This window comes from Elaeis guineensis, chromosome 4 (genome assembly GCF_000442705.2).
Source record: "Elaeis guineensis isolate ETL-2024a chromosome 4, EG11, whole genome shotgun sequence".
Lineage (NCBI taxonomy): Eukaryota > Viridiplantae > Streptophyta > Magnoliopsida > Arecales > Arecaceae > Elaeis > Elaeis guineensis.
In genome coordinates, this window is record NC_025996.2 from 18,941,462 (window position 1) to 19,002,417 (window position 60,956).

A 60,956-nucleotide genomic window follows, 5' to 3' on the forward strand; every position below is an offset into this window, starting at 1 on the left:
GATAGATTAGTTAGGACGTTCGGTAACACGCACCGCGGCAAAGGCAGAGCGAATTCCGACTTTGGATCAGCCTCCCGACTGTCGTGCGACGCGACGGTCGAGAGCTTAGGTCGGACGCCTGTGGCCCAGACGTGAGTCGGGCGCATTTGTCGAGTCCGAGGGTCGACCGACCTTCGGGCATAACTCGATGGTCAATCGTTCCGCAGGGTCCGATGATCGAATGTCGCTCGACGCGTTTGTTCAGTCGAATGGTGTCCGACGCGTTCAGTCAGGGAAGCGATGACAAGTCGAATCCCCATTACCCAGACCTAGGTCGGTACTTACATCGCACCGTGCGATAATCGTGGTAAGCCGAATATCCTTCGACCGGTCGTGACCTGGTCGGTAAGTTGCGAATGCGACATTGGTCGCGTCGGCGTATTGCTTTTCTTGGCCGAGGCAGAATGGCGAATCAGCCGATTGTTTTGCCCGGATTTTGACTGTAGAGGAGTGTAACTCCCGTTGTCGTGGATATATCGGCCCTCTTAAGCGTCCGATGCATTGTCGCGATCGGGCCGTTGGTCCGAGTGGAACGTTTGGTTCAAGTTGGGACGTCGGGGGCTCGCACTTCTTGGCGAGTGCCGACCCACAGTCGAAGAGTCGAGATTCCAGACTCCGAAGTTTTGAAACTGACTTTGTATTTCGAGTGAGTGGATACAAAGTTCATTGGTAGTACAACTTTAGGTTGTCGGCATTCCAGGTCCGGGGAATGGCGTTCCCTTCTAGAGTCTCCAGTCGGTAAGCTTTCAGGCCGTAGGTGTCCGCTACCTTGTAGGGTCCTTCCCAGTTCGGAGCTAACTTCCTTGGTCTAGAGGCTTCGAGACTTCTGCCTTTCTTAGGACTAGGTCCCCAGGCTGAAAAGCTTTGGTTTGACCCTGGCGTTGTAATATCGGGCTACCTTCTGTCGGTAAGAAGCCATGCGAAGCTGAGCCTCGCTCCGAAGCTCGGGTAGGAGGTCTAGGTCGGCCCTCCGGCACTCAGAGTTGTCTGGCTCTTGATACTGCTCGACTCTAGTTGATGGTAGCCCGATCTCGAGCGGTATCATCGCTTCCGTCCCATAGGCCAAGCTGAAAGTGATTTCCCGTCGGGACACGGGGTGTCATCCGGTATGCCCACAGGATGGAGTTCAACTCCTCGACCCAGAGGCCTTTGGCTTCATTCAGTCGGGTCTTGAGTCCATGCAGTAAGGTCCGGTTGGTCACCTCGACTTCACCGTTGGACTGTGGGTGCCCGACTGAGGTCAGTCGGTGCGTGATATGGAATCTCGCACAGAAGTCTCTGAAGTCCTGGTTGTCGAATTGCCGTCTGTTGTCGGTAATAATAGTGTGCGGCAATCCGAACCTGAAGATGATGGACTTCTGAATGAAGTCCTCCATCTTTCGCTCGGTAATCTGCGCTAGAGGCTCGGCTTCCACCCACTTGGTGAAGTAGTCGATGGCGACGACTATGAACTTCTTTGGCAGATGCCGGAGGGAAGGGACGAGTATGTCGACCCCCCACTGGCGAAGGGCCACGGGGCGACGATGGGGTGATCTGGCTGGCTGGTAGGTTTGTACGCTGGCGTGCCTCTGGCATGGCTCATACTTCCGAACCAACTCAGCTGCATCCTTCCTCATGGTGGGCCAGTAGTAACCCTGCCGCAGGACTTTGTAGGCCAAGAATTTGCCCCCAAGTGATTTTCGCAGATTCCTTCGTGTACTTCTCTGAGCGCGTAGTCCGGTCGGTCGGTCCCAACATCTGAGCAAGGAAGTGAGAACGACTTTTGTAAAGTCGGCCATTCATTATCACGTATTGGGAGGCCGACCATCGGAGCCGTCTGGCCTCCGCGGATCCTCAGGGCTAATCCCATCGGTCAGGTACCGAACAATCGGATCCATCCAGCTTGGTTCGGCGGCCAGCTGTAGCACCTCCTCGGCCTTGTCGATGCTCGACTGCTCGAGATTCTCCACGAACGTCCGACCTAAAGCATCGTAAGCTGAAGTCGCCATCCTGGAGAGTACGTCGGCCTGAGCGTTCTCCGACCTAGGGATGTGGGACATCTCGAAATATCCGAGGCGCGCCACAAGATTTTTTACCTTCTGGAGATATTTCGCCATAGTCGGGTCTCGCGCCTCGAATTCGCCTTGACCTGTCCCACGATCAGCTGAGAATTGGAAAAGACTCGAAGGTTGTTGATCCCCAACTCCTTCGCCATCCTCAAGCCGCGAGGAGCGCTTCATACTCGGCTTGATTGTTGGAGGCTTTAAAGTCGAATCGGAGGGCATACTCAGTGACCATCCCTTCAATTGGTGAGCAGGAGTCCAGCCCTGCTCCCCTGAGCATTCAAGCTCCGTCGATGTGCAGTACCCAGGTGGACCCCGGGTCAGGCTCGGAGATCGCAGCTCCTCTGGGGTTCTCGCCTTTCGACCCTTGGTCGGTTGTCGGGCATTCTGCGATAAAGTCGACCAAAACCTGGGCCTTCAAGGTGGGTCGCGGTCGTACTGTATGTCGAACTCGCTGAGCTTCATCGTCCATTTGCTAGTCGTCCTGATGTGTCGGGTCGGCGCAATATCGCCCTCAGGGGCTGGTTGGTGAGGACACAATGGCATGCGCTTGGAAGTATGGATGGAGTCGTTGTGCGACACGGTCAGGGCGAATATCATCTTTTCTATCTCCGAGTACCGAGCTTCAGCGCCATAGAGCACTTTGCTGGTGTAATATACAGGTTGGTGAATTCGACTCTTGTTTTCCGGACGAGCACCAAGCTAACCACCTCGGGGGAAGTGGCCAAATAGAGATACAGCGTCTCCCCAGCTTCCGGCTTCACAAGCAGCGGCGGGGAAGCCAAGTACCTTTTCAGGTCTCGAAGGCCCGTTGGCACTCATCCGACCAAAAGAAGCCCTTCACCTGCCTCAGGGTTTTGAAGAACGGGGGCATCTTTCAGCCGATCGAGAGATGAATCGGCTGAGGGCGATGATTTTTTCGTTCAGCTGCTGGACCTCCTTCTTGGTGTCTGGGTGCCGCATGTCGAAGATTGCCTTTATTTTCTCAGGGTTGACCTCGATTCCACGTTGAGAAATGAGGAACCCGAGAACTTCCCCGAAGTCACTCCGAAGGCGCACTTAATCGGATTCAGCTTCATCCGGTGTCGTCGTAGAGTGCGAAAAGTTTCCTCGAGATTCGAACGTGATCTATAGTTTGCGCACTCTTCACCAGCATGTCGTCCACATATACTTCCATGTTGCGCCCGATCTGATCTTTGAAGACCTTATTGACGAGTCGCTGGTAGGTAGCTCCGACGTTCTTCAATCCGAAGGGCATTATCCTGTAGCAGTAGAGGCCCTTTGCGGTCACGAAGGCAGTGTGCTCCTCGTCCTCAGGTGCCATTCAGATCTGATTGTACCCGACAAAGATGTCCATGAAGCTGAGCAGTCGATAACTGGACGTCGCATCCAACAGCTGGTCGATCTTCGGAAGTGGGAAGCTGTCCTTCGGGCAGGTCCGATTCAAGTCAGTGTAGTCGATGCAGATTCTCCACTTTCTGTTGGCCTTCTTCACCATAACGACATTGGCAAGCCAGTCGGGATAGGTGGTCTCTCTAATGAAGCCCGCCTCGAGTAGCTTGTCCACCTCCTCGTCGATGGCCTTCTGTCTTTCAAGAGCAAAAGACCATTTTTTCTGCCTCACCGGTCTCATCGTCGGGTCGATGTTGAGTCGGTGTGTCATTGTCTCTGGGGGATGCCCGACATATCCGCTGCCGACCAGGTGAATATGTCAGCATTGGCCTTCAGTAGCTCCACCAGCTGTCGTCGCTCGGGGTCGGATAATTGAGACCCGACCCATACCTTTCGGTTGGAATCCTCGTCATCAGGATGGGAACAAGCTGTTCGGCCGGTTCATCCCGTTCTTCTTCTTCCGTTGGTCCAACTTGTCGACCGTCAGGGAGCCCTTCGATTCATCGCTTTGAGCGGAGATCTGAAAGCATCATCGAGCGAGCTGTTGGTCCCCGGCATCTCCCCGACTCCATTTTTGGTCGGAAACCGAACCAGAAGATGATACGTCGAGACTATCACCTTGAGGGGTTTAGTCCGGGTCTTCCAAGTATGGCATTGTAAGCCGACGGCACTTGGACGACCGCAAAGGTCAAGTGGACTGTGTTCTGTCGTGGTTCGGTTCCAGCCGTCACGGGCAAAGTAACTTCGCCTTCCACCGTGACAGCATCTCCAGCAAACCTATCAGGGGTGTAGAGACTCTCTTAAGTCGGTCGGTCGACAGTCGCATCCGGGAGAAGGTCGAGTAAAACAAAACGTTCGTTGAACTTTCATTATTTACAAAGATTCTTTTTACATCATAATTTGCTATTGTTGCCGAGACAACAACAGCGTCGTCATGGGGAGTTTGAATGCTCCGAACATCTTCATCTGTAAAGGTAATTACATCGTCCGGGTGCGGCTTCTTCGTCAGCTCCCCTCCAGCAGACGTCTCCGGTCCAGTCGTTTGAAATCATATTGATGACCCCGACCGTAGGCTGATTAGTCATTGCTTCTTCAGTCGGCTGGGGTCGTCGGTCGGCAACGGGGTGAGTCGCGGGTTCCTTCAAAATTTACCGAGATATCCCAGCGTATGAGGGCTTCGATCTCATCCTTAAGTTGGATGCATTGCTCGTATTATGGCGTGGCCCTGATAGAATCGGCAGTACTTCCCGATCGAGGCCCTTTGCCTTCAGAGGCGGAGGCCGTCGCAGATATTCCTTCCCTTCGATCTCCATCAAAATCTGCGCACGGAGCAGAGAGAGGAGTGTAGGAGTCATACCTGGGTCATGTCGGCCTTGGACTCCACCGTCGAGGCGACCTCTGGTTCCGTCGCGGGGGTAGACCCGACCGTCGGTCGGGGGCCTGCTAGGTCGGCAGGGTCCCAACCCTTCCTTCGCTTCTCCTTCGGCCCTTGGACTCGGTCAGGCGCCAGTCAGAAGCTCCTTCGTCTGCGCGCATGTACTTGTACGCGCGCTCCAGCAGTTCGGCATACGTCCGGGGGAGGGTCTTGTCCAAGGAGTAAGTAAATCGGGATGCCCTCAGCCCCACTTCATGGCCGAAATGGCCATGTCTTCGTTGAGGTCCCGGACCTCAAGCGTGGCCGCATTGAAACGCATCACGAAGTGTCAGAGCATCTCGTTTTCTCCCTGTTTGAGGAAAAAAAGGTGTCCGAGGTTCGTGTGGCTTCCGGCTGGTGCTGAAGTGGCCATGAAAGAGTGCTCGAGCTGCCCAAAGGAGTGGATACTTCCTGATCGAAGATCGGAGTACCAGGCCTGGCAGCTTTGGGAGTGTGGCGGGGAAGCCGATGCAAAAAAGAGCATCGGTCGCCCTTGGACCGTCATGAGAGCCTTATAGCTCTCCAGATGGTCAACTGGGTCGGTGGAGCCATCGTAAGGCTCCACGTGTGGCATCTTGAACCGACTGAGGATCGGTTCGTCGAGGATGAGTCGGGAAAGAGACTGGGCGGTCTGAAGTCAACGTCATTTGAGGACTTCTGTCCGTCCACCTGCAGCTGGGCAAGCCGACGGTCGATTTCTTTGAACCTGCGTTCGTAGTCGTCGATCCTCGATGCTGAGAGACTCCGGGGTGGAGTCTCCGATGAGTCTGAGAGAGAGGCAGACAGTGTTCGCGGTCGCTTCTCCTTCCTCGCTCGTTCCAGCTGGGAGGGAGAAGATCGTCGGGACCGATGGGCATCACGCCGCGGTCGCCCTCCTCCTCTCGATGGGAACGCTGTGGCAGGTGCTCTCGAGGAGGCGACGGAGACCGACGTGGGCGTCGGCGGCTGCTCCTGGAGGGCATCGGACGTGCCGCCGGTTGCTCGACCAACGAGGGTGGCAACCAGATTGGTTGTTGCTGAAAGCTCTTGACTGCGTCTGTCAGCACGGTCATCTGCCGCACGATCACCGCGATCTGTGCCTCCGTGGTCACCGCGGGATGCGGAGAGCTAAGTTCCGCCATAGAGGGTGGGGGAGAGGCCTCTTCCCGACGGGAAGAGCGCCTCGCTGATCCGGTGACCCTCGATCATTGAGCTCTTGTTCTTGTCATCTTAGGAGATGTTTCGAGTTCCATGGGGGTTGCAATCCCTGGTGCTATTGATGCCACCCCTACCTGGCATGCCAAATCTGTTGCAGCCAATCCCCTCGTCGCCTGATCACCGGGAACGAGCGCCTGCAAAAGAAGTCCGCACTGATCGGAGGTGACCCCAGCGGGGATCCTCCGACAGTCAAGTCAGAGAGGAGACTAGGCAACAGCAGACAAGAATCAAGGAACTCGGTGAGAGAGGGTGAAAGCGAGAGCTAGAGAGGAGGAGGGAGTCAAGGGTTTCGAAAAGACCTCCTCAGCACTATTGCCTTCCCCGATATATATAGTGGAGCGCGGTATGGCGCTGTCATTAATGGCGCAGACAATGAAAGAATTGTCAAATCGTCGAGGACTGTCAAAGCCACCGTGAGGTTGTCAAATCACCGTGGGGCTGTCAAATTATCAGGGTTGACCCATGCCTTAAGTGGGATAATGCCCCAAGGCGGCTGTGCCGTGTGCCGGTGTCAGGACTGGCAGCCTCCAGCAGTCGTACGGTGTTTGGAGGAGCCGACCGACTATAGGTCGGCGGCTGGTTGAGGGGCGTCGGACGAAAGCCCGGAACCCTCCGGCAGTCTGTCGGGCGCGTTATGGGAGTCGGGTATCGGACTTCATAGTTCGGTCGATCGAGAGCGAAGAAGGTCTGCCCGACCGACGTATACTCGGTCGGTCGGCGACGGCAGCCGTCGGTCGGCAGAGTCGGGCGCCGGTCATATATGCCCGATGGTGAGTCGGCGTGAGCGGGGTCGGTCGGTATATCCCAACAGCATGCTATCCGGAGTAAGTCTAATGTACCACCCAAGATCCAAAACGAACATCCAAAAAAAGGAAGAAATGTTGGAAGAAAAATAAATTCAAGAGAGGGAAAAAATTTTATTTAAAAAATCAAGCTACACAAGGAAGCTCCCTTATGCCTCATCCAAAATAATACCTCATCTCTCTCTCTCTCTCTCTCTCTTTCCACACTTCTCACACTTCTTCCATGGTTTTTTAATGTCTTTCACATACAAAGGATATACCAAAAGTCCCTTTAAATAGCTCACACTTCTTTCATGGTTTTTTACTATCTTTCACATACAAAGAATATACTAAAAGTCCCTTTAAATAGAGTACTACAGGGGTAGGAATTTGACTTTTACTTGGATTCAAAAAATCAAAATCCACTGAAATATAAACTCTAGTAATCTTTTAAAAAAAATAATTAAATAGAATAAAATTAGGAATAGAATCTTAAAGTTATTATAACTAATAACAAATTAAAAATAAAATTTTAGTTAGATTTGAACTTGACAATAAATCTCAATAAAAAATTTCATGATTTTATGAAGTACAAATAAAAATGGATCCCAATAATTATCTATTATAAAAAATATATTCCTAAAAATGAATCTTAACAATTGTTCATGACCATGAAATACATAAATATAAAGATGAATGCCAATGATCATGGAGAGATGAGAGAGCACACGCTTGACTAGTTGTCTAATAAAAATATGAAAAAAGAACTCCATAATTGTAGAGAGAACAAGCATGAAAATAGATTATTAGGGAGAGATAAGAGTGCATATAAGACCTGTTTCCCTAATAATTATCGATCTCTTGTACCATGAGCATGTTGGAAGAAATAGCCACCAATGGATTAGATGACATCAACAATGTTAATACTATAGGGTTTCATTTCAAGGGTCTATTTGGTTAGGACTAATCTGGTATGAGAAAATAAATCTCATATCAGATTATCATATTTGATTTGAAAAAAAGAAAGAGATGGTAAAAAAATTTGATAGATGCCATATTTATTTTCTGAAAAGAGAAAGTAAAATAAATATCATTAAAAGTTGGTATTTTGTAAATTTCTGAATGATAGTTATCCATACTTGATAGAAAATAATCATTGATTTTATTTTTTGATATCTTTTCAAACTCATTCAATAAAGAGCTTTTATAAAAAAAAAAAGATGCATTATGCAAAGGGCTATATAATAATAGTCGCTATATAAAAACTAATTAAAGATGATAATGCGATCTTGATATTAAAAAATATTTTATATCAATAGGTATATTTATAAATTCAATCATATTCTTATATAGGATTATCTCTAACTAAATGTATTAATCTTTTTCTAATATAATTTTTTAAAATATTTTTTCCACCAACCAAATATAATAAGAATTATTGGTGCAAAAATCTATTTGCGTCGGAGAAGCTGGAGTCGAGGGAGTCACGGTCGCCGTCGGAACCTGCAAAAGAAGTCTAAACCGGAGGTGGGGTTGCTCCGGCAAGATCCTCCGACGCTCAAGTCAGTTCTCTGCCTCAACAAGAATGCAGTGCTCGAACGAAAATTTTAGCAGAGTTTTGGAATAGAAAAAAGAGCTTAAGGAATAACGTATCTGGGGTCTCCCTTTTATAGGTGGAGGGAGCAACAGACTGATAGTGATGTTTGTAACCGTCTGGCAGTGGGCTGCCCATGGTCAGGAGGAGTTTGTGGCGAAGGGTAGTGGAGTGGACCCGTGGCTATCACCGGGGCATGCCACGTGGAGTTTGCCGCGGGGAGTGGAGCGACGTCCGTTGTCTCGACTTGCCAGAGGATGGAAGAATCGCGCGGTATCCGTCGCAGAAAGTGGAGCAGTATCGTGGCCATTATTGTGGCCTGTCAGGGAGCGATGGAGCCGTGTGGAATCCATCGCAGGAAGTGGAGCAGTGCTGTGGCCGTTACTGCGGCCTGCCAGGGAGTGATGGAGTCGTGCGGAATCTATCGCAGGAGATGGAGCAGAGTTGTGGCTGTTGCTGTGGCCTGCCAGGGGGTCCAGACCTGTCGGCCAGAGTTCGATCGGAGTGTCTGGCGGAGAGAGGTGGCTAGCCCCCCATCTGAGAGGAGCTCGGAGTCTGGCTCTCGTGGGAGTCCGGATGGAGTCTTCCTTGAGTCAAAGTCGGGGGCGAGGTCCGGCTCCCGTGGGAGTCCGGACGGAGTCTTCCCGCAGCTGGAGTCGGAGACGAGGTCCGGCTCCCGTAGGAGTCCGGGAGGAGTCTTCCCGCAGCTGGAGTCGGAGACGAGGTCCGGCTCCCGTAGGAGTCCGGGCGGAGTCTGCCTGCAATTGGAGTCGTGGGCGAAGCCCGGCTCCCGTAGGAATCCGGGTGGAGTCTACCTGCAATTGAGGTCGGGGACGAAATCTGGCTCCCGTAGGAGTTCGGATGAAGTTTACCAGCGGTCGAAGTCGGGGACGAAGCCCGGCTCCCGTAGGAGTCTGGGCGGAGTCTTCTCGCGGTTGAAGCTAGGAGCGAAATCTGGCTCCCGTAGGAGTTCAGATGAAGTCCACCTGCAATTAAAGTTAGGGGCGAAGTCCGGCTCCCGTAGGAGTCCGGATGAAGTTTACCTGCAATTAAAGTCAGGGGCGAAGTCCGGCTCCCGTAGGAGTCTGGATGAAGTTTACCTGCAATTAAAGTCAGGGGCGAAGTCCGGCTCCCATAGGAGTCTGGATGAAGTTTACCAGCGGTCGAAGTCGGGGATGAAGCCCGGCTCCCGTAGGAGTCCGGGCGGAGTCTTCTCACGGCCGGAGTCGGAGACGAGGTCTGGCTCCCGTAGGAGTCTAGGCGAAATCTACCTACAATCACAGTCAGGGGTGAAGTCCGGCTCCCTTAGGAGTTCGGACAAAGTTTACCAGCAATCGGGGTCGAGGACAGAGCCCGGCTCCCGTAGAAGTCCGGGCGGAGTCTTCCCGTAGCCAGATTCGGAGACGAGGTCTGGCTCCCGTAGGAGTCCGGGTGGAGTCTTCCTTCAGTCAAAGTCGGAGGTGAGGTCCGGCTCCCGTGGGAGTCCGGACGGAGTCTTCCCGCAGCTGGAGTCGAAGATGAGGTCCGACTCCCGTAGGAGTCCGGACGGAGTCTGCCTGCAATTGGAGTCGTGGGCGAAGCCCGGCTCCCGTAGGAATCCGGGCGGAGTCTACCTGCAATTGAGGTCGGGGACGAAATCCGGCTCCCGTAGGAGTCCGGATGAAGTTTACCAGCGGTCGAAGTCGGGGACGAAGCCCGGCTCCCATAGGAGTCCGGGCAGAGTCTTCTCACGGTTGAAGCTGGGAGCGAAGTCCGGCTCCCGTAGGAGTCTGGATGAAGTCCACCTGCAATTAAAGTCAGGGGCGAAGTTCGACTCCCGTAGGAGTCCAGACAAAGTTTACCTGCAGCTGGAGTCGTGGACGGAGTCCGGCTCCCGTAGGAGTCCGGACGGGGTCTGCAGGTGAAGTCGTGGGCGAGGTCCGGCTCCCGTAGGAGTCCGAGCGGGGTCTGCAGGTGAAGTCGAGGGCGAAGTCCGGCTTCCGTAGGAGCCCGGGTGGGGTCTGCAGGTGAAATCGGGGGCGAGGTCCGGCTCCCGTAGGAGTCCGGACGTTGCGAAGAATCCGATCGACGCTGGCGGGGTCCTACCCGTCGACGAAGCTTGGGAGTGTGGTGGAGGCTCGGCTGCCTGGGAGGTTTGAAGAGACGTTGCCAGATGTCGAAAGTCAGTTGGATCTTCGGAGGGTCACTCTCGTCACGAACTTCGGCTGAGAGGTATTTTATATCCAACAAAAATTATTTTCTTCTATAATTATTTTTTTATACAAATATTTCTTAAAAATTATCAGATTATCCCGTAATCTAATATACCCCAACCATATAGATCCCAAGTCTTTTTATTATTTGCATTACCCTGGCACTCTAGGGAGCATAATGGCTCCATGATTTTCTTATTAGAGACAACTCCAGTACTTGGATTTGTGTAGTTACTATGACCCTTAGGATTGTTTGGTTGGAATTAATCTAAAATAAAAGAATAAATTAAATATTCGATCATCATGTTTGGCATGAAAAGAGGAAAAGAAATATGACAAAATAAATAATAGGTCCCACACTTATTTTATTGAGAAAGAATAGGGTCCTTCTCAACTCATAATTCTCAAGATACCAGAATTCACCTTGTTAGTTATATAGATGCGTAAGTTGAAGAACGAACTCATCAGATTGCTTCATTCAACAAGTTCAAGTTTGTTCTGTACCAAAAAATATAACAAGTTTGTTGATGGTGTTACCTCCTCACATGGATTTCGCCATGATGTTCAAAGATAAAAAGGACTAAGCTAGCGTGTTCCAGAACGTTTATCAACCAAAGACTCATTAGCTATCATTCATAATAAAAACTCTGAAAATGTACACAGACGAGTACGTAGCACTCATGCACATTCTCTGGTCCGAGCCTCCGGACTCAACCAAGCTCCCTGGCAAAATTGACGAGCATCAAATGCCGTGCGCGAATTTGACGGTGCAGCGTGAGAGGGCCATCCCCTGGCTGCAAAGCGTGGCATGCAGCGGACACCGCGTCCTGCTGAAATCATGTACCCCGCGCTGGCGGACGGGTGGATTCCCCGTGCCCGGTGGCACCCGCTCCGCCAGCCATCCACCGTTCAAAGGAGATGTCAAGCCCCACGGTTCTTGAGTCACCGAACCCCTCCCTCCGCGGGATCTTGAAGGTATGTGGCCCACCTGACACTGCCTCCTCCCCACCACCTGCCTCTGTCTCCACGTACTGACACGCTTCCGGAAACAACTCGCGTCACCTGACCTCTCCCCTCCCAAACCACCTTCACGCTCACCCGAAGCCCAAAGCTTCCCAGACTTCCAAATCACACCCACCCGGAAACGCCACTATAATTAAATTTTAGAAGGCCTGGTGGCGCAAAACTAGCTCCTAAAAATATCAGCAAAGTAATTATTGGCCAAAATCTTACCCAAAAAAATTAATTAGACAAAAAACAGGAAACAACGTACTTTTCCTCGAAGAAGAAACTATATTGCACTTTTTTTTTAATATATAAAAGTGGCACGCTTTACCTCCAGAACAGAACAACCTTCACTCGGGCAATAAAAGTTAATAAAGAGTTCTAGAGGAATTAGTAGGAAAAGAAAAGGAAAAAAAAAAAAAAGCCGCTCCGCTCAGTCTTATACATGGCGGTTCCTCTCGACATGCGCGGTTTCTTGGACTCGTTTCCCAGGATCTCAAGGCTCCTCCGGGAGCTCGCCGGCGGCGACGGTGGCGCGGCAAGTGGGGCAGGAGGGACGGGAGGCGAGCCAGGCCTGGACGCACTTGACGTGGAAGCCGTGGTTGCAGGCTGGCAGCACTCGGACGCGCTCCCCCTCCGCGAACTCCGCCAAACAGATGGCGCACTCCGCCTCCGCCCCGGCCAGCCTCGTCCCCGCCGTGTATACCAGCGACGGCAGCACCTCCGCCAGCTTCGCCGCCGCGTTTCCGAACTTCCCCTTCTCGTCCGCCAGCGTTTCGTGGTGCTCGTTTTGGCGACGGCCGCGACGGTAGCGGCTGAGGAGGCAGCGGGCGGCGGCATGGAGGGAGAAGGCCAGGATGGTGGCGCAGACGAGGACTACGACGATGGTGGCCATGTTGGTGTCGAAGTCCTTGGCGCTCGAGTACGGGGCCCACTTGTTGGATGGAGGAGGAGGGGAGTGGAGAACGGGAGACGTCATGGTGTTTGAGTTGGTCGCTTGGTGGTGTGGAGAGAGATTTTGGGTGTTTGATGGTTTTATGAGTGGAGCAGCAGAGGGGGTTGGCTTGATGGATGGATAGAGAGATAGATATAGTGGGAGAAAAAAATCTACCAGGTTGTTTTGCTTTGTCATCTTATATTACGTACAAGACTAAAAAGCGGTAGCAAGCTTTTTTCAGAGGGTTAAGCAATGGAAATGAAATGTTAAAGAGGTGGAGATGGGCAGGTCTGAAATTGATCACTGGAATCCGTGATTGTGATTGCTGGATGACGAAGCTCTTGAGACACCATTGTGGCATGGTGCCATATACCATTTCTAATGATCCAAGGCTTAAAACGGGCTCCACCTGCCAGGGCTACTCTCGTCCGCTGCCAATTAATAGGAAAACATTACAACAGTAAATGTGACTTTGAATTCTCAAGAGCATCACTCTGTCGCAAGCGTCACTTCTGTTGCAAGACATATGATCATCCATGTGCCCGAATCCAAATTCTAATCATCCTGCCAAGAAAAATCCAAATTCCAATTAGACCGTCCAATTTCACGCTGAGGCTTGTTGCTCTTAACATTTCTTGTTGAGAGAAATGCATCAGTATTGCTGGAGCCCAAGAGCCTTACCTACAGGCATCCAATTCTCACAAGTATCAGATGTCATGAAGATGTGGGCACTTCTACATTATTTGTCTAGATGTCGAGGATATTCTATGCACATATAAGCCAACTGTTGGATTACAGTTTCCCTAGACTAGCCGTAAGTTGTTTCTGGAGTTGAATTATTGCTATCCTAAACATTAAAGTGATTAGGCTGGATCCTTTTTCTTGTAGTGGTGATAGAAAATGCAAAGCCATTAAAACGACAACAATGCGATTCCCTTGGAACAAACATTAATTTGAAGTTGGTTGGCCTGCAAGTCTCAATACCAACTTCAACTTTACTAGCAGAAGGCACAAGCAGGACCCATCTAAGCTATAGGGTCAGTTTGCGAGCGGAGGCCACCACAAAATCCTCGTGACATGCAGGGCTACCTGCAGATCAAAGTTACGATCTCACTTACTTTGCTCACGAAAGAAAAGCCTGCAATCACTGCCAAATTCAAATCAACCAAGGAAAAATGGAGAAATGAGTACTACCATATAGAAGCCAAAATCGATTGCTGACCGACTGGGCACCGAGGGCAGCAGGGCTCGGAAAGGTTCAAAAAATTTTAAAAGGAGATGGCAAACCTTATCTCGTGCTAGCTTTTGTTGTTGCATGCGCACATGGGAAGTGGGAGGACCATGGCTGCCCGTTTTAAGGCTTACGTACGATGCGTGGGTGCTACTTTGTTGCTTTGCTATTTATAATGGGGGCTCCCCTTCAAGGCTCTAATAATTCCGAGTCATGGGAAGGGAGCTTTTACGCGCGCAGAGGTCACCTCACGGATAGGCCAAAGCTTGGGAAGCCAGTGGCAGAAGGATTGCCCCAAAAAACCGTTTCGAGGATTTCAGCCGACCTCCTGGGCCATGGAACATTGAGCTAGAAAAGGTCTGGAGGTGGGAAGCGTGGATGGTGCGCGCACCGTACACGTTTTTGGCTGCATCGTCGCGGTTGGGATCAAGGACACCCACATTTGATCATCTTGCCGGGACCGACTCTTGACGCAAACTACTTAAGCAATTTCTGCATTAAAAAAAAAAAAAAAGAAATGCTTTGGGACCTTTTAGTTGCACAGGAAATATATCAATTATCAATGGACCATGTAATGGTAGTTCAGCAACTCGAGATCCAACCATTCTATACATATTGTGTTATGTGCCATGTGCTAAAGAAACTTCTCGTATGGATGACATGGATGCCCAAACATTAGTTTTCAAGTAATTATTTGACAAACATGGTATTTTAATGAATGCCTTTTAAATGTTGTTAAAGAAGCGAATTCAGGTTACACTCTTGTGATTTGAGATATATACTGCATGCTGGGAGATGCGGAATTATATTTGAATCTATAAAATATGTATGTCAAGATGGGATTAGTAATATTTATGTCTAAATATAATTCATCATGCTTATTGCCTAGCACAGCCTTCACTTATGGGAAAAGTGCTTCTCTCTCTTGTTTTTTTTTTTTTCCCCCAAAGAATAATCGATGGGAGGGCCACATTTCCAACTCCTGGGAAGGGCAATGCCAGCTGGTAGACCGAGGACCAATTGGAGAGAAGTAATAGTAGTTTTAATATGCTTCCTTCTGTTTTGGGAAGGTGCCTTGGCTTTTTATACTTTTTTTGCCTTTGCCTTCCCCTTCTTAAGATTAATATGGTATCCCCCATCACCTCCGAGATGGGGTGTGTGTGTTGGGGGTTTGGTAAAATGATGTTGCACCTGCACATTGGGAAGAGGATGCCACGCTGCAATGAAAGTTTTCCTCCATCTCTGTAACACTTGAACGATGGAAGTTTACTTTCGGTCAAGCACTTCAATCCCAAGTATTCCCAAAGTTCAGTTTATATGGACCGGACCGTCCAATCCGTCAGAGTCTAGTGGCAAGTAGTAATCTGAGCTTTTGCCAAACTGGAAGGAGCAATAATTAGCTTGCAAGACTCCACGGAAAATACACAGTCCATGACAATCATTGGAGCCAACATCATACCATCGCATGCAATGTCTGATGCTCAAACAGCAACTTCTTAATAATTAATTACACATCAACCACCGAGCACTATCATGGATGATATGATCTCCTTGAAGGGTTTTAGCGAAGGTCAGAATTAGCACTACTACTGCTCCTACCAATACTAATACTAATAATACTAACAGCAATACCACCACCAGTATCTAGGTTCAATTTTAAAGATGAACCATTCAAAAATTGAACCCTCCGAATCTTTAAATAGAGAGATGTGATGATCACTAGGACAAGTTCTAGTTCACTAGATCCTTAAATCTTCTTACACTGTTTAGGCAAATAATTTGATCGGACCATTTGCATCAAGCTAAGCGTTACCTATCCCTCTGACATATGATATAACGTAGGAGGTTCTAGTCAAGGTTGGAAGTCGGCATGGACTGGCCCAAGCCCTGTTGGGCCAGGCTGGCTTCAGGTAGGTTTTGGGCCCAATACTGAGAGGTGCGGTCTATACCGTGGCGGTTGTACAACTTCTAGAATGCAAGAGTTAGAACAAATCCACAAGCAAAACACAGGTGATTTTTTTTTTCTTTTTCCAAGGAAAAGGAACTGTGAACTTCCATGATTGAAAATTCTTGTCTTTGGTTTTCGTTTCCGTTGACTTGCACAGACAAGTAGAGAAATTAATAGTTACTTTATTCTTACTTTTTTAGTAGAAGGAGAATTCTTGGTGTACTGACTATTTCATCTTCTGAGGAAAAAAAAACAAAAGAAAGTTTGGAACTCTTCCACTCTCCTTGCAAGGTGTCCTCTCAAATCTTTTGGTAAGTTGATCTGCCAATTTTTGTTGTTCTAAATAGATGCTGCAAGGAGGGGTGGGCTTGAGAAGTCCAACAGAGGCCGGGAGAAATTATTGATCAGAACAGTCTTATTATGTATACCTTATACCATCTAATAACAAATCAATACACAATCCAAAAAATTAAAAAGATGCACTGCGATTCATGCTTGTTTGAAAATTTTAAATTAAAAAAAATTATTTTTACTACTTTGAATAGAAAAAAATTATTTTTTTAAATGATATGCTAGTTTGTTTTTGGATGGTAAAAGATACATATGGTAGAATTGTTCTAGTCAATAATTTTTAAAAACTAACGAGCAGCAATTCAATCAGAGATCAGATTGATACTTTTTTCACGCAGCAAGATGTTTAGACTCACCAGCATGTGTATGCCATCCACGCAATCATTGAATCACAAACAGTACTGTTGCTACTTAAATCAGTTAGACTCGAAAGACGGACACCTGAAAATCTCGCACGGCGATAATGATGCTGGAGTCACCTGCAAAACAAGTCCCAAATCAAAAGTTGTGGTTCCAATGAAGACCTTCCAATGCTTAAGTCAGAAAAATAGAGAACAAGAAGCAGCAACGGATTCTCTGAGAAGATTCGATTGGACTTATCTGGGTCCTCGAAGCTCTAGTTGTTTATATAGAAGGATGTCGGACAGCTGATTGTTAACTGTGAGATTGCACAATCTCGAGATTGTCGGACCGTTGGACGTGCTAAAATGGATGAGATAAGTCAGCCCTTAATTGCTCCCATAAAGTGAAGAAATCGTTGTTGGTAGCATACTAAGTGAAAAATTTGAATATCCCTTTTGAATAACTTCGAAGACCATGCCTGATCTTTTGGCCTTATTGAATGAGTGGTGTCACCTCATGATAGATGAGGGTCCTACCTATTAATTGTATATGTTATTAATAAAGAGAGATTTTAGCCTTCATGTGCTCTCCACGTAGAGATATTTATTACTTTTGGTCTCGACTCATATCAACATAGATGCTCAGGATACCTCGTATTAGCATAGAAAAGCTCATATCAGGGTCAGCTCAGCTCATATCAGGATCAGTTCAACTCATATGAAAGTACTTCTTCACAGCATATCTCTTCACAGCATAGTCATAGTCCATAGAGCTCTAAATCCGAGGCATCCATGATACCACCGTAACATACTCCCTACTTCTGAGTCTAAGAATCAGACGAAAGGAGTACTATTGATATGATGTCTCGGACCTAGGGATGTCCATTCACGTATCCCATTAAGGCGTTAATACGGACGATAGAAATAGTTGAGAAAATAATCCTAAATTTTGAGTCGATCATAGGCCATGTGGAGCCAGAGCCAATGAAGGGTCATTGATAGTTGAGTTGAGGATCTTTTTGGTTAGCCTTTGTTCATCTAGAGGTTTGGCACAGATGAAGGTGATGGATTGCTTGAAAGAAGAAGCTCGATGGATTCAGAGGAATACTTGATGGATGGCCCAGAGGAAGAAGCTCGATAGATTCAGATAGAGATCGATGGGCTTCTGGAGGTTCCATGGGTTATCCTCCGCTTCTCGTATGACTCGAGCTCTGCAGGGGTCTGGTAAGTTAGTCCTCATGAGTGGTATTATGTGCCTATGGTGATCTTATGCCTACGGTATCTAGCACTTTTCATCTTCGTACAAGAAGCAGTGAGTGCTGACGACGACTTTGTATCTATAGCATCCTGTGCTTCTCGACGACGTTCTAAGGGTCTGATTAGTTAACCTTCCGAAGATTTCTTAAGGGTCTCCCATCGCTTCTCATGCAACTCGAGCTCTGTAGGGGTCTGATAAGTTAGCTTCGCCTCGGAGTCGTCAAGATCTTCTCGAGGGTCTAGTAAGTTAGCCCTCTGGAGGTTTTCTAAGGGTCTCCCTACGCTTCTTGTGCAACTTAGATTTTACAGGAGTCTGGTAAGTTAGTCCTGCCTTAAAGTCGTCGAGGTCTTCTCGAGAGTCTGATAAGTTAGTCCTCTGGAGGTTCTCTAAGGGTCTCCCTTCGCTTCTCGTGCGACTCGGACCCTACAGAGCTTTGATAAGTTAGCCCCACCTCAGAGTCATCGAGATCTTCCCGAGGATCTGATAAGTTAGCCCTCCAAAGATTTTCTAAGAGTCTCCCTCCACTTCTCGCACGATTCGAACATTGCAGGGGTTTAGTAAGTTAGCCCCATCTCAGAAACGTCGAGATTTTCTCGACGATCTGGTAAATTAGCCCTCCAGAAGTTCCCTAAGGATCTTCCTCCTCTTCTCGCATGACTCAGGCTCTGCAGGGGTCTGGTAAGTTAGCCCCACCTCAGAGTCGTCGAGGTCTTTTCGAGGGTCTGGTAAGTTAGTCCTCCGGAGGTTCCCTAAGGGTCTCCCTCCGCTTCTCGCATGACTCAGGGTCTGTAGGGGTCTGATAAGTTAGCCCCACCTTAGAGTCGTCGAGGTCTTCTCGAGGGTCTGATAAGTTAGCCCTTTGAAGGTTCCCTAAGGGTCTTTTTCTGCTTCTCGCATGACTCGGACTCTATAGGGGTCTGGTAAGTTAGCCTTATCTCGGAGTCACCGAGGTCTTAAGTTGTAGATCTCCACACAAAAGATGAGAAAACTTGCCAAACCAACTCTAACTGGGCCTCTTGATTTTTTAGTCAGATCATACTTTTGGAGGTAAATAGACTGTTGTTATCCATTTGAGCTAGTTTGCTTCTTCTTGGCTTGCTCAGATTTACCTTCTGATGATGTTGACCCTTTGAGGCTAGTTTGGAGGTCGTCTCATAGATCTCACCTTATCTTTGTGGCTTTAATTTGATCTCTACTTCAATTCAAATTCTTGAAGACCTGTTGTTCAAAAAGAACGACACAGAATAATAAATAAGATTAAAAAGCTTTTTATCGTGAGAGTTGTGAGCACTGTTTGGGAGCTTTTTGAGTTTTGCTTGACTCCTGTTGTTTGCCTCAATTTGAATTTATTTTTAACTTCGAATTAGCTTGATTTTTACCTTAGGTCTGCATGCTTGGACCTTAGATTAGCATATTTTACCTTGGATCTGCATGCTTTTACCTTAAATTTGAAGGATTTACCTCGGATTTGCATGCTTTTACCTCGGATTTGAAGGATTTACCTCGGATTTGCATGCTTTTACCTCGAATTTGAAGGATTTACCACAGATTTGAAGGCTTTTACCTCAGATTTGAAGATTTTTATCTCAGAGTTGAAGGCTTTTACCTCGAAGGAATCTTTTATGGCCTTGAATATTTAGGACGACAAGGCCCTCGAAGCTCGACAGGGCCCACAAGAGGAGCGATCGAAAAATTTGAACGGAGGTCGGAAGTTCGGACGGGGACCAGGAGCTCGGACGAAGGGAGCCAGAGCTCGGATGGAGGCCAGGAGCTCGGATGGAGGCTAGGAAGCACGGATCCGAGCTTGCAGATGGTCGACTAGTATGAGGGGATGAACCTGCAGGAAGAGTAGAATAGGGAAGCTCACCTCGAAATTCGATCAGAGGCTAGGAGCTTGGATGCTCGGAGAAAACTCGGAGTAGCACGAGCTCAGAGGAAGAAGCTCGGAGCAACACGAGCTCGAAGGAAGAGCACTTGCGGCCGGCTCAGTGGAGATTAGGGTGATGCTGAAGAGATCATCGGTGAAGAGGTTGTAGACGTCGCTGCTAAAGGCAGCACGCAGATAGGCCTTCGTCAGATGAGGACGAAATGGAAGAGAAGGAGGTGGAGCTTCACCATGCGGTGGTCCTTGCTATCGTTGGTGGTACCAGCCACCCTCAGAAGGCCAAGCTGGTCGACAAGCATCTCCATCTGGATTCGCTTCTTTACGCAACAGCCAAAATTTGGCTTAGAATATCAGTGTCTTCGCCAATGGGAAGGCTGCCTATGCCACCGAGGTCAAGGACATGGGGGGAAAGGGAGGACCTCAGGGTCGCTCGCAGGCGAGTTCCCCGATGCTGTTGGAGGTGAAGCACATGAGGGGGGAAGATGTCCGTCTTGGAGCCATGAATACAAATGTTGGCCCTTCCTCTATCTGTTGCTGCTTAAATCGATCGAAATCGGAAGAAGGACACCAGAGAATCTCATACGACGGTGATGGTACTGGAGTCACCTGCAAAACAAGTTCCAAACCGAAGGTTGTGGCTCCGACGAGAATCCTCCGATGCTCCAATCAGAAAAATAGAGAACAAAGAAGCAGCAACGGATTCTCTGAGAGAGATTCGATTGGACTTACCTGAATCCTTAGAGCTATAGTTGTTTATATAGAAGGATGTCGGATAACTGGATTGTTAGCTGTGAGATTGTATGATCTCGAAATTATCGGACTATGGGATATACTAAACTGGATGAGATAATTCAGCCCTTAATCGCTCCCATGAAGTGAGGAGATCGTTGCTGGTAGCATACTGAGTGGGAGATTTGAATACCTCTTTTGAATAACTTTAAAGATCGTGCCTGATCTTTTGGCCTTGTTGAATGAGTGGTGTCACCTCATGGTAGATGGTTATACTTAGATGTAGTAAGGAGCCCAAAGTTCAAAGTCTGAGTGAGAGTTATGGGCTTGAAAGATAGGGTGTCCATGGATGTGATCGCATTAATTTGGAGATAAAGTTAAAATTGAATAGATTTATATCAATTTTCAAGCCAATATTGAAATCAAATTTATTATCTATCAATACTATTTGAAACCAACTCAAGAAATTCAATTAAATTTAATTTAATTTATCAGATTTACATCTAATGGCTTGGCGTAAATGGATTGGGCTAAGCCTAAATATAAAATTTCATATCATATAAAGTTGATATACAATGAATGGGGCTAAAAAAAAAAGGAATAGGTAAAGTTTTAATATTGATTTTTTATTTTTTATAATATATATATATATATATATATATATAGAGAGAGAGAGAGAGAGAGAGAGAGTCGATTGAGTGGTTTCGTTTGAACTGGATTTTGGGAATCTTAAATTCAAGCCGAACTAACTTTTTTTTTTTTAAGTTCAAGCTCCTCTCTAACAGTAATCGGATCGGTTTTAATAAAAAAATTGGTATAAATTAAACCGAAAATATTAGCTTGGATCGAGACATGGTTTGGTCCTCTTTTTTTTTTTTTTCTTCTTTCTTTGCACATCCCTTCTGGAAGGTTGGGATCTAAACAAATTGTGTTTATATTTGAGCAAATCCCCTTACGAATGGGTAGGTGAGAAAATGACAATTTCCTTTGCAAAAGAAATATAAAAAATAATTAATATACATCACTGTCAGTGTCATTTCGCTATTTATGAAAATTTTAATGTCCACGACCAGCTCATCAAGACATACCGAAGAATGGGTCCACCGACCGCGGCCACGCCTCACCAGCAGGTGAAAGTTTAGTTGGACGAGGTCCACCACAACCACAAAGAGGCACGCACAAACACGCGATCAGAGTCGATCCACCGGGACGCGACAGAGTCCAAAATCAAAAAGGTAGCCCAAGTCCAAGGTCTCCGCGAACCAATGAAGAAGCTGCTCCATTCCCCAGCTCATACCACCACCTCCCATCCATCGTTATTCGGCGCGCTAGTTTTCTCCTCCGCATTCCCCTCACCCCACCCACCAAACGATCTGGAAATCACCCTCTGGCTTAGTATTGTTGCTTTGAGTTTGCTTCTATTGCAAGAGATTTAATCTGAATGCGAAAATAACATACCTCCAATTATTGTTGTTCAAATTCATGAATCAAAAATAAAAAATATTACAAAAAATATCAGAAGACGGATCTGCCTCACGCTACAATAGAGTTCTTCCAGACCTATATATGAGGATCTCGATGTTTATTATTAATGAAAAATCATCAGATTAACACAAATTTCTTTCCATCAAAGAATCATAATCATAATAGAACCATCTTTTATCTCAAAAAAATTTTAATTATTTATTATTATTTTAATTATCTTAAATATCTTTAACAATTAGTTACATGTAGACCCATCAAATCCTAATATTAAGATGGTACAACATCTATTCCCTCCATTTCCTTCTCTAGCGGTGGCATACTCTTTTAGCAATCGAACCGACCAGGAGGCTCTGCTTTCTTTCAAATCTCTCATGATAAATGATCCCTCCAACACCCTATCTTCATGGATCAAGAGCTATTCTGTATGCCAATGGCCCGGAGTTTTCTGCAACCACCCCAGCAGAGTCTTTGCCTTGGACTTACGAGGCCTTGGCCTGTCAGGTTCCATCGGTCCTCACATTGGCATTCTCTCCGCTCTCCCGTTTCTCTACCTACAGGACAACCATTTCGCTGCCACACTGCCAGGCCATTAGGTAACCTGATTCACTTGCGAGAGCTGAACGCAAGCTCAAACTTCTTCATTGGAGGTGCCATTCCTTCTAACATAAGTGCTCGAATCTCATCATCCTTGACTTAACTGGGAATAGCATCTCTGGTTGGATTCCAGCCGAGTTCGCACTGATTTCCAAGCTTTAAAACATGAAGCTAGGCCACAATCAACTCATAGAAAGTATCTCGTCATTCAAGAATGATGTTAGAAAATATGCTGGGGGTAACACTTTTGTTAGTGGGGGTTTAAAGCGTGAACAAAAAAGAAAGGGTTGATATGCATATTCGTGGATGCAACAGTATCCATAACCAAACCGTCAGAAAATATGAAGATCTAATAAAGCAAAAACAACCTATACAAACTATTTTTAATGAGCAATCTGAGCAAACTAAGAGTGAGTATCAAACTCGCTTAAATATATCAATTGATTGTTTGAGATATTTTTTGTGCCAATGATTGTCACTTCGTAGACATGATGAGCATGAATATTCAAATAATAGAAAATTTTTTTTGGAACTATTATAGTGACTTGCTGATCGAAATAAAAATATCAAAAGTGTTGTGTTGCAAAATATTTTAGGAAATTAATAAATGATTATCCCATTGATTCAAAAAGATATTGTGCAAAAAAAACAACGAGTGCTATTATATATTTATGACCTTGGTGATGCTTTATTTGGAATATTGGTTGATGACTCACATGATATATCACATGAAGAGCAAATGGCTTTTGTTTTGTGCTATATTGATAAAAAGGGATTGTAATGAAGTGGTTTATTGGCATTGTACATATTGTTGATACTTCTGCTTTATCTCTTAAGAAAGCAATTGATTATTTACTTTTTGAATATCCATTGAGTTCATGCAGAATCCACGGACAAGACTATGATGGAGCCAGTAATATGTAAGATGAGATCAATAGCATTAAAATTTTGATTATGAGAGAATATGTAAGGTCTAAAAACTTATCACAACTTCCATATATGTAAATAATAATGATTTCAATTCATAACAAATAACAAAAATTTATATAATTATAAAATTCAGTCATTCGATCAGTATCAATGATACTTTATCTATTCAATCTTTTCATTCATGATACCACCATAGCCGAGTAAAAGCATCATATAACTCTAAAAAGAAAGAAAGAAAGAATATAAGTTTTATAGCTCAATAAGAATCTCTACATATATCCACATTAATATAATAATATAATTTCAAAAAAAATAAGTAAATAATATGGAATGAAAGTATAACTAATGATAAATCCATCACGAATTTTATTAGTAGTTTCATATGATTTATCATTTATATCTCATTAATGGGATCTAGATCCTTGAATAATTATTTTTTGATTTTGAACTAACTATAGCAATGCTCTAGCTTGTGACTGATAAACTTAGATACTATATTTTTGTCTATGACAGGACTATCCACAATACCTTCTGTCAATGGCAAGCTATCAACAATATCATGTTCTTATCGGTGACGGACTATCCATAATACCATATTCTTATCCATGATAGGTTATTCATATTGCCATATTATTGTCCATAACAAGACTATCCATAATTTAATATGATTAATCCAAACACCTCTTTGTTAATAGTCAATTTATTAAATTTGAGTCATACAAAGTAAATACAATATAGCATTATATTTTTTGCAAGATTCCAAGCAGCTGATATCATATTTCAAACCATCCAAAAAATTCATCAATTGATACATGCATAAAATATAAAAAAAATATAATTAACCATATCAACAGTCACAATCAATCATGTTGTAGCCAATTCCCCCGTCGCCCGATCGTCGAGGTCGCGCACCTGCAAGAGAAGTCCTCACAGACCGGAGATGCCTCCGACGGGGACCCTCCGACGGTCAGGTCAGAGAGACTAGGCAATAGTGAAAAATCAGAGGCTCAGCTCGAGAGGGCTAGGAAAAGCTTGGGGAGCTGGAGGGAGCGTCAGGGCACTTACCAAGACTGTTGCCTTACTCCTTTTTATAGTAGAATGCGGCGTGGTCCCACCATCAATGGCGCAGACAACCGGAGAGTTATCAAATCACCGTGGGCTGTCAAATCATCGTGGGCTGTCAAATCACCGTGGGTTGTCAGAATTAACCCACGTCTTCGGCAGGACAATGTCCTAGGGTGGTTGCACAGCATGTCTTTGACAAGACAACAGCCATAGCGGTCGTACGGCCCTTGGGCGGGCTAGCCGACTATATGTCGGTATTCGGTTGTCGGGACATCGGGTGATGACCCGGAGACACCGTCGGCCGGTCTGGTGCCTCGCTGAAGTCGGACGTCGGCTGTCACCCCTGACAGTGAGTAGATGATTTGGGCTCCGCCGTTCGACTGGTCGGAAATAGTATGGGTCTGTCCGGCCGACACACCTTCGGTCGGATATTGTCGGCAGTCGTTGGTCGATCTGGTTGGTAGAGTCGGACGTCGGTGGGACAGGTCCGAGGGTGAGTCGACATAAAGGGGTTGGTCGGTATATCCCAACAGTTACCCCCCCACTCCTGAGTCGGATGTCGCATTGGCCAGTGTCTCCGTGCGGGCGACGGCTTCGGACGAAAGGAGTGGTTATCTATCATGTCATGCTCTGACTCTGACGTCTCATCACGTCACGCTCCGACTCTGGAGACCGTACCAATCGAACGATCCGGTGTCAGATGCCCCATTGGGAATGTGAACTACTGTCTTGTTGGGAATAGGAATCGCCGTCTCCGCCGTCTCCGCCATCTCCTTGGAAACTCGAACCGTTGTCTCCTCAGAAACACGAACCACCGTCGGTTAGTGACTCCCGAGGTGGGGTTTTTTCGCCACATGGCAGGGGGTCATTGGGCCGAACCCGTTCACACGGATGGAGGCGACGTGGCTTGATCTGGTGGCAGGTACGTCGAACCGTCGGATTGAGAAAGGGCCCAGGCACCGCCATGTGTCAGCATCCGGGAAGCCCTCGTTCGGCGTGCTTTCATCTCGACCGTTGAAGGGCCTTATATATACGCGGCCACTTGCATCCAAAATTTCACTTTTGCTGCAAATCTGCTCCTAGCGCTGAGGCTTTGTCGAGTTGTCCCCCAGTTTCAGGTAGCTGTCTTGGTGCTCTCCCTTTGAAAGTTTCTCTTGGAGTTTTGTCTGCCTTTGTCTTCTTGTTCCCTTTCCTCTTCGCTGTTTTCTTTCATTCTCCTTTCTGGGGCTAGCATTATGGCTAGAACCTCTCCACGAGGAAGTCTGTCGGGGAACCCGACCGACGACTCACGGTCGACCCCGGAGGTGGAGGTTTCTTCACTTTCGGGGGCAAACGTCGAGCGGCTCAGGAAACAATACAGTATCCCAGATCAGTTCGAGCTCTTCACCCCTGGGGCTGAGGGTCGGGTTAATAACCCGCCTCCGGGCCAGGTGGCCTTCTATGTCGAGGACCTTCGGGCATGTCTTCACTTTCCAATTTCGAAGTTCGTCCGGAACGTTCTGGATTATTACGGACTTTGTCCGGCTCAATTGGTGTCGAACTCAGTCCGACTGATAATCAGTTTTGCATTGTTGTGTCAGTTTTTGCCGACCTATCCTCGTATCTCTCTCTTTCAGGTGTTCTTCATCCTCCGACCCCACCCGAAGGCTCGAGGATGGTGGTTTTTCAATCCCCGGAAGGGTCTTTCGTTCATCACCGATCTTCCATCGTCGATTCATGGGTGGAAGAATCAATATTTCTTTGCCTCCTCTATGCTTCCTTGGGGGTTCCCTTCCCACTGAGGGGACCCTCGAACTCAGCCAAACGAGAACAGTCGGGTGGAGGATGGAGATCGGGAGGACTTTCACCGACTAAAGGATGTGTCGGTGCCGAAGCAGAGGGAGCTCATTACCGAGCAAGCTCTGTATGACGCCGGTCTAAGTTCGATTCCTCGTTTAGATACATCTCGGTCTGTCAGTCATCCTTTATCTTTTCTATCCGTCTTTGGACTTACACTGATCCTCCGTTGAAATTGTAGGGATGCCGTCGAGAGTGAGGCTGACCGACGCTGACATTCGGCAACATACGGCGAGGAAGAGACCGGCGCCCGTGGTCGGACCGTCGTGGCCTCCCAAGAGGCCTCAGATAGCGTCGCCAATAGATCTTGCGGCGATGGGGGCGCAGCCCGACGCCGAACGTGCATCGGGCTACGAGTCGATCATCGCTCTGTCGGTTCCGATGGTGCCACCTGAGGTGCCGTTTGAGGAAGGGGCGGTCGAAGGGGCAGCTGAAGGAGCATCGGCTCTCCCACCCACGGAAGAGGTTCGGGCCGAAGCACGTGAGCCCAAAGGACCTGCAATGGCTGCCGTCGTGGCCTCGGGAGGGACCCAGTCGAGCTCGAGCTTTCCATCTCTCTTCGATTTTCGGGCCTGGGCAGTCGGACGAGGGAAGGCTCCGATGGCGTCGGGTGACGACACAAGGTCAGCCAGTCGAGCCGCGTCATCCGACGTCCAGCTTCCCGAAGGAGTGTCGGCCCTGGCCAACCATGATTTGGATAGAAGGTTGTGCCAGGCAACCATTCTCCCGACCGATCGGGAGATCATGAAGAGTCGGCCGGTGTCCGACATGCTTTCTTCCTTCTTCCCGACTATAATCCAGGTGAGCTCCTTTTCCTTTCTCCTCTTCATTATTATTTTCCATCAATTCGATTTTCTGACAGCCGACCTTTCGCCTGTAGCTGATTTACAATATATTCGAGCTGAAGGTCGGGTACCGGAGGTTCGGCGATGTTCGGGCGGCCTGAAAGAAGAAGGCAGAGATCGTCGAGGCTAAGAAGGCGACGCTGGTCGACCAGTTGAAGTTGTCGGTCGACCATGAGGCTAGGCTAGAGGAGGAGATCTCCTGACTCACCAACGGCCTAGCCGCGTCGGAGGTCGAACTTCAGTCGGCGCGCGAGCAGGTTCGGTGCAAGACCCGCTCCGTTCACCGACTGAGGCGCGAGAGGGACGGCTGTGTTAGGGAACTTGAGGGCGAGCGCGAACACCTTCACGTTAGCCTGGAGAACCTGGCCAAGGCTGAGGAGAACTTGTCCTCCACCCAGACCGACGCTGGCATATTGAAGGCGGAGGTGGAGTCGGCCAGGGAGGCACTGGATCGGGCGGTGAAGGACTTCCATGGTTCGGAGGAGTACCGGGAGGATCTCCTCGAGAGCGGCTTCGCCTCCTACCGGGTGGGGTACGAAAATGCCTTAGAAACGATCCAAAGTCTGCACTCAGAGCTCGACCTGAGCGGGATCGTCCCTCCAGGGTCGGAGGACCAAGCCGCTGAGGAAGAGGCCGACCCACCGCCGACGGAACGAGTCATCGAGGATGAGGCACCTCCAACCCCCGGTCCCTCACCGACCCGAGCGGGCATGCTGGTTGCTTCCGAACTCTACCCGGTGGAGGAAGCCGACTCCGATTAATAGTCGGAGTGTCCGCTTGTTATCTTTGTACTTCTTTATTTTCTATTTAGTCTTTGATATCTGTAATCGGATCTCGTCCCAATTTTGTAACCGGGCTTTGGCTCAACTTTGACTTAGTAAAATCAAAGACTTTTCACACCTTTTTTCGTGTGTGGTTGAATGTGTTTGATCATCCGAATCATCTCTGAGTGCATAGGTCATAGCTCCGACGTATCCCACTAGGACGTTCGATAGAGTCTAGCGTGGCCGACCGAAGTGATCAGTAGCGTGCGCCCCGCCAAAGACAGAGCAAGCCCCGATCACAGGTCGGCGTCACGACTACCGTGCTGGTTGCATAGGATCCGATGGTCGATGGTCGAGTGTCATCCCGACTGCAAGTCGGGTGTCCGTCGCCTGGGCATTGGTCGGGCGCGCACATGGGGTCGGGTGTCAGCCAATCCCCGTACGTGGCTCGTCGACACGACCGTTTCGTAGAGTCTGATAGGCGAGTCGTACCCAACATATTTGGATAGGATAACGACAGCAAGTCGAATATCCGTTGTCCTGCCCTTGACTGGGCGCATACGTCGGGATGAATGATAAATGATGGCAAGCTGGATATCCTTCGACTGATTGTGACCGGATCGGTATGTCGCAAGTCGAATACTCGTTGCCCAGACCTTGGTCGGGCGGGTACGTCACGGCTGTCTTGGCATTTTGCCCTCTCTTAGTCAAAAGTTGGCAAGTTAGCCAGCCGCGTTAGTCGAAGCCCTTTGCCTTCAAAGGCAGGGGCCGCCGTAGACATTCCGCTCCTTCGATCTCCGTCGTAGAATCCAATGTATCGTCGTTGATCAGGACGTAGGTTGAGCCATAGATTCGACGATCGAGGCGTAGGTTTCCGACGAGATGCAGGGCTCAAGTCGAGTCATCGAGGCTCGTACTTCAGGCGAGAGCCGACCCTCGATGGAGGGCCAAACTTCGCAGACTTTGGAGTTTTGAAATTGTATTGTATTCCGAGCAAGAAGGGCGTATAGAGTTTACTGATAATACAATTTCAGGTTGTCAGCATTCCAAGTTCGGAGAATAGCCATCCCTTCTATGGTCTCAAGTCGGTAGGTGCCCGGCCTGCAAGTGTCGATTATCCTGTAGGGTCCTTCCCAGTTCGGGAACAGCTTCCCTTGATCCTGAGGCTTCGAGACTTCTGCCTTTCTCAAAATCAGATCTCCGGATCTGAAGGACTTTGGCTTGACTTTAGTGTTGTAGTATCGGACCACTCTCTGTCGGTAGAAAGCCATACGGAGTTGAGCCTCGTGTCAGAGTTCGGGAAGGAGATCCAAGTCAGCTCTCCGACACTCGGAGTTACCTGGCTCACAGTATTGCTCGACTCTAGTCCGATCTCTAGTGAGATCATTGCCTCCATCTCGAAGGCCAAGTTGAAAGGAGTTTCTTCGATCGGAACACGAGGTGTCATTCGGTATGCCCACAGGACCGAGTGCAACTCTTCGACCCAGAGGCCTCTGGCTGCGTTCACTCGGGTTTTCAGTCCATGCAGAATGGTCTGGTTGGTCACTTCAACTTCTCCATTGGACTGTGGATGCTTGATCGAAGTCAGCTTGTGCATGATATGAAATCTCGCACAGAACTCTCTGAAGTCATTGTTGTCAAACTGTCGCCCATTGTCGGTGATGATAGTGTGCGGCAGTTCGAACCTAAAGATGATGGATCTCCACCCACTTGGTGAAGTAGTCGATCGCGACAACTATAAACTCTCTTTGGCCAGACGTCGGAGAAAAAGGACCGAGTATGTCGATCCCCCATTGGGCGAAAGGCCACGGGGCGACAATGGCAGTTAGTTGGCTAGCGGGCCGGTGTTGCAAATTAGCATACTTCTGGTATGGCTCACACCTCCGAACTAGGTCAGCTGCATCTTTCTTCATGGTGGGCCAGTAGTAACCTTGCCGCAGGATTTTGTAGGCCAAGGATTTGCCCCCCGGGTGACTCCTGCAGATCTCTTCATGCACCTCCCTGAGTGCGTAGTCTGCATCCGCTAGTCCGAGGCACCGTAGCAAGGGAAGGGAGAATGACCTTTTGTAGAGACGTCCGTCCATCATTACGTACTGGGAGGCCGCCCATCGGAGTCGCTTGGCTTTCGTAGGGTCTTCGGAGCTGGTTCTGTCGGTCAGGTACCGGACGATCGGGTCCATCCAACTTGGCTCGATCGTCAGTTGCAGAACCTCCTCGACCTTGTCGATGCTCGGTTGCTCGAGACTCTCCACGAGTGTCCGGCTTAGAGTGCTATAGGCGGACGTCACGAACCTGAGAGTGCGTCGGCCCGAGCATTCTCCGATCTGGGAATGTGGGAGATCTCGAAATACTTGAGGTATGCCACGAGATCTCTCACCTTCTGAAAATATTTCACCATGGTCGGATCCTGTGCCTCGAATTCACCTTTGACTTGCTCCACAATCAACTGGGAGTTGGAGAAGATCGTGAGGCTATCGATCTCGAGCTCCTGCACCATTCTCAAGCCAGCGAGAAACGCTTCATACTCGGCTTGATTATTGAAAGCTTTAAAGTCAAATCGGAGGGCATACTCAATAACCACCCCCTCTGAGTTGGTGAGCAAGAACCCGGCGCCGCTCCTCTGGGCATTGGAAGCTCCATCTATGTGTAACACCCAGGTTGATCTGGGGTCACATCGGAGGTCGCAGCTGTTTTGGAGCTTCCGTCTCCCAACATTTGGTCGGCTGTCGGGCATTCCGCAATAAAGTCGGTCAGGACTTGGGCTTTCAAAGTAGGATGGAGTCGGTACTGGATGTCGAACTCGCTCAACTTCAGTGCCCATTTCGTCAGTCGTCCTGATGTGTCGGGGCGACGGAGGATCGCCCTCAAGGGCTGGTCAGTCAGGACCACGATGGCGTGTGCTTGAAAATACGGACGGAGTTGTTGCGCAGATAGGACCAGGGCAAATATCATCTTCTCCACCCTCGAGTATCGTGTTTCGACCCCGTGGAGCACCTTGCGGTGTAGTATATGGGCTGGTGGATTCGGCTCTCGTTCTTCCAGACGAGTACCGAACTAACAGCCTCTGTGGAGGTAGCCAAATAAAGATACAATGTTTCTCCGACCTCTGGCTTCACAAGAAGGGGCGGAGAGGCCAGGTACTTCTTCAAATCTTCAAAGGCTTGCCGGCACTCATTCGGCCAGGAGAAGTCCTTCGTCTGTCTCAGGATTTTGAAGAACGGGAGACACCTCTCAGCCGATCGAGAGATGAATCGACTGAGTGCGATGATCTTTTCATTGAGCTGCTGTACTTCCTTTTTGCTGTTCAGATGTCGCATGTCGATGATCGCCCTTATCTTCTTGGGGTTGGCCTCGATTCCACGTTGAGAAATGAGGAACACGAGGAACTTTCCCGAAGCTACCCCGAAGGTGCACTTGGTCAGATTTAACTTCATCCGATATTGCCGAAGAGTGTGAAAGATTTCTTCCAAGTCTTGGACATGGTCTGAAGCCTGTGTGCTCTTCGCCAGCATGTCGTCCACGTAGACCTCCATATTGCGCCCGATTTGATTCTTGAAGACTTTGTTGATGAGGCGTTAGTAGGTGGCTCCGATATTCTTCAGACCGAAGGGCATCACTCTGTAGCAATAAAGACCCTTGACGGTCACGAAGGCCGTATGCTCTTTGTCCTCGGGCGCCATCCGGATCTGGTTATATCCGACGAAGGCATCCATGAAGCTGAGCAGTCGATGTCCGGACATCACATCCATCAGTTGGTCGATCTTCGATAGTGGAAAGCTGTCCTTCGGGCAGGTCCGATTGAAGTCGGTGTAGTCGATACAAATCCTCCACTTTTCGTTGGCTTTCTTCACCATGACGACATTCGCGAGCCAATTGGGATAGGTGGTTTCTCTGATGAAGCTGGCCTCGAGCAGCTTGTCCACTTCCTCGTCGATGGCCCTCTGTCTTTCGGGGGCGAATGTCCGTTTCTTCTATCTCACCGGCTTTGCGCCAGGGGCGATGTTAAGTCGATGAGTCATCGTCTCCGGAGGTATGCCGGACATATCCGCTGCCGACCAAGCGAATACGTCGGCGTTATCCTCCAATAGTTCTATTAGCTGCCGTCGCTCCGGGTCGGTCAACTACGACCCAACCCAGATGACCTGCTCAGGGTTCCTTGTCATCGGGATGGAGACCAGCTGTTCAGCCGGCTCACCCTGCTCTTCCTCCTCCCGCTGGTCCAGCTTGTCGACCATCAGGGAGTCCTTCGACTCAGTGCTCTAAGTAGAAATTTGGAAGCACTGCCGAGCGAGTTGTTGATCCCCGCATATCTCTCCAGCTCCATTTTTAGTCAGGAACCGAACCAGTAGATGGTACATCGAGACTATCGCTCTGAAGGCATTTAGCTTGGCCTTCCAAGTATGGCGTTGTACGTCGAAGGTACTCGGATGATCGTGAATGTCATATGGATGGTGCTTTGTCGTGGTTCTGTCTCAGCTGTCACGGGAAGAGTAATTTCTCCTTCCACCGCGATGGCTTCTTCGGCAAAATTCATGAGGGGCGTAGAGACCCTGCTGAGTCGGTCGACCAACAGTCACATTCGAAAAAAGGTCGAGTAAAACAAAATATTAGTTGAGCTTCCATTATCGACAAGAATCCTTTTTACATCGTAATTCACTATTATTGTCGAGACAACAACAGTGTCATCATGGGGAGTTTGGATTCCCCGAGCATCTTCATCTGTGAAGATGATTACATTGTCCTGGCACGGCCTCTTCGTCGACTCTTCTTCCGCAGTCGTCCTCCGATCCAGTCGTCTAAAGATCATGTTGATGACCCCTACCGTAGGCTGATTATTCGCCGCCTCTTCAGTCGGTTGGGGTTGTCGGTCGTTAGGGGGCCGAGCCGGTGGATCCCTTCGGTACTTTCCGAGATAGCCTCGTCGGATGAGGTCCTCTATCTCATCCTTGAGTTGGATGCATTGTTCGGTGGTATGCCCGTGGCTTCGATGGAACCGACAGTACCTTCTCCGGTCGAGGTCTTTTGCCTTTAGAGGCGAAGGACGTCGCAGATATTTCGCTCCTTCAATCTCCATCAGGATCTGTGCACAAGGAGCAGAGAGAGGAGTGTAGGAGTCATACCTACGGTGCTCCGACTTTGGACTTCGCCGTCAGAGCGATCTCGGGCTCCGTCGTCGGGGTGAAATCCGTTTGTCGGTCGGGGGCCTGTTGGGTTCAGCTGGAGCCCGACTTTTTTTTTCGCTTCTCTTTCTGACCCGTGCTTTCTGTCTGACACTTGTCGGAGGCTCCCTCGTCCGCGCGCATGTATTTGTATGCGCATTCCAGCAATTCGGTGTACGTTCGGGGGAGGATCTTGTCCAGAGAGTATGTGAAACGAGACCCCCTTAGCCCCCTCTTCATGGCCGAGATAGCCATATCTTCGTTGAGATCCCGGACCTCGAGGGTGGATGCATTGAATCGGGCCATAAAGTGCTGTAGAGTCTCGTTTTCTCCCTGCTTGAGGGAGAAAAGACTGTCTGATGTCCGCGGTGGCTTCCGGCTGGTGCTGAAATGGGCCACGAAAAAATGTTCGAGCTGCCCGAAAGAGTGGATACTTCCCGAGCAGAGGTCGGAGTACCAGGCCCTGGCAGCTTTGCGGAGTATGGCGGGGAAGTCGATGCAAAGGAGGGCATCAATTGCCCTTTGGATTGTCATGAGAGCCTTGTAGCTCTCTAGATGGTCAATTGGATCAGTGGAGCCGTCGTAAGGCTCCACATGAGGCATCTTGAACCGACTAGGGATCGGTTCGTCGAGGATGAATCGGGAGAGAGGTTGGATGGTTCGGAAGTCGACGTCGTTCGACGACTTCTGTCCATCCATCTGGAGCTGGGCAAGCCAACAGTCGATTTCTTCGAACTTGCGCTCGTAGTCGTCTAACCGTCGGTGTTGAGAAACCCCAGGGGTCGACCCTCCCGACGAATTTGAGAGTGAAGCGGACGGAGTCCGCAGCCGCTTCTCCTTCCTCGCTCACTCTAGCTGGGAAGGAGAGGGATGCCGAGACCGGCGGGCGTCATGCTATGGCCGTCTCCCCCCTTCTCGGTGGGAGTGGTGAGATGGCTGCTCTTGAGGAGGAGATGGAGGTGGACGCGGGCGTCGGCGGCTGCTCCTGGATGGTATGGGATGCGCCATCGGTTGTTCTGTCGGCAGTCGCGGCAACTGAGTCGGTTGCTGTTGAAGATTTTTGACCATATCCGTCAGAACGGTCATTTGCCGCACGATCGTCGCGATCTGTGCCTCCATGGTCACTGTCAAATGCGGAGAGCTGGGCTCCGCCATGGAGGGTGAAGGAGAGGGCTCTTCCCGACGGGAAGAGCGCCTCACCGATCTGGTAGCTCTCGATCGCTGAGCTCTAATTTTTGTCATCTCGAGAGGTCTCTGAAGCTCTAGGGAGCTTGCTGGCTTACCTCCGTCGTGTGATCCCTACCTGGCGTGCCAAATCTGTTGCGGCCAATCCTCCGTCGCCCGATCGTCGAGATCGCGCACCTGCAAGAGAAGTCCTCACAGACCGAAGATGCCTCCGGCGGGGACCCTCCGACAGTCAAGTCAGAGAGACTAGGCAACAGTAAAAAATCAGAGGCTCAGCTCGAGAGGGCTAGGGAAAGCTTGGGGAGCTGGAGGGAGCGTCAGGGCGCTTACCAAGACTGTTGCCTTATCCCTTTTTATAGTAGAATGCGGCGTGGTCCCGCCATCAATGGCGCAGACAACCGGAGAGTTGTCAAATCATCGTGGGCTGTCAAATTACCACGGGTTGTCAGAATTAACTCACGTCTTCGGTAGGACAATGCCCCAGGGCGGTTGCACAACATGTCCTTGATAAGACAACAGTCCATAGCGGTCGTACGACCCTTGGGCGGGATGGCCAACTATACGTCGGTATTCGGTTGTCGGGACGTCGGGTGATGACTCGGAGACACCGTCGATTGGTCTGGTACCTCGTTGAAGTTGGACATCGGCTGTCACCCCCGACAGTGAGTCGGTGATGTGGACTCCGCCGCTCGGCTGGTCGGGAATAATATGGGTCTGTCCAGCCGACACACCTTCGGTCGGATATTGTCGGCAGTCGTTGGTCGGTCCGATTGGTAGAGTCGGACGTCGGTGGGACAGATCCGAAGGTGAGTCGGCATAAAGGAATCGATTGGTATATCCCAACAAATCACATAAAATCAAAATTATGCAATGCATAATCGAACATACATCCAGGTGATCGTATTCAAGGAGTTTTATGTTTATCCACAATCCAACTCAGCTATAATATTTTAATATTTTAATATTTTTGATATTTTTCTAATATGATTGATTGACTCAGTGATCTGGTTAGTGATCTTGTGATTAGATTCTCAACCGGGGTGCTTGCTATGTTGGCATGACATCGCAAAAATCGCGTGGTATATGCTACCAAAAAAGAGAAAAATCGTGTGGTATACCAATGGGGCCGCTTGAAGGAACTGGGGTCATCTGTAGACCTGTTCGTGCGCCAGGCCGCTCGGTGAACCCATTCATGCTAGAAGTCTTTTAGGAGGCTCGAGTCGACGGTTTCGAGACTGGCAGGCCCAGGCCTATCTTGCCGAGTTTGAAAAATAGATTTATTTAATAAATAATAGGGCCTCAAGGTTAAAGTTTGACCTATATTTTTATATATATATATATATATATTTTTGTATTTGATGTATTTATAAATTTAATTGACAATTATTGTTTGCACATGAATTTAATAGGATACTAAATATAGTATAAATTATTGATAATTTTTAAATTTTTTATTTAATAGTTTTAAAATATTGTTAGTATTTTTAAAAAACTAAAAATAGTTAGAAAATTGAGACCGTGCACCAAGCCGCAAGCTCAAAGTAAGAGCCAGGTCGGGATATAGGTAAATTATTTTTTTTTTGGCAGAATATAGGTAGTTGTATTGATATTTCATTCTTTGCGCATAACCCGCCCTGACCGGCCAGTCAGCAAACATGAGAAAAGACATTTTCATTAGAAAGATATATGAAAAAATAATTAGTAGATTGATTTGCTCCCATCGCTGCCAAAGTGCCAGGTGGTTATTATGGTGACTTTTTTTATGAGGATTTATGCGATTTTTTTTGATAGAAAAAAAAAATTTACGTAAGGATGGATCCACTGAAGAGCACATCTAAACTTTTAGATGACGACGACGACGATGATAAAATTATATTTTATTTATAAAATATATTAATATTTCATTATTTTAAAATATAATATATTTTTATTTTAATTATATTTTTTAATTATGATCAAAGCATGAATTGGATCTCGAATTTGAGATCAATTATGATTCGGCCAACTAGAGTTAAATCGACTTGGATATTATTTTTTCAAATTGAGTTTGAGATTAAGATTCAATTGATCTTGAGTCAAGTTTCGAGTCCATGTATCTAGCTATTCAATCCAATTCCTCTTGATTGTACTTGCCAAAGTCCAAAAATGCTTGCTATCATTAAAGATAGTGAAATTATAATGATGCCTCCTCAATTTTAAATACCTCACAAAGATACATTCTCAACTTAAAAAAAGTTTCAAACCCAACTCTTTAAACTATCCTTCATTTATCTCCATTAACAAAATGGTACTATGACTATCATATGATGATAAAAAAATATTCTATCAAAAAAAAAATATTCTACCATCAAGTAAGGAATTTATCCTTCAATCTGCAGAGAATACAGGATGAAAGATTGGAGATGGGGGCTACTTTAAGGTGGGGATTGATAGAAGGAAAGGAGCAGAGCTTCTTTGTCCCTCTCCGCTGCTCTTTTTCTTTGTAGAGCTTAATGGTGAAGACAAATGGATGCAATTCGGCAGGGAATTACGCTTCAATCTACAAAGAGCATGGAAAAGAACTAGGGAATGGCGGGTGGCCAAAGATGGGGATGGATAACTTTGATCTTGTATAAATCTTAGGGCTCCACAAAGACAAAAAAAAAAAAAAAAATCTCTCCAACTCTTGATGTGACTCTCTCCTCTTTTTTATAAAGCTACATCTTCTCTTCTATTAAAAGATAAAAACATCAATACCACACTTCAACTAAAAAATAAAGTCTAAAGCTCAATTCAACAAAAATGGACTTGCATTAAAAGATAAAGTATTCCAGCTAGTATTAGAATAGGTATAGATTGTGATACAACCTTGTATAGAGACATACCATATTGTATTGGTATAGCATACCATCTTATATTCACATTATTGTACTGTACCAAATCGCATATCGATATTATAATAGAATGATATTAATATGAGGCCCGATACCGAGACAATGAATCTTGTGAATAAGAGATAAAGATGAAGTATAAATAGAATCCTAGTATAAGTAAGATAAGTAATGGACTTTCAATAACATTATTCCTAATAATACAAGGCAAATTTGGTTGGATGGAGGTGAACTTTGAAATGGAAATGAGAGTGAATGTCTTCCATTCTAACTAACTATTTAGTTAGAGAGAGTTTTATTTTCATTCTAATTTTGAGAGAAATGAAAATGCTTCAATCGTCTCAAACTCAAACTCTACTTTCTCTAATCTTCAAACTCTATTTTGATTTTAATTCTAATCACGAACCAAATATATCAGGAGATATGACCATTCTGATTTCCATTTCAATCATTCTGATTCTAATTCACCAAATGCTCCTCAAAATCCAATGATGTCCAAGCCATTTGAGAACCAAATCAACAACAATCAAGCAACTTGACTTTAATAATATTGATATTGATATATATGTATATATACATATCTATCTATTTATTTATCTATAGAATCTTCTGACAAAAACAAGACTAACCCCTTTGAGATTACATGGAAGATATGGATTGGCCTCTTCTAATCCCCAATTTCATCTCTTTTATAAGAAATAAAAAATTATATTTTTTACTTTTTATATATTTTAAATTATATTAAAAGCATCAATATAATATGTTTTTCTATATTATATGTTTTTGTTTTATAATTATTTTTTGTTTGTGCTACAAGTGTAGGATATAGGCATATGTAATTTAACGAGAAATAATTATAATACAAAACCCATCGAGAGATATACATATTATTCTTATATTATATATAATATTTTATATTTTTAAACTATTTTAATATTCTTTGATATAAATCCAATTTGATTGATTGATCTGATGGTTTAATCGGTGATCTTGTGACGAGACTTTCAACCAGATTGGTTGCTAGGTTGGCAAGGCATCACAAAAATCATACGGTACATCAACAATGCCACTTATTGCATCTGCAAAGCTATTTTGAAGGAACTCGGAGTCATTAGCGGACACCCATTCACACGCGAGGCTGCTTGGTTGACCCACTCGAGTCCGAAGTCTTTTGGGAAGCTCGAGCAGACGGTATCAAGCTCAGCGGGGCCAGGCTCGTCTCGCCAGGTCTAGGAAATAGGTATGCTTGTTTAATAAATGGATACGGCTCGGGCCTACGGGTTAAAATTTGGCCTAATTTTTTTTTTTTATTTTCTTATATTATTTGTTTATATTTGTTGTATTTATAAATTTAATTAATAATCCTTATTCATGTGTGAACTTAGTAGGATGGTAGACATGCTATAGGTTATTGTAAATTAAATTATTTACATTTAATAAATTTTAAAATATTTTTGTTTTTAAAATATAAAGAAATATTATGAATTGTACGAAGTCCGAGGCCCAAAATAAGAGCCGGGACGGGGTCCAGCTAAATTACATTGATCGTTCGCCAAAACCCGGCCTGACCGTCTTGTCAAAAGACATTTTTCACAGAAAAATATATTAAAAAAATAGTACTCTCATTGATGCCAGCGCCATGGCGCTATGGATGGCTGCTTCAACGTCCAGTACCAGCTCATCTGGACTTTTACACAAGAACGAGTCCACCGCCCACGCGACGAATAATTTCCGACCAGACTCAATCAACGGGGACGCGATAGTCCAAAGTAAAAAATGGCTCCCAACTAGGAAAGTCTTAGAACTCTCGCTATTAAGAGAAACTATAATGATGCCCCTCAATTTTGGACGTGCCACGTATGCACCTCCGTAACTTTGAAAAAATTTGAAATCGACTCTTCAAACTTTTAAATTATTTGAAAATAAATTTTTTTGTTTATTTCCATCAATAAAATAGTGGCACATGACCTTCACATTCGCTGCTCCAGCTCCATTCCGCAAAGTCGCACCACCACCTTCCATCAATTGTCCATCGTTACGCTAGTTTTCTTCTTCGCGTTCCATTTTCCAAAGCATATGGAATTCTCCCTTGGGCTTTGTGTAGTTGCTCTGAGTTTGCTTCTATTCCCTCCATCTCCTTCTCTACTGGTGGCATACTCTTTAGCAATCGAACCGACCAAGAGGCTCTTCTTTCTTTCAAATCTCTCATAATAAATGATCCCTCCAACACCCTATCTTCATGGAACGACAGCTCTTCTGTATGCCAATGGCCCGGAGTCTTCTGCAATCACCACGGCGGAGTCTCTGCCTTGGACCTAGGAGGCCTTGGCCTGACAGGTTCCATCAGTCCTCACATCGGCAATCTCTCCACTCTCCGGTTTCTCTGCCTACAGGACAACCATTTCACGGGCACACTACCAGACCAATTAGGTAATCTGCTTCACTTGCAAGTGCTGAACGTAAGCTCAAACTTCATTGGAGGTGCCATCCCTTCAAACATGAGTAAGTCCTCCAATCTCATCACCCTTGACTTATCTGCGAATAACATCTCCGGTGGGATTCCTGCCGAGCTTGGACTGCTTTCCAAGATTCAGGTCTTGAAGCTTGGCTCAAATCAGCTCACAGAGGGTATCCCGTCATCCATGGGAAACCTGTCTTCCCTCACCACCCTGGATTTAGGCACAAATATGCTCAGTGGATCGATACCAACTGAACTGGGCCGTCTCAGAAATCTGAAACAACTACAAATATCAGTAAACAATCTCACGGGTACCGTCCCCCCATCTTTGTACAATGTTTCCTCGCTTGAAACCTTTGCTCTGGCAGCAAATAATCTGTATGGTGAAATACCAAGTGATGTTGGCCTTCGGCTTCCGACTCTTAAAGTCTTTCACTGCTGCTTTAATGAGTTCACCGGGCCATACCCACCAACACTGCACAACATCACCAAACTTCAAAGTATTCGATTGTCTCACAATTTTTTTGCTGGGTCCGTGCCTCCCGGGCTAAGCACTCTCCATGATCTCACCATGTATAATATTGGTTTCAATCGAATCGTATCCTCGGGTAGCAATGGGCTAGATTTCATAACCTCCTTGACCAACAGCACAAAACTTCGATACCTTGCCATCGATGAAAATCTTCTGGAGGGTGTGCTCCCAGAATCCGTCGGCAATCTCTCAAACACTCTCTCAAAATTTTATATGGGCGGTAATCGGATTTATGGTAGCATTCCAGCTTCCATAGCTCAGCTTACTAATTTGACCTTGCTGAACATGAGCCACAACTCGATCTTCGGAGAAATCCCGCTCGAGATTGGCCAGCTCAAACAACTTCAAATGCTAGGCTTGGCCAGAAACAGTTTCTCGGGGGAAATTCCAGCAGCTCTTGGAAATCTAACCATGTTAACTGAGCTCGAATTGTATGGAAATAAATTGGAGGGTTCAATTCCGGCCATATTCAGCCAGTTTCAACGTTTGCTAACGTTGGATCTATCTAATAACAACCTCAAGGGAAGCATACCTAGAGAATTATTCGCCCTCACTAGTCTCAGTTCTCTTCTAAATCTATCCAGAAATTCCCTGACAGGCCCTCTGCCCGAGGACATCGGAAGATTAGAAAACCTTGCCGCCCTTGATCTCTCCAATAACTTCTTATCCGGATATATTTCAAATTCCATCGGCAACTGCAGGAGCTTGGAAACTCTGTCCATGTCCAACAACTCTTTCTCTGGCCTTATTCCTAACACACTTGGAAACCTGAAGGGCTTGCAGAGTTTGGACCTCTCATCCAACCAACTCTCGGGCTCCATTCCGGAAAGTCTCGGAAAACTGCGAGTGCTCCAGTACTTGAACCTTTCGTTCAACGATCTTGAAGGAGAGGTACCAAAAGATGGCATCTTTCGAAACCTCTCTAATGTTCATCTCGAAGGAAATGCTAGACTTTGCACCTCATATTTGTGCCCTCGTTCCTCTCATCGAAGCATTTCAGTGGTGCTTCTCGTCATCATAGTGGCTTCGGTTGTCTCTGCTCTGTGTTTCCTGTGTTTGCTATACTTCGTTAGAAGAGAAATCAATACCAAGGTCTTGCCGACAGCAGACTCAATTAAGGGGCAGCACCGAATGGTTTCATATGAGGAGCTTCATCACGCGACTGAGGATTTTGATACTGTTGGGGGATATCCACCGACCGACCGACCGACTATCGGAGGGCCCGACCGGCTGGCGGCCCGACTGACCGTCTCCGACTGGCCAACTGACGGGCATATCGACCGATCGACTATCGGAGCGCCCCGACTGAAAGCCGGGAGTGCCCGACTAACGGACGCTACTGACGGCTTTTCAATGGCCCAGTCGCCGACTGGAGGTATGTCGGGCGTATCCCTCCCGACCGACCAAACCCAGAGGCCGACTCACATGAAACTCGCCGACTGACGGAGGAACCCGACTCCACTCTGCTGGCCACCGACCAAGGGTCGGCCGTCTCCTCCCATCGCCGTACAGCCGCCAGACCTTGTCAGCTCTGACACGGACATGCGGCACAGTTCCCCAGGGGCATTGTCCCGCCGAGAGCGAGGTCAACCCTGGTGATTAGACGGCCACACGGCGACATGACATTTTCACGGCGGCTCTGACAGTCTACAGTGAGTTGACAGTTCCTCACTTGTCCGCGCCATTAATGATGGCGCCATACCGCGCTCCACTATATATATCGGGGAAGGCAACAGTGCAAAGGAGGATCCGCTCGTCTCTCCCACATACGCAGGCTCGCTCCTCTCTCTTCCTCTCCCTCTCTCCTTCTCAGAGCTCTCTGTCTGCATTTCACTGTTGCCCAGTCACCTCTCTGACTTGACCGTCGGAGGGTCCCCGCCGGAGCCGCCTCCGGTCAGAGCGGACTTCCTTTTGCAGGTGCACGCTTCCCGGCGATCGGGCGACGAGGCGATTGGCCGCAACAGATTGGCGCGCCAGGTAGGGGAAGCATGACAAAGACAAGAGCTCAACGATCGAGAGTCACTGGGTCGGCAAGGCGCTCTTCCCGTCGGGAAGAAGCCTCCCCGCCCCCACCGGCGGCGGAGCCTAGCTCTCCGCGCCCTGCAGTGACCACGGAGGCCCAGATTGCGGCCATCGTACGGCAAATGACCGTACTGACCGACGCAGTCAAAAGCCTCCAGCAACAACCGGCGGCCCGACCTATGCCTTCCAGGAGCAGCCGCCGACGGCCGCGCCGACCCCTGTCGCCTCCAAGCGAGCGCTCTCAACAGCGCTCCCACGGAGAGGAGGAGGGGCGACCACGGCGCGACGACCGACGGTCTCAGCGGCCCTCTCCTTCCCCGTTGGAACGGGCGAGGAAGGAAAAGCGGCCGCGCACACCGTCGGCCTCTCTTTCAGAATCCTCTGGAGGCTCCACTCCCGGGGTCTCCCAGCATCGACGAGCGGACGACTACGAGCGACGGTTCGAGGAGATCGACCGCCGGCTCGCCCAACTGCAGATGGACGGCCAGAAGTCTTCGAACGACGTCGACTTCCAGACCGCCCAGCCTCTCTCTCGACTGGTCCTCGATGAGCCGATTCCCAGTCGGTTCAAAATGCCGAACGTGGAGCCATACGACGGCTCCACCGACCCAGTCGACCACCTCGAGAGCTATAAAGCTCTCATGACAATTCAAGGGGCAACCGACGCTCTTTTTTGCATCGGCTTCCCCGCCACACTTCGCAAGGCTGCCAGGGCTTGGTACTCCGGTCTTCGATCGGGCAGTGTCCATTCCTTCGCGCAGCTCGAGCACTCGTTCGTGGCCCATTTCAGCACCAGCCGAAAGCCGCCGCGAACGTCGGATAGCCTTTTCTCCCTCAAGCAGGGGGAAAACGAGACGCTCCGACACTTCGTGGCGTGATTCAATGCGGCCACGCTCGAGGTCCGGGACCTCAACGAAGACATGGCGGTTTCAGCCATGAAGAGGGGCCTGAGGTCGTCCCGATTTACTTATTCTCTGGACAAGACCCTCCCCCGGACGTACGCCGAGCTACTGGAGCGCGCATACAAGTATATGCGCGCGGACGAAGGAGCGTCCGACCGACGCTTGATCGAGCCCAGGGGTCCGAAGGAGAAGCGAAGAAAAGGTCGGGAGCCCACCGAACCAAGCAGGCCCCCGGCCGATAGTCGGCTTTCTCCACCCTGACAAATCCAAAAATCACCCCGCCGACAGACTCCGAGGTCGGTGCGTCCCAGGTATGACTCCTACACTCCTCTCTCCGCTCCCCGTGCGCAGATCTTGATGGAGATCGAAGGGGAAGAATACCTGCGACGGCCTCCGCCTCTGAAGGCAAAGGGCCTCGACCATCGGAAGTACTGCCGGTTCCATCAGAGCCACGGCCACGACACCGAGCGATGCATCCAGTTGAAGGATGAGATTGAAAATCTCATCTGCCGAGGGTATCTCGGCAAGTTTCGAAAGGGCCCGCCGACCCGACCGACTGTCGATCGACGCCCCCAGCCGACTGAAAAGGCACCGACTAACCAGCCGACGGCTGGAGTCATCAACATGATCTCCAAGCGGCTGGGATCAGGGACGTCTACAGGGGGGGAGCCGACGAAAAAGCCGCGCCCGGACGACGTGATTACCTTCTCAGAAGACGACGTTCGGGGCATCCAGACTCCCCACGACGACGCTGTTGTTGTGTCGGCGACAATAGCCAATTATGATGTAAAACGAATTTTTGTTGATAATGAAAGTTCGACAAATGTTTTGTTTTACTCGACCTTCTCCCGAATGCGACTACCGACTGATCGACTTAGTGGGGTCTCCACGCCCTTGATCGGCTTTGCCGGAGACACCGTCACGACAGAAGGAGAAATCACCCTGCCCGTGACGGTCGGTACCGAACCACGGCAAAGCACAGTCTCCCTCATTTTCGCGGTCGTCCAAGTTCCTTCGGCCTACAATGCCATACTCGGGCGACCCGGACTGAACGCCCTCAGGGCGATCGTCTCGACGTACCATCTCCTTGTTCGATTCCCGACCAAAAACGGAGTCGGGGAGATGCGCGGAGATCAACAGCTCGCCCGACGATGCTTCCAAATCTCCGCCCAAAGCGACGAGACAAAGGATCCCCTGACAATCGACAAACTGGATCAACGGGAGGAGGAAGAGCGGGGTTCGCCGGCCGAGCAGCTCGAGGCGATCCCGATAGGAAAAAATCCCGACAGAAAAGTTTGGATCGGGTCTCAATTGCCCGACACCGAACGCCACCGACTGGCGGAGCTGCTGACGGCCAATGCCGACATATTCGCATGGTCGGCAGCAGATATGTCGGGCATCCCTCCAGAAACAATTACTCACCGACTCAACATCGACCCGACAATGAAGCCGGTGAGGCAGAAGAAAAGGTCCTTCGCCCCAGAAAGGCAGAAGGCCATTGACGAAGAAGTAGACAAGCTGCTCGAAGCAGGCTTCATTCGGGAATCCACGTATCCCGATTGGCTTGCCAATGTCGTCATGGTCAAGAAAGCCAGCGGAAAATGGAGGATCTGCATCGACTATACCGACCTCAACCGAGCATGCCCGAAGGATAGCTTTCCACTCCCGAAGATCGACCAGCTGGTGGATGCGACGTCCGGATTTCGACTGCTCAGTTTCATGGATGCCTTCGCCGGGTACAATCAGATCCGGATGGCACCTGAAGACGAGGAGCGCACCGCGTTCGTGACCCCCAAGGGCCTCTACTGTTATCGGGTGATGCCCTTCGGATTGAAGAATGCCGGCGCCACCTACCAGCGACTCGTCAATAAGGTCTTCAAAGATCAGATTGGGCGTAACATGGAGGTGTACGTGGACGACATGCTGGTAAAGAGCACGCAGATCCCAGACCATGTTCAGGATCTCGAGGAGACCTTCCGCACCCTTCGACGACATCGAATGAAGCTCAACCCGACCAAATGTGCCTTCGGGGTGACCTCGGGGAAGTTCCTCGGATTCCTCGTTTCTCAGAGAGGGATCGAGGCCAACCCTGAGAAGATAAAGGCGATCCTCGACATGCGTCATCCGAACACCAAGAAGGAGGTCCAGCAGCTGAACGGGAGAATCGTCGCTCTTAGCCGATTCATTTCCCGATCAGCTGAAAGGTGCCTCCCGTTCTTCAAGACCCTGCGCCAGGCGAACGGTTTCTCTTGGTCGGATGAGTGCGAACAGGCCTTTGAAGACCTGAAAAGATACTTGGCTTCCCCGCCGCTACTCGTGAAGCCGCAGGTCGGGGAGACCTTGTATCTCTACTTGGCCACATCTTCTGAGGTGATCAGCTCGGTGCTCGTTCGGGAAAACGAGTGCCGAACCCATCAGCCCATCTACTACACCAGCAAAGTGCTCCACGACGCCGAAGCAAGATACTCAGAGACGGAAAAGATGGTTTTCGCCCTGACCGTCTCCGCGCAACGGCTCCGACCATACTTCCAGGCCCACGCCATCGTGGTACTCACCAACCAGCCCCTGAGGGCCGTACTGCGCCGACCCGACACATCCGGACGACTCGCTAAGTGGGCAATGAAGCTTAGCGAGTTCGACATTCAGTACCGACCGAGGCCTGCCTTGAAGGCTCAGGTCTTGGCCGACTTCATCGCTGAATGCCCGACGACCGACCGAAGGTCGGGAGCTGATGGCCCGGGACGAGATTCGGTCTCTGAGCCAGACCCGATCTCCACCTGGGTACTTCACATCGACGGAGCCTCCAACGCTCAGGGAAGCGGAGCCGGGCTCCTGCTCACGAACTCGGATGGGGTAGTCACCGAATACGCCCTCCGGTTCGACTTCAAGGCCTCCAACAATCAAGCCGAATACGAGGCACTCCTCGCGGGCTTGAGGATGGCGAAGGAACTGGGCGTCGACAGCCTCCGGGCATTCTCCGACTCTCAGCTGATCGTGGGGCAGGTCAAGGGCGACTTCGAGGCGCGAGATCCGACCATGATCAAGTATCTTCAGAAGGTAAAGGATCTCATGGCCCGCTTCGGGCATTTTGAGATCTCCCACATCCCCAGGACGGAGAACGCCCGTGCCGACGCTCTCTCCAGATTGGCAACGTCGGCCTATGATTCTTTGGGTCGGACGTTTGTCGAAAACCTCCAACAGCCGAGCATCGATCGGGTCGAAGAAGTACAGCAGCTAACGTCTGGACCAAGTTGGATGGACCCGATCATCCAGTACCTGTCCGAGGGGACCAGTCCCGAAGATCCCGCGGAGGCCAAGCGACTCCGATGGTCGGCGTCACAATATGTGATCATGGACGGCCGACTCTACAAGAGGTCGTTCTCCCTCCCTCTGCTCAGGTGCTTGGGACCGACCGACGCTGACTACGCCCTCCGAGAGGTTCACGAGAAAATTTGTGGGAATCACTTGGGGGGCAAGTCCTTAGCCTTCAAGGTCTTACGACAGGGCTACTACTGGCCGACCATGAGGAAGGATGCGGCAGAGTTGGTCCGAAGGTGCGAGCCATGTCAGAAGTATGCCAATATTCAGCACCAACCGGCCAGCCAAATCACTCCCATTGTCGCTCCATGGCCCTTCGCTCAGTGGGGAGTCGATATTCTCGGCCCCTTCCCACCGGCGTCGGGCCAAAGGAAGTTCATCGTTGTCGCCATCGACTACTTCACGAAGTGGGTCGAGGTCGAGCCCTTGGCGCAGATCACCGAGCGGAAGATGGAGGACTTCATCCAAAAGTCCATCATCTTCAGGTTCGGATTGCCGCACACCATCATCACCGACAACGGACGGCAATTCGACAACCAAGACTTTAAGGACTTCTGCGCCAGGTTCCACATCCGTCATCGACTAACTTCAGTCGGGCACCCACAGTCCAACGGTGAGGTTGAGGTGACGAACCGAACCTTGCTCCACGGACTCAAGACCCGACTGAACGAAGCCAAAGGTCTCTGGGTCGACGAGCTGGGCTCCATCCTATGGGCTTACCGAACGACCCCCCGTGTCCCGACCGGAGAGTCGCCGTTCAGTTTGGCCTACGGGACAGAAGCTGTGATCCCGCTCGAGATTGGCCTGCCGTCTTCAAGGGTCGAGCAGTACCACGAGCCGGACAACTCCGAAAGTCGGAGGGCCGACCTAGACCTTCTCCCCGAACTGCGAAATGAGGCTCAAATCCGAATGGCCTCATACCGACAGAGGGTCGCCCGGTACTACAACGCCAAGGTCAGACCAAAGCTCTTCAGGCCTGGCGACCTAGTCTTGAGGAAGGCGGAGGTGTCGAAGCCCTTGGACCAAGGGAAGTTGGCTCCCAACTGGGAAGGACCCTACAGGTTGCTGACACCTTCGGGCCGAGAGCCTATCGGCTGGAAACCCTTGAGGGAAAAACCATTCCCCGGACTTGGAACGCCGACAACTTGAAGCTGTATTGCCAGTGAATTTTGTAATTCAATTGTCGGAATACATGTCCAGTTTGAAAAATTGGAGTTCTAACTCTTCCACTACCGGTCGGCGCTCAGCCCCGACGCGCCGACGCGGATCTGGCACCGACGACACATCGGCCCCTTACACGGACCGATGCATCTACAACGACGGGAGTCAATACTCCTTCGACGACTTGTCGGACCTCCACAAAGGGCCGACGGACTCTTATGAACGGGAGTTCATGCTCCCTCTACGGTCGAATTTTCGGGCAGAATCCGTCGGCCGACAGGCCGATCGGGCCCCGACCGAAGAAAGGCAAAAAGCCCACGCGACTATTGTCGCGACTTCCGACCGAGCTACGGCCGGTCGAGGGATGTTCGGCTTACCACCGTCTATCACACGATGCGACCTTTGTCGCATCTACGACTTGCCGACCGACCAACGGCCGGCTGAACGACATTCGGCTTACCACCGGACGTCGGAAAACATCGAACCCGACGCAAGGGTATGGGGACCCGACTTACTATCGTTTCCCCGACAATGCGCGGGACGCTGACTTCGACTGTCGGAACCCGACCTAAAGTCGGGAAACATTTTACTCTCGGGGCTGAACAAGTTGCTGAAGCCCTGCCGACTTATGCGAGTTGGTGACTTGACTAAGTCAGCGACTAACGTTCGACATTGCAGACATGTTTGGCATTGCAAACTGGGGGAGAAGGCAAAAGAAGAATTCATTCAAGACTTAAAGAAATTTTTTCCATAAACAAAGGAAAGTCTACAAGGTAAAGGCCGGAGCCCGATTACAATCCAAAGCAAAACAGAAGGCAAAATAAAACCGACTAATCATCGGGGTCGACGTCCTCCACTGGACGACGATGCGAGTTGGTCGGAAGATCTGCTCCGACTTCAGCCATCGGAGCCGACTGGTCTTCGGCAACCGGCTCTGCGACGCCTTCGGCTTCCGCCCTGGTGGAGAGACCATCCGACGCTGGTCCGGCCGTCTCCTCCGCAGCTGGGGCCTCCGACCCTGGCAGAACCACGTTGCTGAGGTCAAGTTCGGGGTACAAGCTCCGAACAGCTTCCCGGGCATCCTCATACCCGACTTGGTACGAGAGGTAGCCGCTCTCGAGGAGCTCTTCGCGGTACTCCTCTGAGTCCCGGAAGACCTCGACCGCCCGACCAAAGCCACCTTCGCCGACTCTGATTCGGCTTTGGCAACGTCTGCGTCGGCCTGAGCGGCGGCATGGCCCTCTTCAGCCTTAGCGAGGTTCTCGAGACTCGCCCGAAGTTGCTCGCGCTCGCCCTCAACTCTTTGCCGACGCTGTCTCGCTCGTGTCGGAGCCGATGGATGGTCCGGGACTTCTTGGCCGCGTCATCCTTCGCCGACTTGAGCTCCGACTCCCAGCGACGCCTTGGCCTCCTTGAGTCGGAGATCTCCTCCGAAATCGGGAGACCTCCCCTCGAGTCGGTTCTCCCGGTCGACCGACTGTTGAAATTGGTCGAGAAGGATGGCCTTCTCGGCTTCGAGGCCCGCGACCTTATCTCTCCAGGCCGCGCGCATGTCCCCAAACTTCCGATATCCGGCCTCCAGCTCGGATATGTTGAAGACAGCTGCACAAAAAAAAGCCGACTGTTAGTAAGCCGAACTTGCGATGCTACGATTAAAAACAGAGGGAAGGGGAGCTTACCCGGATCATCATCGGATAGAAGGACGACAGCATGTCGGAGACACGCTGGTTCTTCATCGCTTCGATGTCGGCGGGAAGGAGGAGTGCTTGGCATAGTCTCCTGGCCAAGTCGTGGTTGGCCAGGCCCGACGCACCCTCGGGAAGCGGAAAGTCGGCCGACCCGCCCACCGACCGACCTTCGTCACCCGACCCATTGGGGCCTTACCTCGGCTTGCCGTCCAGCCCTGACGTCGGAGATAGACGGCAAGCTCGAGCCCGACCGAGTCTCGGCAGACGGCGCGGTGGTGGCATGCGTCGGCAGCTCAGGTTCGCGGACTCCTCCCGAACCTCCGGAATCTGCTGGGCGTCGGCGTGCCCCGGCAGAGTCAGCCCCCGACGGTCGGGCGAAGCGTCCCCCGACTGACGGTCCCTCGACGGGACGTCACAAGCACTGTCGGCACCGACAGTGCGATCAACGGCTCCGCCTCCGACCCGACTGGTTCGCTCGGCGGAACCACGCGGGGCCTCTTGGGAGGCTGCGACGGTCCGGCACCTGCCGCCGGCCTCTTCCTCACGGCATGCTGACGAATGTCGGCAGCCGACAGTCGTGTCCTCGGCGGCATATCTGAAAAAATACGACCGATGGTCAGAAAGGAAAAAGGCAGAAAAAAAATAAAGATGTCGGAAAAATGCAAACCGACCTAAACGGGGGACCGGGCTAAGGCCGGCATCATACAAGGCCTGCTCGGTGACGAGCTCGCTCTGCTTCGGCACCGAGATGTCCTTCAGCCGATGGAAGTCCTCCCGATCACCGACCTCCACCCGACTGTTCTCATTGGGATCGGTTCGGGGATTCCCCCAACGGGCGGGAAACCCCCACGGAGCAGAAGACGACGCGAAGAAGAACTGGTTCTTCCATCCGTGAATGGACGTCGGAAGACCAGTGATGAAGGAGAGCCCTTTCCGAGGGATAAAGTACCACCACCCTCGGGCTTTAGGATGGGGTCGGAGGACAAAGAAAACTCGGAAAAGAGATCCGAGGTTCGGTCGGCAAAAGCCGACATAGGAGAGCAAAACTGACTATTAGCCGAACTGAGTTCGGCGCAAGTTGTGCCGGGCATAGCCCGTAATAGTCCAAAACATTCCGAATGAACTCCGGAACCGGGAATCGAAGGCCGGCCCGGAGATCCTCCAGATAGAAGGCCACCTGGCCCTCGGGCGGGCTATTAACCCGACCATCGGCGCCAGGGGCGAACAGCCGAAACAGCTCCGGGATGCGGTACTGCTCCCGGATCTGGTCGACGTTCGGCCCCGAAAGTGAAGATGCCTCCACCTCCGGGGACGACCGAGTGTCTTCGGTCGGCTCTCCCGACCGACTACCTCGCGGGGACGTCCTTGCCATGAGTACAAGAAAACGGCAAGAAAGAAAGAAAGAAGGAGGGGGAAAGAAACCTTAGCCCTTGGAAGGAAAAAATCGCGAAGGGGGCGACCGAATGGAGAAGTACCTGGAACGGGGGCTCGGGCGGGCAAAATCTCGACTGTGAAAATAAGGGGTAAAAAACCATGTGGGGGTAACCTTGCATATATATAGTGCTCCCCAACGGTCGAGATGAAGGCACGCCCAGCGAAGACTCCCCAGATTTCGCCGCGTGGCATCATCAGGGCCGTCCAACGATCCAACGGTTCGACGCACCCCCCTTCAGATTGCGCCACGTCGCCTCCATCCGCTCCACCGAACGCGAACCGATGGCCACACGCCACGTGTCGCGGCGGGACGCGACGTTTTGTCTTCCCGACGGGACGCAACGTTTGGAGTTCCCGAGGGAACGGCGGGAATGATGGTTCCCTCCCGATGGGACACGACGGTTCCACTTCCCGATGGGACATGACACCTGGCACCGGTTTTATCGCTGACACCAGCGGGACATCCGGCACGGCGGGACGTCCGGCGCCGACCGACACCTGATGCTGATGGGACGAGACGCCTGGCGCCGACTGGATGTCGGGCGCCAGTAAGCCTCTCGACATTTACAGGGCGCCGGACACCGTATCATCGGCGGTACGGTCGGATCCTCGCGTACGACAAATCCACTCCTAGTCGTCAGCTCACCACCCGACTTAGGAGTGGAGGGGGGCAACTGTTGGGGGATACCCACCGACCGACCGACTATCGGAGGGCCCGCCGGACCTGACCGTCTCGACTGGCCGACCGACCGCGACCGACCGACCGACCGGCTGGCCGACCGACTGACCCTCCGTGGCCGCCGACCGACTGACGGGCATATCGACCGATTGACGGTCGGAGCGCCCCGACTGAAAGCCGGGAGTGCCCGACTAACGGACGCTACTGACGGCTTTTCAATGGCCCAATCGCCGACTGGAGGTATGTCGGGCGTATCCCTCCCGACCGACCAAACCAGAGGCCGACTCACATGAAACTCGCCGACTGACGGAGGAACCCGACGCCACTCTGCTGGCCACCGACCAAGGGTCGGCCGACTCCTCCCATCGCCGTACAGCCGCCAGACCTTGTCAGCTCTGAACGGACATGCGGCACAGTTACCCAGGGGCATTGTCCCGCCGAGAGCGAGGTCAACCCTGGTGATTAGACGGCCACACGGCGACATGACATTTTCACAGCGGCTCTGACAGTCTACAGTGAGTTGACAGTTCCTCACTTGTCTGCGCCATTAATGACGGCGCCATACCGTGCTCCACTATATATACCGGGGAAGGCAACAGTGCAAGGGGGATCCGCTCGTCTCTCCCACATACGCAGGCTCGCTCCTCTCTCTTCCTCTCCCTCTCTCCTTCTCAGAGCTCTCTGTCTGCATTTCACTGTTGCCCAGTCACCTCTCTGACTTGACCGTCGGAGGGTCCCCGCCGGAGCCGCCTCCGGTCAGTGCGGACTTCCTTTTGCAGGTGCACGCTTCCCGGCGATCGGCGACGAGGCGATTGGCCGCAACATGTTGATTGCCTTACTTCTTACATCATGTTAGTATTTCAACTTCCAAAGTGGGTGCTACTTAGTATTGCTCAGTTGCATCGAGCTTTTTTCTGGAAGGGCCAAGAGAAGGTAAGTAGATTACATTGCTTGGTAAATTGGGACTATATGCGTAGACATAAAGAACAAGGTAGATTGGGGATTAAAAAATTCGAGCAAGTGAATCTTATCTTGTTGGCAAAGTGGGCATGGAAGTTCTTGGTTGGATTGGGCTCTACAAACAAATCAAACAAGCATACTGTGGAAAGAGATTTTGACATGTGAGTGAGAAAAACCCTCTAAAAAGATGTCACCAATATAAAAGGATGTTAGAAACACCTTAATACTTTTTGGAGCTGTCTCTCTTTTAGATTGGGTGAAGGTTCTATCAGATGTTGGTCTAACATCTTAATACTTTTTGGAGCTGTCTCTCTTTTAGATTGGGTGAAGGTTCTAGAATCAGATGTTGGGGAGGATGAATGGTGTGGCTTAACAGCTTTTGCATATCTCTTTGAGGAATGTGTATCCGCTTTGCTGTCAAGCTCGACTGCTCTGTAGCCTCATAATGGTTGAAAAAACCTTGTATTGGGATATCAGAGTTAGAGGTCCATTGATGCTATCACAGACAAGGCAATTGGATCTACTCAGGAATTGCCTAACGAGTGTAAGATCTTCCAGAATTGCTGATGTTCCACATGAAAACTCACCACTAATGGCTTGTTTTCAGTTGATTCCTTCTATGGCTTCATTAAGAACAGTGGGCTTCTATGTCCCTACTGCAAAATAATATAGAAATCTGATATACCTAAGAAGGTAAAGATGTTTATATGGCTGGCACTTTGAAAGTGATTATACACCGGAGATGTATTGGCAAGAAAAGGATGGTACACGAAAAGTGATTATGTCCCATCTCTTGATTAAATGCCTCGTGTCTATTGTATTGGATGGCTTTGAAAGTGTACCTGAACATCAGAAGCTGGCCTCCAAGTCTGCATGCTATTTAGACTGTTCGGAGAAGAAAGAAGTTTCCTTGTTCTATGAGAAGGATCGCTGACTAGTTAATTGCTGCACTATGTTGGGAGAAATGAACTCTAGAATTTTGAAGAAGTAAAATTATTCTAAATTCGCAATGATGCAAAAAATTTTGGATATTATTATAGCTAGGTTCATCTCTGCAATCCCAAGAGTAGAGATGGTCATGAAAGACCATGGATATCTCTTCTACTCTTGCTCTACTAGCTTGTGGTCTAAATGAGGTTAAAGATACCTATATTGAAGCCTATTTATAGTTTTTGCTATGCTTTTCTTGTCTGCATCAGCCTGCAATAGCACCCTTCTCCATTATGGTTCAGTGGTTGAACAGCTCCCCTACTCTATTTCTCAATTAACCTCGTGTCTATAATGTTGAAAATTTCTGAATTCTGCTTCCATGACTTTGTGTACTCAGAGAGTCTGAACCTCGGTATTTTATTTAGGAAACAAATTTGAAGGCTTCTTTAGCAGGAAGCATGAGGTTTGTTTACTCACCTGTCGCTGGAAAGTGTGATGCTGTAAATTTTGGAACATATAAACTAGACTATGGGCTAGAACATGAATCCAGCCGTACATAGTATGTTACTTTTATTCCTTTAGGGTCTATTTTTTTTTGTGGGTAAAAAATTTATCTAGGAATTTATATTTTTTAGATAAATATTTTTCAAGCAACATCTAGATAGAAAATAATTTATGCATATTCTTTACACATGAAAAAATGGTTTCAAAATCTGTTACCCATATGCTTTTATATTATTATTATTTTGGGTGAGTTACTAAGTTTTTATCCATATTTTTAATAATACCCTTTATGCTTTTTAGATTCGGAGAAAATGAATGAATGAGTTATCAGGTATGGAATGATGCAGGCATTAGAAATGAAGATGAGGTATTTTAGGAATAAAATTAAATATCTATTTTACTGATTGATAGAAAAAATGATTTAGCTATCCCCTAGTTGGATAAGATTTTTTCTCATTTTATAGATAAATGCTATTAATAAAAATATCCATCTTGAAAATGAAAGAATATAGATAAGTTGGTCAATGAAAAAGTTAACCAATTTTTTCATGATATTTATCCATAAAAGAATGGGCCCTTAATAATATCTGGGTAGCTTCATTGCTTCCCATTTATCGAAAAAACATATACGTTGGTTCAAAAAGTAGGGAGCATTAGGTATCAAAAATATTAATCAAATGAATCTTGTTTTGCTAGCTAAATGGGCTTAGAAGTATACCATGAGCTCAAATAATTCTTGGCAGAGACAGGTTAGATGCACTTATCATATCATGAGAAGGTTGGGAATGAGAGGCAAAAAAGCATCAAACAATTTTCTTCGATTTGAAAAAATATCAATAAGCAGTTGGGTGCCTTTGGGAATTGTATTTCCTTTAAGCTCGATAATGGTTGTAACATCCATTTTTGAGAGGATATTTAGGTTGGATCAGTGGCTTTTGCTTATCTCTTTCAAGACTTAAATTACAAATATGATTCACCAATGGTCTTGGAGATCTCTCACTAAGAAAATTAAACTTAGAGATTTGTGACTAGACTGCAAGCCGAGCAATTAGAGGCACTCAAGGGCATTTTATCTTCTATCAAACCATCATGGATAGCAATGTGCCTACACGAAAGCTTATAGAACTCTCTGTTGATTCTTATAGATTCCTTAAATGAAGCTCTCATTTTGTTCCCTACACCAAGATCATTTGAAAGCAGCCATCTTGAAAATGATGAAAGTTTTTTTTTTTTTTTTTTAGCTTACTCTACATAACAAACTCCATGCAACAGTGGTATTGCCTAAGAAGAGATGGCAAATTAGCTTTGTTGTGCCCTATGTGGGTGCATGAGTAGAATCTATGAATCTTTTGCTTATCAAATGTCCTAATTCTCAAAGTCCTTAAAACTCTATCAAAATATAATTGAATTTAAGAGATTGGCCATCAAATTTGTATAACCTTTGGATTCATCCAAGATCATTTTGGAAATTTTTCATCTCCTTTTTCTTTTCTTTTTTTCTCCTTTTTTCTTTCTTTCCTTCTTTTTTCTTTCCATTCCTTCCTTTCTTTAATGGTTTCTTATTTTCTTCCACTTTTTCCCTTTTTTTCATCTTTCCTTCCTTTTATTCTTTCCTCCTTCGTCTTCTCACCTTACATGGATAGATTTTAGAGTTTCGATCCTATGTTGGTCTTATTTCCTCATAAAAATAGGTCGGGATGGTGGGACACCTCCTATTCCATCGGGACATAAAATCTTGATCCTAACTAAATTATACCCTTTGCATTGAGATTTGTGCAAGCATTGTACCAGCTGCTTTCTCTAGTTTCCCTCTATTTTTTTTTTGACAGAAAGCAGAGGTAGCAGGATGCTATTTTTTTTATTACTGATAAAAATCAAAGTTACATTTCGAACGAAAAGCAAGATAAAGAACTACATTAGATATATAGAGAAAAAAAAGATTATCTACAATTTATTGCAGTAGTAGCTAAAGTTTCTAGCTTCATCCAGAGTCTCGTATGATTGTCTTGATTCTTCATGTAACAAAGATGTTCCCAGCCACGAAAAGTCTGAAGAATATTCTGCAAAGCCAAGAATACAGACCCTTCTATCGTGGCCAATAATTGATCACCTGCCTTGCTCTCAAGTTTGTTCTTATTTTTCTTTCTCTAAGTAGTCCACATGTCAATAAATGTAGAAGGCTTATCTCTTAAATTCAGCGGTAAATTTATTATTGTCCATAAACTCCTTACAAGAGAACATCTGAAAAATAAGTAGATGCCCGACTTTGAAATTGAGCCACATAGAACATACCCTGAGCTGATATTCTAACCTTTTCTCGCAAGAACTTCTCCTGTGTGTAGCTTATTCCTTGTTGCCAACCACAAGAAAACTTTCACTTTTTCAGGTGTTGGCGCTTGCCAAAGAATTTTTGAGAAAGAACATTTCGGACTATCACAATTAAGAAACTTGCAGAAAGAGTCAACAATGAATAATCCATTCTGTGTAAGCTTCTAAACTGGTACTCCGTAATATGAGATAGCCTAAAAGGAGAGAATGGATAGCAAGGGTCTCTTGAAGAATAGTCAATGGCCTTTGAACTTTGATACACCATCTCAAATTCCTTCAGCTCCAATATGATGAAATCGGCCTATTCAGTTTCAAAACACAATTATAAAGCTCTTCGAAATGAAAACAAGAGAAATTATGTCGATCTGAATATTCTCCTAAAATCGGATTGAGCCGCCATTCCCTATCTTAAAAGCCACCAACTCCAGAAGGCAGAAGTTTTTGAATAAACATCTTTCCATCGGTGACAAGCTTGACAAACTCCTCCTCGACCTCATTCCCAACTTTCTCCATGAGTAATAGGCCCGTGCCACCTAGCTCCACCAAGGATTTGGTGACCCCAACAGAAATTTTTCAAGCCTATTTAGCTAAAAGTGACTGATTCATCTGAATAAGATTCTTCACTCCCAAACTTTCTTGATCCTTGGTTCTATAAACATAATCTCAATTCGCCAAGCAATGAAATCCGACGACGTTGTCTGTCTCTTTTTATAAGAAAGCTCTTCTCAACTTGTCTATTCTTCTTACAATCTAGCTAGACAATTTAAAAATAGATATATAATAAAAGAAGGAACGCGGCCAGAATCGAGTTGATTAAAATTAGCATACCGCTTAGAGAAAGCAATCTTCCCTTCCAAGTGGCTAATCATGAGCTCATCCTTTCAATTAAGGGCAACCAACAATGTTTAGGTAGCTTCTTATAACACAGAGGAAGGCTTAGATATAAAAATGAAAGAGTACCCTGCTTACAGTTCATCCAAGAAGCGAACCTAGCTGCTTCACCATCATCCATTTCAAAAAGAATGGAGCTCTTATAAAAATTTTAGTCCAGATGCATCTTATTTCCCTTTGTTTTCTCTTTTTTTTCTATTCCTTTGTTCCTCTCTGTACATCCCTATTCTGTCTTGTACACAGCCCCTTTTTTTTTTTAATAAGTAGGGGATAGCTTCCAGCCTCCTCCAACTTTCATCATATTTACCTTTCATTGTTCAGCAGCCACTCCCTAAACCACCACACCCCACAAAACCGCCCACCCTCCCCCACCCCACTTTTTTCTTTTTATTTTTTCTTTTTTAAAACAACCCAATCCCCCCCCCACCCCCACCACCCCGTTTTCCTTTCCTCGGCAGCCTCAAGTTTTCACAAAACGTTCACTTGATCTTCTCAAATTTTGTGGTGTCATTTTCAATTTTAGATAATCCACATGAATCGGCATTCTTTGATGAGGTTGTTGAAAGGACTCTTCATGAGCCACTTTCTTGTCAATGTTGTTCCATATACATCTGCTCTACCTACTCCTCTTCTTATAAAATTTGGTGGCTATTCTCCTCTTAGCCTCCGCTTACTTCAACAAAATTATTATTATTTTTTTTAAAAAACTTTTCTTATCAATATTGATGGCGCAGGATATATGGTTATTTTCAGAAGGATTGCGCTCCGTATCAAACACCAGCAGGTCCTCCATTTTCTTTCTTTAATGAAATGATCTATACAAAATAATGTGGATGGATCTGATCAATTATTGTAGCCTACGATGTAACCATCCAGGCCCCGGCATCTCTCTTCTGGAGCATCCAGGAACAATCTGAATGACTTAGCAGCCACCAACTACTGATGTATGATACCTAAAGAACTCACGTTGGTTGTTGCTTTATCTTCCAACTCACAACCTTTTTTTCTTTTTATTTTTGATCTTCTCTGCGTTTATACAACTTTACAGCGGAATGGACTTTCATAAACCCGTGTAAGTCACGCATGCACATATCGTGCAAATATAAGATGCAGAAATCTATAGCTTTCTCTAAACCTTTTTCATCGCTTTCATTCGATCTTATGGGGGACAAAGGAAAAAAAAAATTAAAAAAAAAAAAGAAAGATCTCTGAAGATCTGTTACCTAACGAACTCGTGCTGACTGCGGATTTCTTGTGGGAACGGCGATGTAATAATTTCACCCACACAACATGATAAAATTTGCGGCCGAGATGATGTATGAGTCGTGAGGGCAAAGCGGCAAACGGAGGGAGGTTATGTTGACATTTTAGACCCTGAACTATTGTTAACCAAAAAACAAACCCCTTAAACTATTCGATTTGTTTATTGCTCACAAACAAACATCAAAACAATTGGCTACACTATCATTGGTCAATAAATCCTTGGGAGCTTCCCTTTGGCCTTGGTGGCCATAAGAAGCATGAAAGGACCGGCATATCATATGTTCATCCTATGTTCATTGTACATCTCCATTTGTTTGCTTTTGTATCTTTGCTAATTTCCAATCTTTTCCTTTGATGTTGTTAGTTCTTCTAATCTAGCCGACGCCAGCGATGGATGAATGGTCAAGAGTGACACCTTTAACGCTTGTGGATATTTGGACACATCACCAGCTTGTGTATCTCATAACAAAAGCTTGACCAGGAACAGTTGCGATGACTGAAGTAGGTAAAGGCTGACAGTCCACACGCCCATTGCACGAGAAGGCGTGTGGAATCGTTGCATATGGCGGCTTTGAGTCGAAAAGGCGAGGTCAAAAGGTTTCTTCATGATCACACTGTTCAATTTGCTTCCCTCCATCCTATTTTCGTGTGGAGTTGCTTTTAAAAATTGTAGATTTCTTGCTCCAAATTTATGGTGATTCAGGTTTTATATGACCTCGTTAAACGTGTGAGAGTGTGAATGCTCCTGATATGGGGTGGTCCTGACACTGGAATGCTCCTTGTTATATTCCCGTTGATGTTGATGAGAATGTAAATCCGAGAATGCTCTTGGGGTGGTCGAACCCTTTTTTCCTCTCCTCTTATAACCTATCCATAGTATTTTTAAACAATAAAACTGGGTGGTCAAACCTCCCATTACGTCAATAAGAAAAAAAAAGAAGAATGTCAATGGAGGTAAGAGAAAAGAGGAGGTTGAATTATGAGGATTCATACGGATATAGTTTAGTCCTAAATAGATGATGCACTCAATACATCATGGTTACTTATAGGTCAAAAGAACTAACATAATATCTTATGGCTAATTTTTTAAATGAGATCTTGAGTTATTTACTTATCGTTCTTTTGTGGATAAATATATGGAAAAACTGATCAATTTTTTTATTAACCAACTCACTCATATTCTCACATTTTTAAGATGGCTAAGTTATTTATCATGGGTAACATTTATTTATAAAAATAAGAAAAATTTATCCATCCAAAAAGTGGCTAAATCATTTTTTCATCAGTCAATAAAGTAGTTATTTAATACTGTACCTAAATGTCCATCCTCATTTTCAATGTTCTATCATTCAATGCTTAATAACTTAATCAAATTTAAAAAGTACAAAAAAAAAAAAAAAATATGGATAAATTTTATCAACTTATCCAAAAAAGTAGTAATGTAAAAGAATATGGATAACAAATTTTGAAACCACTTTCTTATATGTAAAAGAATATATTTAAATTATTTTTTTATTTAAATATTATCTGAGAGAAATATTTATTCAAAAAAGTATGGATTCTCATATAAATTTTTTATCAGCAAAAAAGGGCTCTTAGGTTTTGATTTTGAGTGACTGAATAGTTTATTATACATAGCATGCACCATATGTGAACGGTAGATTTTAAATGACCCACAGCTTTGGAATCTATTGCTTTGGTTCTTTTGTTGGTAAATAAGCTATTGCTCTTTGTCATTGTTCTTTATGACCATTTGTCCGACCTTGAAGGTAGCTAGCCAGGCTCCTGGACAAAAGTCTTCGGTTCCTTACGTATGACAGGAGTTTTTAGTCTCAGTAGAATTACTTGATTTGCAATTCCATATTCAAAGCTCTTGGCCTTTTTGGTTGGCTCTAAACCTTCAGTCTTTCCTCTTTCTTGAATAGATAGGAGAAACTCTTCTGTCCTTCCAGCAAATATTGTTGTCTTTTCTAGAACGCAGCAAATATAAAGGTTTCTAGGATTTATATGGTGCATAGGATGCACTGCATCTTCTGCTATTTTAGAGTCAACAAACTATGGTATTCACCTACAAGTTTGTTTGGTAGCATTAAGGTAAGGAAAGCATGAGAAAAGCGAACAGAATTCAGGAATGGTTGTCAGACGTATTTTTCCAATTTCATAAATTTAAGAGCTCTTGTTAGTTCATTCAGAATCCCATAAATAAGCATGCATTCCGAAAAGAATATTTCATATTTGAAATTGTAAGAGAAACAAGAAATATTTATCACAGTGTGCTTGGATTAGAGTCTCAGTTCTTCTAAAGATGTTGGCTTATAAAGTTGGTAAGTTCTTAGTGGTTGGATCGAATGGCTAGGACCGGCATCCTATGTTTGCTAAGGTTTTAAGGATTTTGGGTTATTTGGGAAGAGACACCAAAAATATTGACATGATTAAGTAGTTGGCATACAAAATGGGTCCCCTCATTAAATTTACAATATAAACATTGAGTGAATATGGAAAATCATTTTCTTGTAATTTTAATTTTGACTTTTGTACACTTCCTTTGGGCCTGACCAGATTGTTTGAATTATGCGAGATGCATGCATAAGCTAATTGAAATCAGGCCTCAAATTAGGTTCTACATCTGACGTATGAGTCTTAACTATATGAGTTAGATCTAGTTTTACTTAATCATATTCATTCTGTGTCCATAAAAACATGGAAATAGCGTCAAATCATTCAACAAAGATGATATAATGTTATGTATAATTGTAGGAGGATTTTGATTGGAGCAAGCGCATAATTCGGAATAAAGAGAGCGACGTCCGCGTAAG

At 47.7% G+C, this 60,956-nt stretch overlaps 2 protein-coding genes across 2 annotated transcripts; one reads left to right on the plus strand and one right to left on the minus strand.

Annotated features, from left to right (window-relative positions):
* Positions 1-11,993: 11,993 nt before the first annotated feature.
* Positions 11,994-12,754, minus strand: LOC105043527 (RING-H2 finger protein ATL79). The gene has a single exon (XM_010921109.4). It carries the CDS (start codon positions 12,634-12,636, stop codon positions 12,154-12,156), a length of 483 nt encoding a protein of 160 aa, XP_010919411.3. The 5' UTR covers positions 12,637-12,754; the 3' UTR covers positions 11,994-12,153.
* Positions 12,755-30,693: 17,939 nt separating this feature from the next.
* Positions 30,694-58,879, plus strand: LOC140857265 (uncharacterized). The gene is made up of 5 exons (XM_073256030.1): positions 30,694-30,993; positions 31,165-31,264; positions 36,724-36,809; positions 39,059-41,239; positions 58,844-58,879. The coding sequence occupies exons 1-5, from the start codon at positions 30,694-30,696 to the stop codon at positions 58,877-58,879; spliced, it is 2,703 nt and encodes a 900-aa protein (XP_073112131.1).
* Positions 58,880-60,956: the final 2,077 nt, after the last annotated feature.

What these genes read in the sequence shown, in the direction of transcription:
- LOC105043527 (XM_010921109.4), bottom strand. Translation starts at nt 12,636, where the DNA reads ATGACGTCTCCCGTTCTCCACTCCCCTCCTCCTCCATCCAACAAGTGG.
- LOC140857265 (XM_073256030.1), top strand. Translation starts at nt 30,694, where the DNA reads ATGTGTCGGGGCGACGGAGGATCGCCCTCAAGGGCTGGTCAGTCAGGA. An exon ending in AGAAGGGGCGGAGAGGCCAG is followed by an intron (nt 30,994 to 31,164) that starts GTACTTCTTCAA and finishes TTTGCTGTTCAG; the next exon opens with ATGTCGCATGTCGATGATCG. An exon ending in CGACTGAGGATTTTGATACT is followed by an intron (nt 41,240 to 58,843) that starts GTTGGGGGATAT and finishes ATGGTGATTCAG; the next exon opens with GTTTTATATGACCTCGTTAA.